The sequence below is a fragment of the Haliotis rubra genome, unplaced genomic scaffold (genome assembly GCF_003918875.1).
Source record: "Haliotis rubra isolate DU_JTF1 unplaced genomic scaffold, ASM391887v1 Scf722, whole genome shotgun sequence".
NCBI classification, from domain to species: domain Eukaryota; kingdom Metazoa; phylum Mollusca; class Gastropoda; order Lepetellida; family Haliotidae; genus Haliotis; species Haliotis rubra.
Genome location: NW_025767438.1, coordinates 224,780 through 296,868, shown reverse-complemented (window position 1 = coordinate 296,868; position 72,089 = coordinate 224,780). Strand labels below are relative to the sequence as shown.

Sequence of the window (72,089 nt, the reverse complement as noted above, 5' to 3'; positions counted from 1 at the left end):
ATCATTCGTGAAGATAAATGATGAAATGTATGTCCTAATTTAACGTTACTATTTTTCAATTCAGCCAATAGTTGGGGTCAGGACCCAGACGGGACATCGTGTATTGGATGCGGGAAACAGGAACAGTTCTACGCCTGTTCTGACATCAGCATCAACCCCAGTAACGGAGAACCTGATTGGCCAGAGGAACCTTTCTACCCGGATACCCCGGAACCTCCTGTCGAGACGCCAGAGCCTCCGTACGAACCTCCTTTCGAACCTCCCGTTCAACCTCCTCAACCCCCCTTTCGAACCCCCACAATATCCTTTCGAACCTCAAACGCCCCCCTCATATCCCCAAGAACCACCTCAGGTGCCAGGACACCCTCTCTTGCCTCCCCAGTACCCTCCCCAGTTTCCCCCTCAACCTCCATTCTTCCCCCAACAACCCCCAGTCTATCCCCCACAACCCCCAATGCTCCCTCCTCAACCACCATTCTACCCACAGGAGCCTCAACCCCCACTGTTCCCTCCTTTCCCACCACAACCTCAACCGCCAATCCAGCCAGCCCCACGATTCCCAATCAATCCCCGAACAACCCCCCAAACCATTTGGTTTCCCCGACGGCGAAGTCCCAGAACGTGCAACATGGCCTACGCCATTGTCCACTCCCCGCCCAACAGAAGCTACCATTCCAACCAGACCAATCACAACACCCAGACCAAAGACCAAGAAGCCAGTGAACTTCTGGAAATGGTTGTCGAAGCACCGTACCGACATCACTCGCGTCACGGTCACCCCTATCCCCGCAGTGAAGAAGCTACCCCCCAAGATGTTACCATGGTGGGTACGAGCCCCTGCTGATAGTCTTTCAGCTGGCTTATGGAAGGTCTTCAGCAAGATCAACGACAGCTCTATAGACGATAAAGATACAAGTAATAGAGTTGTATCCAAGGCCCGAGGAGGACCTGTTCCTACAACCACTACAACTACAACAACAACAACAACAACAACAACACCGTTACCAACAACAACGACAACAACAACTACGACTACAACAACGTTCCCGTCAACAACAATAACGCCAGCACAGACATCAGAAACATTTCCCTGGTGGATTTACTTCGGAAGAAGGGACCGTCCCTTCTCTCATCTTCCCTACTGGATGGGAGGTGACCCAGACCCCCAGCCCTACCACCCAGATGACATCTTGCCACCTGAATCCCCCTTTGAGTCTAAAGATGGCGACTACGGGTCATTTGGTGCAGAAAAGCCAATCAACGCTGCCGCAGGAGCAAATGGACCCAACGCCATCCCAAACTTTAACCACAATCGGGGGGAGTTCCCCATCGAACGGGTATGTACCCCCGTGGGTGTGTGGATTGAACGACCAGACATGTGGGACTGGTGCAGTCTCAACTGTGCTGTGGGCAACTGTCCACAAACCCATTGCATGTGCTCTGACGCTCCACAGAAGTAGGTGCTGATAACAGAATGAAAGAGAATAATAGACTGTGCATGTGGGCATGAATGAAATGTACCATATCGAGTTAATCATATTCCTTAGAGGTTCTTAGAAGATGCGTATTGTAGTCATGTGTCGGTTCGGATGAAGAACAGTACATCACATTGGATGCTAGTGATGGTGTATCCTTAGATGAACGTTTCCAAGGAAACAGGTAAGATGGTGACCGCTGCTGTATTGCATCTCACATCCACAAGCAGAGCCTATGCATTTTAGGAGGATCAGAAATCATCTTCAGAGGAAGAAGCCTTGTGTGTAACGAATTTTGCTTCTGGATTGATGAATATAGTCTGATCTGAATAAGGTTCGTTCAGACATAACAAAGGGTTACTTAAGTTGGTATGGGTTGCAGTTATTTGGATATGACACATTTTTTGAATGATTGGTTGAAGGTGATCGTTTCCATTTGTGATAGTAGACGTGAGTAGATCTGGAAGATGATCAGCGAATTTCAAAGAAAAACGTTCAACGAGGATCACGTTTTATACACACCCATGTCCACGTTAATGCTAACGATACTCATATGTCTGTAACTGTGGGGCCAGTTCATCACAACACCACCGTTAAACAGAACATCATCGACCATATGGGAATAATAACATCTGCTGCAAGTATATGAGCTGATAACATGCCAACTATGAAACCGTGTACCACTGGTGTGTGGTTCTAAAGTACTGAAAGAAATAGAAAAAAAACCTGTTTTCAGGCTGTTGCTCTGTATCACTAAAGGTTACACAACTGCAAATAGCATATGTTGAAATAACCCACATCGGCCTAACTGGGCGTTCAGTGGGATGCGTAATAGGATATCCAGAAAAGCATGTTTACTCGTAACATCGGGCAAAACTTACGAATAGCTGCTGAAAACAATAGATCAGACTATAGATGGCAATTACGTCGCTCAGCCAGGTATGACGACGGACCGTCGACTCACATGGCATGAAATGCACGTGCTGCCCACAGGCGCAAGGGGTCATCTCATAGATATTCTATGTTTTTTCATGTGTATTGAATATGACTATTGATTATTTCATCTTAGCTAATATCTCAGTTCCCCAGCCCGACCCCAACCACCGTCTGCGACACCCGTCCTGGTTTTGCTTTTGAGACGACCCCTCCTACCTGTTTCTTTTTATAGTGATATCTAGTGAGACGCCATGGTAGCTACATCCTTAATAATTTCAGTATGAAAGTTATGATTTTTCACGTCTGCTATCGTTTATAATGAAGCTAAGTCTAATTTCAAAATGATCATTGAAAAAGTGTCCTTTCTAATGCAATATCATCGCACACAATTTTGCATAAAGCCATGGTCTGTTCTGAATAAGTCGCATTGCTCATTTCTGCACTAATCTCGCCACAGTAAGTCCTTCTTTTACGTTTCCTATCTCCCTCCCACTATGACTGTAGTTAGGCCGAACTTAGTTCAACAGATATTTCACACTCTCACATATTAACTACCTAAATTGTAGATATAAATGTGAAAAAACATTTTTTTTTCTATTTCCGACAGTACTTTAGTTGGTCATTAAACAAGGTACTTAGGACAGTCGGTCCTTCCTACGCCGTTTATCACGTTGTGCTATACCCTGCTTCCGTTGCCAGAAAGATGCGGGTGTTCTGGAATCCAGATCACAGAAGGCCTACATAGGTTTATCATCATCGTTATTTGATGGCCTGAATACCAATCTGTAAATTATGAGCAGCTATTATTATTATTATTATTATTATTCCATTTACTGATGCCTTGTAACACTTTTGTTGTATATGTGTTTCGTAGAGGTAGCATACATGTAGAATATGTAGTTTTATATGGTGTGAATGTCATTTGGGCATGAGTGGTACACGTGAAGCGCCACATTGGAGAGCCTCCATGACAATCTGTATCCATTCTCATCATAGGCAGTATTGGGTCATTGCCGTTTGTGCGCAATATCATTTTAATAAAAGCTCATCGTAATAGTACCACATTCTAAAAGTTGTTTGATGGAGTTTCGTCAATGGTTCTAGTTTATAATGTCTTTGACAAAATATGTATGTAGAAACAATGTCTGACACAACACTGGCTGCCGTTTACTAGGGCTGGGACGGCTAACCCGGATACCCAGGACGGGTGGGTAATGAGTTGGACCCGGGCACTCGTCTCAATACCCAGACCCGTTATGATCATGTGACTAATAGATTAAACAATGTAATATGATATTTTTCATGATTAAAAGGTTGTATTGTTTTGAAGATTTAGACATCATTGACAGTCACCTGTTTTGAATAAAATACATGGTTAAAATATTGGGTATTAGAGGGTGGGGTACCCGGGTAGAAAATTTGGACCCGTCCCAGCCCTTCTTTTTACGCAAATATTCGGCCTACTGCTCTTTGTTCAACGTACTACAGTATATACAAATATGTAAAAAATGTTACTAAAATATATGTATTATTTCGAGCAAACGTTTCTATTTCAATATTTCATTAGAATATTGACACAAGGAACTTACATGATTTGTGAGGATTAAATGAAGGCTTCCCATCACAGTGGGTGTCAATATGTGATTGTATTTAAGACCATGTGTTACGTAATTTTACCGAATCGTGCTTCAAATGCTAAACGGACACTGCATCAAAGAATCGTGTCATTTTTTCATTTTAACTTCAAACAGTCAAATCCAATGTCTCGATAAAATATCATGTTTTAGCATCATTAATAAGCATACTCATCTTGCTTAGACAGCGAGGCGCTTAACAGCTTAAACTTCTTGCACACTTTAGTGTCCTTATCCTAATCGTGCAATGCTACATTCCATCATAAACAGTCATCTGTTTGTTGACAGAAGTTGATTTCAAACATAACGTCACACACATCCAGCATGCTAAGTAGGAAAGGTTTGACAATTATTGGAAACATGTACACGAAATTGTTTAACTGAATATTTTGTTTAACAAACATACACTTGACATTAAAGTCTGTAAATAATGTTAAACAATGATTACAGTAACTCCATTTTCTTGTAGAATATTTCGTTACATTGGAATTTTAGGATTATTGTTCATGTGTGAGAGTAGAGATGTTCGTTTTCAGGTTTGAAGCTGGCTGCATTTATTGTTTTGTCCTCGGCAGTATGCTTGTTGCTTGTGCATATATACATATTTTTGTACATTGTAAATACATGTATTTGTTTTTTTTCAAATGTATTTATACCAAAGAAACTCAAATAACCTTTGTATATATCGGGTTTGTAAGAATATACTATTTATACTTTTTACATTAGTTTGTTCAAGACACAAGAAATTCTTTAATTCACTTGTAATTATTAGGCTTAATTTAAGAAAAGTAGATTTCGAAAATAGATCGAATAGACGCGATGATGTAAAGAGTATTATTGTAATATTGTAAAATGTTTGTAAATAGTTCTACACTATAGTGAATGCTTGGTATACATGTGTTTATTTTATACTTTTCTACATTTTTATATCGAACTGAATAAATCATTGAACATTGAATTGTGCTACATTGCTTTGATGGTAAAAATACGCGAAGTACACATGAACATCATATAAAGTACAGATGTACAGATACACAACACGTGATCTGCATGGGAACTACATCTACTACTACTACATTTAAACAACACCCTAAATAATTCGATTTGTAATTCTTTAGCCATATGATAATACATGTCGATAAGAAATGTAAAGATCCGGGTTAGAATTGATCTTCAGCAACCCATGCTTGTCGTAAGAAGCGACTAACGGGATCGAGTGGTCAGGCTCGATGGCTTGGTTGACACATGTCATCGGTTCCCAATTGCACAGATCGATGCTCATGCTGTTGATCACTGGATTGTCTGGTCCAGACTACTACTGGTCCCGTTTATTTACAGACCGCCGCCATATAGCTGGAATATTGCTGCGTGTGGCGTAAAACTAAACTCACACACTCACTCACTCATAAACAACACGGATCAACGCATGAACTACATCTGAACAAGTTAACTACACGTGAACAACACGAGTACTACTTCTAAACAGCACGTGACCCACACCTTATCAATGCGTTAACGATGTCGGAACTGCATCTGAACAACACGTGAACTAATCCTAAACAACAAGTGAACCACACATATCAACGCGTGGACTATGTCGGAACAATGCGTGAACGACACCTAAACAACATGGAACTAAACCTGAACAACATGTGAAATGCACGTGGGCAGCACGTGAACAACACGTAACTTACGCCTGAACAACATCTGAACATCACGTGAACTAAACCTGAACAGAACCTGAACAAAACCTGAACAACAGGTGAACAACATCTGCATAGAGAGTGTATAATACATGAACAACACCGCGACATCTCTGTCAATATCTCCATCTATCCTATTCTTCCTGTATCTCGACATTTCGCATCTGACCTGGGAAGATCCGGGCTGGAATTGATCTTCAGTAACATATGCTTGTCATAAGAGGCGACTAACGGGATCGGGTGGTCAGGCTCGCTGACTGGGTTGACACCTGTCATCGTATCCCAATTGCGTAGATTGATGTTCATGCTGTTGATCCCTGGATTGTCTGGTCCAGATCCGATTCTTAACAGACCGCCGAAGGGAGAATATTGCTGAGTGTGGCGTAAAACTGAACTCACTCACTCACTCATTTTTCATCTCTCTCGACCCTCCCATTAACCACTTTCTCTAATTAGGAGTATCTCTCTCGCTGTGTCTCAACCTCACTTTCACACCCTCTGTCTCGCCCTCCATTTTTCACCCCTGAGACTGATCTGTCTCTCTTACCTTCCCCTCAACTCACAATACTTTCAAAAGGTATCTCCCTCTTCTCTCCGTAGTTCGACATATCATCTTCGATATAAACGTTGTTAACTGTACGTTGTTGGAGAACAAAGGCTATACATCGTATCCCATTTGCGCAGATCGATGCTCATGCTGTTGATCACTGGACTGTCTGGTCAAGGCTAAATTACTTACAGCCCGCCTCCATATGGCCGGAATATTGCTGAGTGCGGCGTAAACTAAACTCACTCACTCAACAAGGGCTATAAAACTGTGTTTGACAGAATAACATTTGCACTCTGATTGTGCTTGTTCGCGAGTGATAGATTCGCGTCAGTATTTAGTAGAACTTTATCGACCAATAGTACAAGCAAACTATATAAGAGAAGAAAGTGCATATACAGTGATGGAGATGTAGCTACCATTCCTGCGGGACGCCATTGGTTCCGAGATACCTACCTATGATTACTATCCATTCCTAAAGCGACCCCTGGTGTCACAGAAGATGTTATCTGGCGTTTAGTTGGCATTAATGGTTACTTTGGACCGTGAAGCACAATGGATACTGTTGCCCTACGTCTTGTCGTCTTCACACCCATTCTCTCTCTTTGTCCACCATACCATGATTTCTCACCCCCAAGGTTCTTATTTCATGAGTTAACAATAGTACCCTTCAAATCTGTAATCTTCCTTGCACCAGTGTGGCAAGAACAGAGTTAGCCAGTCAGCAATATTCCGTCACATCAATATCCAATACAGATCAATAATCAATGGAATGGTGGATATTAGCTTCGCTCCACTCCGCCCGTGTATGGTCACACGCAATCGATCACTACCTCCATCGTCATATTCCAGCAATATTCCAGCAATATCACGGCGGGGGGACACCAGAAATGGGCTTCACACATTGTACCCATGTAGGGAATCGAACCTGGGTCTTCGGCGTGACAAGCGAACGCTTTAACCAGTTGGCTACCCCACGTATCTCAAATTTAGTGGTTTCCTTAGGACATGCATTTGACATTCGGGAGCTTGTCCAGACAAATGACCGAACATTTCGGATATGCACGAATTATGTTTGTTTGGACCAGTCTATTATTTTCACAAAAAAGATACCAGACTCCCACCCGAATACAACATGATATTCGAAAAGATGTGGACTGATGTGAGCCAATCCTTACCAGGAATACAGTGAGTGAGTGAGTTGGGTTTTACGCCGCTTTTAGCAATATTCCAGCAATATCATAGCGAGGGACACCAGAAATGGGCTTCACACATTGTACCCATGTGGGAATCGAACCCGGGTCTTCGGCGGGACGAGTGAACACTTTAACCACTTGGCTGCCCCACCGCCCATTAACCAGGAATATATGCGTGGTTATTCGCCACTACTCGTTCATTCTGTTATTCGGTGATCTCCGAGTAACTGCGGGCTGCGGGCTGAGTGGTAGTGATGCAGACTTCGGATAAATCTCTCCACATTTGTACCAAGAACCGTGAGCCTTCCCGCCCTGTCGTAAGAATGCTGTAACTTTGCCGAATTTGGCATCGTAAGATTAACGTGGTAAGCGCACATAAAATACTTGAAATCATTGTTACTAAGTTACTAGTCTGTTTGCAGTGAAAACGTACCGGTGAATTTCACTTTAAACAAAAATGTAAATAGAATAAAGTGAAATTAAGATTGCGAATCCCCATAATTCTACCTTGCCAATTGAAAATTTAAATCTTAGATTTTTATTCAACTTAGGAAACAAGTTGTTTAAGAAACGATCATAGTTTCAAATCGCTTATATTGGTTTGTATTACAAGGGGGTAAGCGCAGTAGTTTGAACAGTGAAACAAATGCACGTGCGGTCCGTGATGAGCGTTAATTTAGACCAACCCTCCTTGTTCTCGGTGTTTCATTTAATGTGCATACCCCCTTGTCATACAAACCAATAATACCGATTTGAAACTATGATCGTTTGTTAAACAACTTTTATCCTAAGTTGAATAAAATTCTGAGTTATACATTTTCAAATGGCAAGGTAAAATTATGAGGATTTGCAATCTTAATTTCCCTTTATTTGATTTACTTTTTTTGTTTTAAGTGAAATTCATTGGTACGCTGTTCAGCTTGGTCTGGACTAGGACGAACAACCACAGAATAGGCTAGCAGCCTTAATTCGGTTTGTCCGGTGTTGCCACTAAACAATATCTCAACCATGTGACGACGGCCTATACATAATCCGGTAACCCTCCTCGCCAGCAGCGCCCCGAGGACTTGCGTGGTCGAGTCAGTGAGTGAGTGAATGAGTGGGTTTGGTGAGTGCATGAGTGGGTGGGTTTAGTTGAATTAGTGAGCTTGGGTGAAGGAGTGAGTGGGTATGAATGAGTGAGTTAGTGAGTGGGTTTGAGTGAGTGAGTGAGTGAGTTTGAGTGAACGAGTGAGTGAGTCGGTTTTGGTGCATGAGTGGGTTTTGGAAGTTGAGTGAGTGAGTGGGTGATTAAGGTAATGACTGGGTTTGGGAGAGTAATAGGGCCTTGGTGGGTGAATGAGTGAGTCCCTCAGCCATTGGATTGGAGATAGCGAGGATAGGAGAATGGATGGCATAATTATGCACAATAGTGTATTGTTAAATATACTTCCCAACAAAACTTTAGACTCACTAGTGTAAATATAGCCACTTAATTCAGGCAACTGTTCTAAACTAAATTTGCAAAATATTCCATACTGTTAAAAAGGTACTGTTTACACATGAACTGATGTATTGTAAAACAAATTCGTAATGTTGAAAAGATTATTGTCATGAGTTCAATAAATGATAAAAATCAGTGAACATTGAAGAATTCTTAGCAAAACTTTACACCAAAACGATGCTGTTCACATGCACGATATTTGTACGTTGTTCAGCAATTTGATGCATGGTCCTCGTGCAATTTATCTGCATACAGTTTGAAGTTGGTACCCCCAAGTTAGTGGAGAAACCAATCTTTGATGTAACCATATATATAATACATAACATATAGTGAGAGTTTTAAATGAGTTTAAACTTTTGATGGGAAATATATATGACGAGTCTCGTTCCCTTGTTCATTATGAGAACACAGTATAAATTAACAGAAACATTTTAAGAATTAAAAAAAGCTTGAAAGTGTAGATGGAATGTTTGCAAACTTAAGAATAACACTCATATGCAAGAGAAAAGAAAGTAAGATCTTGTATCGTTCACACTGGAACACAAATACAGTTCTGCAGTGAAGAGCTCCTACAACCCCCTGCGCGTGTCCATGGTTGCAACCAACGCTGGTAGTGTGAAGGGGTAATATTTTACGCCGCTTTTAAGAAATACCTGAGTAACACCAAGACCTGGCTTCACACATTTTAATTCTTTTGGGGAATCGAACTAGGACCTACAGCGAGACAAGCGAAGGATAACCACTTGGCAAAGCCATCGCCCCCAACACCCGTCCCTCTCATGTGATAGTCTGTCGTACAGACCCTGAAGCAAGTATATCCAAGAAAGCCCACGCAAGTCTAGAAAATGTGGCAAGTCTAGATTTCCTCTGAAAATGAAGAAAGTCTCAGGGCTCCTTTTCATTATTATTTATTTTTTTTTACTATGAACTTTTTTCAGTAAAATATGAAAGGGCCGTATTAGAACAGGGTACAGGGGCGGATATAGCTTTTTGAGTAAGGGCGTTGCACACTCTTGAGAAGGTGTTGGTTTGTGTGTGTGTGTGTATGTGTGTGTGTGTGTGTGTGTGCTGTTACACACTTCTTTGTCACCCCGTTTTCGCGGATCATTCAATATACATTCAGGACAAAACAAGGGTGGGTGGGTGCGCACCTCTCTCTGTGTCTCTCATCCCCCCTCTCTCTCTCACACACATGTTCGTACTATTAAATTCTTCTCGGAGAGCAAAATGTTGAGGGTGTCGAGGGTGTGATTGGTAATAAAAAGGGGCGGTGAGGTAGCTTTGTGGTTAAAGCGTCTGCTCGTCACGCCGAAGATCCGGGTACAATGTGTGAAGCCAATTTCGATGTAGCTGGAATATTGCTCAAAACAGCATGAAAATAAGCTCACTCACTCACTCACTCACTCACTCACTCACGTAACAAAATAAACTGAAAGATGGTACTTGTAGTTACCTTGACTTGGCTTCGATACACTTGGGATACCATATTGGCAGATGGGCCTTGAGTCAGTATATTGTATTACACACTGTCATACACACGCTCACACATACGCAAGCTCGCACGCACACACACACACGCACGCACAAACTCACACAGATACACACGTTGCTGTTGACACCAGTTAGCTTGAGAAATCAAAGTTCATGGTGCAAAATGAGAGATTGTCTGAGCGCTTCAGTGCAAAACTGCATTTGTATTTCAACGTTAAAGACGTATGGTTTATGCCGAATTGAGTGTATTCCGGCTGACAAAGCCGCCTTCTGATTTGAATTAATGATGAGTCAATCCTTGACAAGCCAACCAGCGACTTGTGTCGTCCATTTCATGGCAAGCTGAAAAGCCTACTCTTCTCGTGGCCACGTTTTTGTCACCGTGAGAGGACGGCGAGATAGCTTAGTGGTTGAAGCGTTTGCTAAAAGCAGCGTCTAACCAAACTCACAGGCGGTGAAAGAATAACATGGAAAGAAAATACGTCCGCTTGTTATTTAACATACACCTCTCACACTCTCACACACTCACTCACTCACTGCCATTCACTCTCTCAATTTGACGTTTTCTCTTAAATTCAGGTAAAATACTTTAATTTCATTTGTCAGTGACGCTTGGACAAGTTTCTGTGTCACCCTTCCAATGGATATGACAACTATCTGTGCGGCACTTCCCTCTGTGGCCTATGAGATTTTTTATGGATCTAGATGAAATTTCCCTCTGTGGCCTCTGGTCGTTTTGTGTGCCCCTGAGTGGCACGTGTGTGGGTAAACCATGACTGATAACGTGGTAGGTCATTAACACGGTATTTGATTGACCTTGATTGGCAGATATGAGAGGTTGTTGTGAAAATACATAAGAAATACATAGGAGAGAAACAAAAGAAAAAGTTTAATATATTTATTTTCTGATTTCTCAGGTGAGGTTTCATGTCTTATATACATGACTTGTACAACCCATATGGGTTACAACCCTGTCATAGGATGTCCTCCCTGTGTGCTGTCTACAATCGTCCCTCTAACCTAGGCCGCCTCCGGGTTAGAGTGGTTAGAGCTTCCGCTCGGAGAGCGGAAGGTCGCGGGTTCGATCCCCGAACGCTTCATACCAAAAGACGTTAAAATATGGTACTTGTTGGTCCCTAACTGGCGCTCGGCATTAATGGGCACAACAAGGACTGGAGTCAGTATAATGTGTCTGAGTGGAGTATTCATACTTCACTGCGGCATGGTTTCTCAGTGGGCTAGCACTATAAAACCAGCTTCAGTCTGGGCTAGTACAAGCAGCCGCACATACACATACACACGCATGCACGTCGTCATATGAGCGAAATATTCTCAAGCACGACGTTAAACCCCATTTCACCTCACCTCATCCTCTAACCTAATGGTGAAAGTTTGATAAGTGACATGATAGCTGATAACTGATAGCTGATAGCTGGTAACTGATAACTGATAGCCAATAACTGATCACTGATAACTGATAGCTGATAACTGACATTATATACCAACCCATTTCCTTCTCAATTTCTGAAAAAGGTAAAAAGTGTAAAAGGCAGGCGAGCAGAAGAGATTATCACAATACCATCAGTAGCGATTTAGCAATTAATTAATTATACCCCGTTAACACCTAGTTAATTACGCACTAATAAACCTGAGCCATTCACACCTCGTTAATTGAATTTGTCAAGTGGAGGAGTGCAGAGAAAGGGGCAGCCAGGTGTTCGAGAACGGATGGATACGGCACAGCACAGGTTAATGAATAAATTACTTTGTCTGTGCACGCGCTTCTCGAACACCTGGCTGTCCCTTTCTCAGCACCCTTCCCTCGTAACAAACAGTGAACTGTGTCAATATTTTAATGATAGTTTGTTAAACAACTTTTTTATTTTAGGACAAAAATTCTGCAAATAACCTCACAGAGTTGGTATGATGTTTTGATTATGATAAGCGTTTCATTGAGTATTTTATGTTTATTAGTTTTCGAGTTAGATTGCAATTCATCGGTCCGCTTTTGAGCCAAACGGACTATACGTATCTGACATTATCTATACAATGACGATGCGCCCGCTATGCACAGCATGTTATAACCTGGGGCATAACCCTAACAGAGGCAACTTGACTGCGTTGCATGTTTCAGAGTTACTGATGTGATGGTGATGGACCGCTACGTGGACAGCAAGACGTTTACTTTATCTTAAGAAATATATATGTTTCGCTAATTGTTTAATAAAGGGAAGGTTGGGTAGCCTAGTGAATAAATCGTTCGATTTGACCCCGGTTTGATTCATGGGTACAATGTATGAAGCTCATATCTGGTGTCCCCCGCCGTGATATTGCTGGAATATTCCTAAAAGCGGCGTAAACCCTAACTCACTCACTCACCTTATTATTGAAACAAGATCACCATCATTTTGAATTACAAATGTAATTGCAGTGATTTTAAGACTGTGACATATGCAAGCGTATAAAAAGTACAAAGGTATGTAAACGTTATAAGCAAACAGGGGCGGTGGGGTAGCCTAATGGTTAAAGCGTTGGCTCGTCACGTCGAAGACCCGTGTTCGAATCCCCACATGGGTACAATACGTGAAGCCCATTTCTGGTGTCCCCCGCAGTGATGTTGCTGGAATATAGCTAAAAGCGGCGTAAAACCAAACTCAGTCAGTCAGTCAGTTATAAGCAAGATTTTACATTTTTGTGTGTACGCATGTAAGATCAAATTTATTGAGTATTTACAAAAATTCTAGGGTACCTGTACGCAATAGACTCAATAGGAAGTGAGTTTTCACATAAATATTTGCGTAATTTACGCAGATACGCAGCTTATCTGTACCTCTGACTACTGTATAAAGTGTTTTTAAAACATGGGCTACATCCAAGTGGAGAAGAGCTGTAGGGTAGCCTAGTGGTTAATGCGTTCGCTTGTCACGCCGAAGATACGGGGTTGATTCCCAACATGAGGAAATGGGGGTGGGGGTGGGAGGAGGGAGTCCCATTAGCTGACTGGGTGGTTTCGTGTTGAGACTGCGAGATACCTGAGCAGATGATGCACCTACACAGCCTCACTGCCAGGAGGGCCGGTGGGGTAGCCTATGAAGCCCATTTCTGGTGTCCCCCCGTCGTGATATTGCTGGAATATTGCTAGAATCGGCGTAAAACTAAACTCACTCACTCACTCACTGCCAGGGTCACCCAACCCTCTTTTCTGCATTTTTACTAACTGGTAGAGATGAGTTTTGATAACACAACGACCCGGGCACGACGACCACGATGGTGACAACGGTTTGGCCTGACCTTTGAGGTGAGACCGTATACATGTATATTTTAGTATGTTTCGCTATCACTGGATTGTCGGGTCAAGGCTCGATTTGCTTACAAACACCATCGTACAGCTGTAATACTGCTGAAACAAATATACACTCATGATATAAGTACAATTGTACAATCGACTCCGCTTTTAGCAGATACTTCTATTGGATGTGGAAATGGTTTTGTCGCTTCTATTTCATTATAATGAACTGCTTGAATTAAGTCTATCTGGGTACAAATAAAACAGAATATAGTCTTTATCCGTGAAGATCGATAATTTTACCAATTAGCTACAGACTATTTGTATTCAGCACGACCCATGAAGGTCTGGGTTAGAATTGATCTTCAGCAACCCATGCTTGTCGTAAGAGGCGACTAACGGGATCGGGTGGTCAGGCTCGCTGGCTGTATTTCCATGTCATCGTATCATAACTTCGTAGATCGATGCTAATGATGTTGATCACTGGATTGTCTGGTCCAGACTCGAACATTTACAGACCGCCGCCATATAGCTGGAATATTGCTGAGTGCGGCGTAAAACTAAACTCACTCACTTACTCACTGTATTCAGCACATATGGAGGAGACCGGTGAAGATCCGGGTTAGAATTGATCTTCAGCAACCAATGCTTGTCGTAATAGGCGACTAACGGGATCGGGTGGTCAGGCCCACTGACTTGTTTGACACATGTCATCGTATCCGTAGATGCGTAGATCGATGCTCATGCTGTTGATCATTGGATTGTCTGGTCCAGCCGTCACATAGCTGAAATATCGCGAGTGCGGCGTAAAACTCAACTCACCCAATTTACTCACTCACATATGGAGGATTAAGTCATTAGGACTGTTCCATTATTAAAACAGGTAAACCGGAATATCCTACAACTTTGTTAAGTCCGTCATGCAGGCGTCTTACATAATCCAGATTAAGATCCGTCTTCAAAGCAAAGAGTTAATAATGCAACGTTCATGAATATTAAAGTGTTATAACATAGCCTGCATGCGTGTCTACATTGATGCTAATATTTTCAATAGTTTGTTTTGAAAGTATCCGTACTAGGATACACCCTCAAACTGGCAAGTGTGTACATGTATTTAGTTTGTCCGTCGTGGGTATGTCAATATACGCGTCGGTCGAAGCGTGCAAGCAATCCAATTTCTTATTCTCATGTGAATAGTAGGCATACAATCAAATTCAGTGGTTATTCATAAAGGACGAACCATTTGAGTTGCTATTGACAAGATATTACTTTCAGAAGCTGAAACGCTACCCGTGCACCAGTTTGTTGAACCGTTGTCACCTTTATGCGAATGAACCCTGGTGATATTCCGAGCTGATCTGAATTTCAATCAACCGTGTCCCACGTCACACGTCGAGGCTGTCATTATGTATGTTCACAGAGGACAGTATGGAAATGTTCTTGGACATGTGTGCTCAATGAAATGGAACATGTTTGTACAACCTTACAGATGCAAATACCGTTCAAAAGACCCATACCGCAGCGAATGGACGTGAATAACCATGAATATGTTTCAGACTGTTAAATCTAACATTAAAGGCAAGGTATTTTTCTGAGATGATAACTGCTATATTTTATTATGATGCGACGTTTCGATACAGACCCTTATACGGCTGTTGGGGCGGTGTGGTAGCCTAACGGTTAAATCGTTCGCTTGTCACGTCGAAAAACCGGTTCGATTCCCAACATGGGTACAATGTGTGAAGCCCATTTCTGGTGTTCCCCGCCGTGGTGTTGCTGGAATATTGCTAAAAGCGGCGTAAAACCATACTCACGCAGTCACTCACTCACTTACATGGTTGTAAAGCAGGAATATAAGGATCGAATTATAGCGTTCATGGTCATAACAAATGCCCCCACCGCCCCTAAACTACTACTACTACTACTACTACTACTACTACTACTACTACTACTACTACTACTACTACTACTACTATTGACGAAGAGCAGTAGTAGATTGAGTAGTAGTAGTAGTAGTAGTAGTAGTAGTAGTAGTAGTAGTAGGTACTAGTAGTATCATTTGATTAAACACTGACACCCGTAAGTGCTTTTGAAAGGAAACAATGAGTCTTTGATTTCAAGGGTGTAAATGTAAATACGACATCGTATAAGCTAAACGTGCATACTATTTGAACTAGTATACCATCTCATTAATTTCTGTCTTAGACATTTAAAGGTAATGTTTCAGATCTAATGTTCAAAATGAGGAGGACTTCATACATTGTACCCATGTGGGGATTCGAACCCAGATCTTCAGCGTGACGAAAGAACCATTTGACCACTAGACTTCCCCACCGCCCACTGGGAAATCGGTTGATTGGAATGGGTTATTTGAACATCACTAAGGGCAACGCTTGCTATGTTTAAGATTACACTTTCTCAGTAAAATCCAGGGAAGGGTGCAAAGAGAGGAGGGGCGGTGGGGTAGCCTAGTGGTTAAAGCGTTGGCTCGTCACGCCGAAGACCCGGGTTCAATTCCCCACATGGTCACAATGTGTGAAGCCCATTTCTGGTGTCACCCGCCGCGATATTGCTGTAATATTGCTAAAAGCGGCGTTAAACTAGACTCAGTCAGTCAGTCAGTGCAAAGAGTGGAACAGACAGGTGTGCGAGAAAGGATGGAGACAGCACAGCACAGGTAAATGATTCAATAACTTTGTCGGCACTTGTGCACGTGCTCCCTGTCCACATGGCTATTCGTCTCTTTGCAGTCCTCCCTCGTAACAAATAGTGAACTGTGTAAAAAAAAATATTTTTAGGACATAAATTCTGCAAAAAAATCACAGACTTGGTCTAATGTCTTGATTATGATCAGTGTTTCATTGAGTATTATATGTTGTTTTTTATTAGTTTTCGAATTAGATTGAAATTCATCGGTCCGCTTTTGAGTGAGTGAGTGCCGCACCAGGCAAAATTCCAGCTATATGGCGGCGGTCTGTAAATAATCGAGTCTGGACCAGACAATCCAGTGATCAACTGCTTGAGCATCGATCGACGCAACTGGGAACCGATGACATGTGTCAACCAAATCAGCAAGCCTGACCACGATCCCGTTAGTCGCCTCTTACGACAAGCATGGGTTGCTGAAGACCCAAAAAAATATTCTGGCCCGGATCTTGACGGGTACATGGATAGTGGGTGGGCATGGGTACTCTTGTAAGAGTATGGTTGGAACAATGTTCCAGGAATATCACGGCGGGGAACACAAGAGAAGGACCTCATACATTGTACCCATGTGGGGATTCGAACCCAGGTCTTCAGCGTGACGAAGGAACCATTTAACCACTAGACCACCCCACCGCCCACTGGGAAAATCGGTTGATTGGAATGGGTTATTTAAACATCACTGAAGGCAACGCTTGCTATGTTTAGAATTACACTTTCTCAGTAAATATGGTTTTAGCCCATACTCTTAGAGGGGGCACCTAATCGTAAGCACACGAAGTCAGCGATTTATCCCACCCCGCCAACGAGACTGAGGGGGACAGGTGGTAATGTTAACCAATCACTTGTACCCCTCTGCCATGTATTTTCAATGAACGGTATCATTCTTTTATTCAGGTACTGAAAAGGCCTCAGACCTATACTACACTATAGGCATTGCTTTATACACGTTCAAGGAACAATACGGGGCGGTGGGGTAGCCTAGTGGTTAAAGCGTTGGCTCGTCACGCCGAAGACCCCGGTTCGATTCCCCACATGGGCACAATATGTTAAGCCCATTTCTGGTGTCCCCCGCCGTGATATTGCTGGAATATTGCTAAAAGCGGCGTAAAACTAAACTCAGTCAGTCAAGGAACAATACGTTTTCTATGTACATATAAGTAGAAAATATACATGGACAGGTTTTCATTTTCTAGGATTTGAACCATTCAGCAGTAGTGAAAACTTAAGCCTATTTGGATGGACATAATATTTTTCTCTTATATATTTGCTTCGAAGAGTACTGTAGTTAGGGCATACAAGAAGAAAATGATACTCGTCTTCAATTGCATTTGTATTACATAATTTACAAGTTAGATGTTCTTTATCCATATTTACATATCTACCTGTCTCGATTAGAAGTTCATGAGATGAGCATTGGAATCGTGTTAAACTTACTCTATACTTTTTTACATTAAAACATGATAGATAGAATTCGGTATGGATATTGTTTTAGGGAAGTGTCACATTTGCTTGAAATAGATAATTTTTCTTGCCAGTTTTGAAAACACATATCTTTGAGTCTCTGAGTAAATGATTTGATGAATTCCGGATATATTCCATTTTCTTGGTTATGCCAAATATCTCCAAATCCAGTAGAAAATAAAAAATATTGTATCTCAGTCACCTAGTTTTTGTGTCCATTTCTATCATATAAAACGGTATCAGGTCGTCAAACATACCAAACTGAATTGGAGCACAATTGTAGGGTTTACTCCCAAAAGGTAGACGTCCCAAAAGTCATACATCCCAGTTGTCAGACAAATCAATCATGCGTGACTGTGATTACAACCTAGTCTTACCTACTGATATAATGAACCTGTCCCATACACTAACGAGAGGGTTTTCACATTTTTACTGAAATACTTTGATCAGAATACTAATGTTGACTAATTGTTGTTTTTAGAAGAGGTGGACCCTTAGCGAGAAATAAGAATTGGTTTTATAAAGGTGAACGTGTTTTAACAGTTGTTTCATATAGATATCTAGGTATTCCTTTTTCATCTTCTTGCAAATTCAATAAATGTGCATTAGATTTATCATCTCGGGGCAAAAGGGCACATCTAGAAGTACTACATCACTTATATAAATTAGATAATGTTGCTATTCTGTATATTTCAAATTATTTGATACCAAATTCAACCAATCCTTTTGTATGGTGCCGAAGTATGGGGCATTAATAAATTATATAAGATTGAAAATGTACATTTAACTGCATGTAAGAAGTTCTTAAATGTTGGTCCCCAAGCACCAAATGTAATTGTTTATGGTGAATGTGGACGTTACCCAATGTATATAAAGGCACAACGGCGTTTAATAAAATACTGGCTTACGCTTGTAAATATGCATCAACAAAGAATTCCAATAAAGCTTATTATATGCTAATGTACGATAATAGTGGTTATGATAACTATGTTTCATCTGTGCGTAATTTATTGTTTTCATATGGATTTGGTTATGTTTGGTTATTTCAATGTGTTGGCAATGAAACGTTTAAACAAGTTGCAGTTGACATGTATATACAGTCATGGAATAGTACAATTGAAGAAAGTTCAAGGTATAAACTGTACAGACAATTTAAAAGCCTTTTGGAGCCAGAAAAATATTTAACTATGTCAACAAATAAGAAACACAGAAATATTCTTACTAGGATCAGAGATTTTGCATGCTTGTTTTACGATGTTCACTTTGATCAAAACAGGATTATAGATTTTGCATGCTTGTTTTACGATGTTCACTTTGATCAAAACAGGATTATAGATTTTGCATGCTTGTTTTACGATGTTCACTTTGATCAAAACAGGATTATAGATTTTGCATGATTGTTTTTACGATGTTCACTTTGATCAAAACAGGATTATAGATTTTGCATGCTTGTGTTTACGATGTTCACTTTGATCAAAACAGGATTATAGATTTTGCATGCTTGTGTTTACGATGTTCACTTTGATCAAAACAGGATGATAGATTTTGCATGCTTGTTTTTACGATGTTCACTTTGATCAAAACAGGAATTATAGATTTTGTATGCTTGTGTTTACGATGTTCACTTTTATCAAAACAGGATGATAGATTTTGCATGCTTGTGTTTACGATGTTCACTTTGATCAAAACAGGATGATAGATTTTGCATGCTTGTGTTTACGATGTTCACTTTTATCAAAACAGGATTATAGATTTTGCATGATTGTGTTTACGATGTTCACTTTGATCAAAACAGGATTATAGATTTTGCATGCTTGTGTTTACGATGTTCACTTTGATCAAAACAGGATTATAGATTTTGCATGCTTGTGTTTACGATGTTCACTTTGATCAAAACAGGATTATAGATTTTGCATGCTTGTGTTTACGATGTTCACTTTGATCAAAACAGGATGATAGATTTTGCATGCTTGTTTTTACGATGTTCACTTTGATCAAAACAGGATTATAGATTTTGCATGCTTGTGGTTACGATGTTCACTTTGATCAAAACAGGATTATAGATTTTGCATGTTTGTGTTTACGATGTTCACTTTGATCAAAACAGGATGATAGATTTTGCATGCTTGTGTTTACGATGTTCACTTTGATCAAAACAGGATTATAGATTTTGCATGCTTGGGTTTACGATGTTCACTTTGATCAAAACAGGATTATAGATTTTGTATGCTTGTGTTTACGATGTTCACTTTGATCAAAACAGGATTATAGATTTTGCATGCTTGTGTTTACGATGTTCACTTTGATCAAAACAGGATGATAGATTTTGCATGCTTGTGTTTACGATGTTCACTTTTATCAAAACAGGATTATAGATTTTGCATGCTTGTGTTTACGATGTTCACTTTTATCAAAACAGGATTATAGATTTTGTATGCTTGTGTTTACGATGTTCACTTTGATCAAAACAGGATTATAGAGTTTGCATGCTTGTGTTTACGATGTTCACTTTGATCAAAACAGGATGATAGATTTTGCATGCTTGTTTTTACCATGTTCACTTTTATCAAAACAGGATTATAGATTTTGCATGCTTGTGTTTACGATGTTCACTTTGATCAAAACAGGATTATAGATTTTGCATGCTTGTGTTTACGATGTTCACTTTGATCAAAACAGGATTATAGATTTTGCATGCTTGTGTTTACGATGTTCACTTTGATCAAAACAGGATGATAGATTTTGCATGCTTGTGTTTACGATGTTCGCTTTGATCAAAACAGGATTATAGATTTTGCATGCTTGTGGTTACGATGTTCACTTTGATCAAAACAGGATTATAGATTTTGCATGTTTGTGTTTACGATGTTCACTTTGACCAAAACAGGATGATAGATTTTGCATGCTTGTGTTTACGATGTTCACTTTGATCAAAACAGGATTATAGATTTTGTATGCTTGTGTTTACGATGTTCACTTTGATCAAAACAGGATTATAGATTTTGCATGCTTGTGTTTACGATGTTCACTTTGATCAAAACAGGATGATAGATTTTGCATGCTTGTGTTTACGATGTTCACTTTGATCAAAACAGGATTATAGATTTTGTTATGCTTTTCATTTAACCTAATGTAGCTACTTCCTTCCTAACATTGTTTTTCCAACATAAACAATATAAAATAAAGTCATTTTCATTATCCATAATCTCTTCTCTTTGTGTTTGGATTCGTACATTTGGACTAGTCCTTTAATTAACGAAGGTAACAGTGTAGTGAACCTCAGTGCAACGAACCATAACCTTTGGTGTTTTAACGCGTCTAACTTTTGGGACGTCTAACTTTTGGGACGACACCAATTGGAGCACCTGAGGATGCGTTCTTCATGCCAATAGGTTCACTCAAAATTTCACATGCATGTTTTCAGTCCAGCATTTCCAACTATTAATGATATTTTCTTCCCGTTTGGAAATATTGCGCTGACAGTTTTGAGATAGAAATCTAACGGGTTTATAGTCATATGTCTATTTATGTTTTCGACTTCGAGCAACAGGTGGTACCGAATGGAAATAAAGTTTTATTCCATGTTTGTCATGAATGGAAGAAATGAAAAATAAATGTAACGTTTGAACATTATTTAACATGGCTCGTAAATACTATATATGAAAATACAGAAAATCGTTATTCGGTTGTATTAAGGATTAGTTATAAAACTTAGAGATAGGGTATTGGAAGTAGATTTATAGCATACAACAATATATCTCCGTGGATATTTGAGGAACTTTGGAACAGAGGACCCTGATCTCATATTTTCTTGCTCTTCAATAACTGGGAGAGGCATTGTCGTTAAAACGTCCCCCCAAAGACCTGGATTCGATTCCCCACATGGGTACAGTGTATAAAGCCCATTTCTGGTGTCCCCCGCCGCGATATTGCTGGAATATTGCTAAAAACGTCATAAAACAATACTCACTTATTTCATCCCTACTTTGCAACATTCATGCTTTACTTGTGTTTCCACGTCATCGTATCATAACTTCGTAGACAAATGCTCATGATGTTGGTCACTGGATTATCTGATCCATACTCGACCATGTGCAGACCGCCGTCGTATAGCTGGAATATCGCTGAGTGCGGCGTTGAGCAACAAATACACAAATCTAGTTTTGTCGATCACTGTCAACATCCAACACTTTTCAGTGCTACACTTCAACTCGCCTGGCCGCTCTGAGCGGGTTGGGACACAATAACAAAGTACGCTTGATAAATGAAAGAAAAAGCTTTTTGACAAACATAGATAAACTCGCCCTAAGCATGTCATGACATTCTAAGGAAAACCCGAGATCCCCTGAACAGTAAATGGTATGCCCCTCGGATGTATACAGTCCACATTTTAATGGTTAAGACTGAACGCTTAACGCTTCATACGTGGAGACCAGACACAACGACAAGTGACCACTACTGGATTTAACACCATGAAGGGTGAAGAAGAAACGCATAAAAGGTAAGATATTCATATTTAGTAATACCAGAAGAACATGTCTGTTGTTTTACAAAGTAAAGAACTACATATCAGAAACAACTGCCTCAATGTTCCTACCAAAGAAATTGAACAAAAACATCTGATTTTGCATCTGTCAGTAAAAGTGAGCACCTTTCCCTGATTTCCTAAATCGTTTTCACAAAAATATCTTCTTTGTTGTGCTGCATGTTGGTTACAATTCTTGAAAAAGTCATTCGTCGAAAAGTACTCAAAGTTATCAAAATTAGTATTGTAGTTAATACACATGCTTATTAGGATCTGAAAATGCGAAATCTTAACGCAAACAAATCTGGATATAACACATTTGAAACTAAACAAAATATAGACCCAAAACCAAAATAATAGAAGATGTATGCAAACTGCCCGATAAAGCAAACAGTTATTTGTTTTTTAATCTCTGTTTCATGTACATGTACTTGTCAAATATAACATTGGCCCCAGGCGACTGTCGCTCAATGCATCAAGTATCTGCACCTGTATTTTAACGCTGTGTATATCCTTAAAATAATTTATCAGGTTGATGTTTCACAGCATCTGACGGTACCCGGTAGACACCCTGTCGTTATATGCCAAGCCAGTCAAACCTGTTTACCCGTCTGGTCATACCTAAAACCAGACGCATTGAACGTAGCCGTCAATCCAGAATGCATTCAATGAACTGTGATAGATATGATCCAGGCTCCCGGCTCGATGTCTGGCGCAGTGAATTTCGAGGTGCTTCAGTATAACAAAAAAGTGTCTCTTTATAAACGCTTCAGGACGATCTGGCTTTTTGTTCATTGGTAACAGACTATAGAAAGCATGTCAATGTTCCCGAGCTTCCGTCACTTCTGTGTAATATGTCAAAGTTCCTGATCGACTATTCCTTCTGTGTAACATGTTAATGTTTATGATCTTCTGTCCTCATCTCTGTAATACATCACTATTCCTTATCTTCTATCCTTTCTGTCCATTAAAATATGGTTCTTGTTGGTCCCTGCCTGGCACTCGGCATAATGGGTACAACAAGGACTGGTCGGCTCGGAGTCAGTATAATGTGTCTGAGTGGGGTATTCATGCATCACTGCGGCATGGTATCTCAGTGGGCTAGCACTATAAAACCAGCTTAAGTCTGGGCTAGTACAAACAGCCGCACATACACACGCATGCACGTCGTGATATGAGCGAAATATTCTCACGTTAAACCCAATTTCACCTCACCTCAACTTCCTGCGTAACATACCAATGTTCCTGATTTTATAGCCTTTCTGCGTAACATGTTAATGCGTATGACCTTCCAACCACATCTCTGTAATACGCCTATGTTCTTGATTTTCCAACCTTGCTCTGTAATATATCTTTATATTCTATTCTGTGTCAATGTTCTTGATCTCCTTCCCTTTCTGTCTGACACATGTAGGTGATTTATATTCTATCCTTTCTCTTAAACATGCTCATGTTTGTGACCTAACTATGTCCGTGTAACATGTCTCTGTTCTTTATATTCTATCCTTTCTGCCCACCACGTCAATGATCCTGATCTTCTATCCTTTCTGTGTAACATGTCTCTGTTCTTTATATTCTATCCTTTCTGCCCACCACGTCAATGATCCTGATCTTCTATCCGTTCTGTGTAACATGTCTTCGTTCTTTATATTCTATCCTTTCTGTCCACCACGTCAATGATCCTGATCTTCTATCCGTTCCATGTAACATGTCTATGTTCTTTATATTCTATCTTTTCTGTATAGCATGTCAATGTTCTTGATCTAACATCCCTTGTGTGTCACACGCACTAGAACTGATGCCATGCTATTTGTTACAGTTCGGCAAGAAGGCCTCTGATATATGCAATCCTCGGTGGGTCGATGCTTATTGCTCTTGGGCTAGCATTTGGTATTGGGTTTGGTCTGAGGAGACATAAACCAATGATGGCACCAGAAAAGGCCCAGCCAGAAGAAAGGAAATCTAAAACAGGAAGTTTCAGATTTGCCTCTGTTGTCTCTGATACCAAGCAATGCTCCGAAGTTGGAACGTAAGTCCCAGAAATTATTGTCACCTTGCGTACTTGCCCCAGAGCGTATGATCAACATATTTCGGGGTCCTAATACGTACCCGCCCCAGAGTGTATCATCAACATACGTACCCGCCCCAGAGTGTATCATCAACATACGCACCCGCCCCAGAGTGTATCATCAACATACGTACTTGTCACAGAGCGTATCATCAACATACGTACTAGTCACAGAGTGTATCATCAACAAACGTACTTGTCACAGAGTGTATCATCAACATACGTACCCGCCCCAGAGTGTATCATCAACATACGTACCCGCCCCAGAGCGCATCATCAACATACGTACTTGTCACAGAGTGTATCATCAACATACGTACTAGTCACAGAGCGTATCATCAACATACGTACTAGTCACAGAGTGTATCATCAACATACGTACTTGTCACAAAGTGTATCATCAACATACGTACCCGCCCCAGAGCGCATCATCAACATACGTACCCGCCCCAGAGCGTATCATCAACATACGTACTTATCCTAGAGTGTATCATCAACATACGTACTCGTCTCAGAGTGTATCATCAACATACGTACTAGTCACAGAGTGTATCATCAACATACGTACTAGTCACAGAGCGTATCATCAACATACGTACTAGTCACAGAGTGTATCATCAACATACGTACTTGTCACAAAGTGTATCATCAACATACGTACCCGCCCCAGAGCGCATCATCAACATACGTACCCGCCCCAGAGCGTATCATCAACATACGTACTTATCCTAGAGTGTATCATCAACATACGTACTCGTCTCAGAGTGTATCATCAACATACGTACCCGCCCCAGAGTGTATCATCAACATACGTACCCGCCCCAGAGTGTATCATCAACATACGTACCCGCCCCAGAGTGTATCATCAACATACGTACTTGTCACAGAGCGTATCATCAACATACGTACTAGTCACAGAGCGTATCATCAACATACGTACTAGTCCCAGAGTGTATCATCAACATACGTACCCGCCCCAGAGCGCATCATCAACATACGTACCCGCCCCAGAGTGTTTCATCAACATACGTACTAGTCACAGAGCGTATTATCAACATACGTACTTGTCACAGAGTGTATCATCAACATACGTACCCGCCCCAGAGTGTATCATCAACATACGTACTTGTCACATAGTGTATCATCAACATACGTACCCGCCCCAGAGTGTATCATCAACATACATACTAGTCACAGAGTGTATCATCAACATACGTACTTGTCACATAGTGTATCATCAACATACGTACCCGCCCCAGAGCGTATCATCAACATACGTACTTATCCTAGAGTGTATCATCAACATACGTACTCGTCCCAGAGTGTATCATCAACATACGTACCCGCCCCAGAGTGTATCATCAACATACGTACTTGTCACAGAGTGTATCATCAACATACGTACTAGTCACAGAGCGTATCATCAACATACGTACTTGTCACAGACTGTATCATCAACATACGTACCCGCCCCAGAGTGTATCATCAACATACGTACCCGCCCCAGAGCGCATCATCAACATACGTACCCGCCACCGAGAGTGTATCATCAACATACATACTAGTCACAGAGTGTATCATCAACATACGTACTAGTCACATAGTGTATCATCAACATACGTACCCGCCCCAGAGTGTATCATCAACATACGTACTTATCCTAGAGTGTATCATCAACATACGTACTCGTCCCAGAGTGCATCATCAACATACGTACTTATCAGAGTATGTATCATACGTACTCGTCCCAGAGAGTACCATCAACATACGTGGCCCTTTCCAGAGTAAATCATCAACATACCTATCCGTTCCAGAGAGTATCATCAACATGAATACACGTCCCCGAGAGTATCATCAACGTAGCCGTCCCAGACTGTTCCATCAATTAGCGTGCAACATCAACATACGTACCCATCAGAGAATGTATCATCGATATCCGTACTCGTCCAATAATGTATGATCTGTATACGTACTCGTTCTAGAGGGTATCGTCAACACACGTAGACGTTGCACAATTCATCATCACCATACGTACATGTTAAAGATTTATCATCACCAGAGGTACATGTTACAGATTTATCATCGCCATACGTACATAGTAGATTTATCATCGCAATACGTACATGTTAAAGATTTATCATCACCATACGTACATGTTAAAGATTTATCATCACCAGACGTATACATCTCAGTCTGTTTTCTTATCAAACTTTATTCCTACTTGAAGTTGTCGCTTCCCATCTCTTGTTTTCTAGGGCTGATTATTTTGGATGTTAAAAAATGCAACGTAAGCTAGCAAATAGAAATCTGTTACGCATCAGAGGATGGTTTCTTTGCAAAGTATATGGGTTTATTTCTCAGGATCGTCTTGGCGAAAGGTGGATCAGCGGTTGATGCAGCTATAGCGACAGCTCTCTGTTCCTGTGTATTAAATGCACAAAGCTGTGGTCTGGGAGGAGGGTTCTTTATGACGGTTTACAACAGGTAAATACATACACAATAACAACTTATGAATAATATGATATTGGTATATATTAAAATATGTTCGAGAAGGATATTTTACTTTGGTAAGCGGGGATGTTAATGTTACGATACAGTGGAGGTACAGACCAATTCGTCACTCTTCTATGTATACTAATCCATTGGTAAACTCGGGAATGAGAGATCATTTCCATTCTGGTGTAACTTCCAGCTTGTGTTGACTTACAGAGGAGGTTCATTTGCACAATATTTTCAGTCTTTATCAACCCGTGAAGATCCGGGGTAAAACAAGTCTTCAGCAACCCATGCTTGCCACACAAGGCGACTATGCTTGTCGTAAGAGGCGACTCTCGGGATCGGGTGGTCAGGCTCGCTGACTTGGTTGACACCTGTCATCAGTTCCCAATTGCGCAGATCGATGCTCATGCTGTTGATCACTGGGTTGTCTGGTCCAGACTCGATTATTTACAGACCGCCGCCATATAGCTGGAATATTGCTGAGTGCGGCGTAAAACTAAACTCACTCACTTTAGTCTTTATCGATTCACAAACAATTCTAATCCGTGAATATCCGGGTTAGAATTAACCCGTGCTTGTCGTAAGAGGCGACTAACGGATCGGGTGATCAGGCTCGCTGACATGGCTGACACATGACATCGTATCCCAGTTGCTTAGATAGGTGCTCATGCTGTTGATCACTGGATAGGTGCTCATGCCGTTGAACACTGGATTGTCTGGTCCAGATCCGTTTATCTACAGACCACCACAGTGTAGCTTGAACATTGCTGAGTACGGCTTAAAACAACAAACCAAATCAAATACAAACGAAGCTCACATCTAGAACCTTTTTGTTTGCATAATATGTCCAGTCTTTATTGATTGACGGACAATGTTCATGTCTGGAACCATTTGTTTTGTATAATATTTCCAAAGACGTGTGCAAACATTTCTGAAGAATATCACACTGATTTATTTACAATATAAGGGTAATGCTATTTTTGAGGGCATTATCATTTGCAGAAGCCCGAGGTCTTCTGCAAATGATAATGCCCTCAAAAATAGTATTACCGTTATTATTGCTAAAATACATGGAATTTGTGTTGAAAGGAAAAAGGAAATAATGAAGGAATTTGACTGTAAGTTTACCCAAATCAACTTCTGACGCGGTTGACTGCCCGAATGCAATTACGTCATCGAACAATTCAAGTGACGTCACAACAGAAAGTGACGATATTCGACCTTGGCCTTTGACAAGACCATAGCCTGCAACATGTCAAACTATGTCGGTGTTCGGTTTGGTCCTTCAACAGCCTTAGTGCAATTGTTAAGGTTAGCACCAACAAGAAAGCCAATATTACCGCTATTTAAAGCGGGAATTCGGGTTGCTTTGACTTGTTTGACCCAGAATATCTGCCAGTCGAAAGCCGATTAATGTCGAATGAACCGTAAGCCCACGCACCCACTATGACGTCACTTGACAACAGAACTGATAGTGGCCCGTCGTTAAGGTTGAGCGGTCCAATATCATTTGCAGCGGCCCGCACATTTCTGATAATGGGAGGGCCGTTTCATGATAATTCCATGTATTTTAGCTATAAACGTTAATAACATTCACAATGACCATTTTTATGAAATGCGATGCTAAATGTCTTGCTGGTCCGGTATGGTTATACACTGTAGCCTTTACAGAAAGCCCAAAATCATATACCCATTTTATATAAGCAAACTGTTTCTCTGGCAACATATATTATGATTTCGCCATGAACAAATGAAGACGTGTTTGTCCAGATTGAAGTTTCGTTCTCACATTGTTAAATCCAAGACATCCATATTGTTTAAGCTTTTCTAATCTCACACCTTAACCAGTAAGAAAGCGGGTGAGCAGGCAAAAAACAATAGGTATAAAATAGGAACAAGTAAGAAGTGTGTTTTTCTAATTGGGTACCCTATTCATGAAGCAAAATTGATCACTCACAAAAAGTCATTTATTTAATGTCATCTGTCAAACCAACAATCCCATCTGCATGTGTTAAATTTTTTAGAACTGCAAATGTGATCCTTGGATTCCTGTGTACATTTTCCGTTTGTATCCTGGGCCAACAGGAATGTCCCACGTACATTCAGTTAGAGAGTGGTCTGGTTTCATGGAACTACGTGGGTTGTTATAGAATTTTCGTTTTGAATTGAATTACTTACTGGAATTAGTGTTGTCCAACGAAAACAAATACAAAATTTTGAATATTAGTATTAACAATTACACAAATCCTGCTTTGCCATTGGCGCAACAACCCAATTGTTTATGGGCACCGGACTAGTTTTTCTCTAGCTCTCAGACGAAAATAATGTCCTTCCTCAAATGGTTTACTTTGCAGCTGTTATGACTACTTTGAAAATGTTGCAATTTTACATTTGATATTCTGTTCTTTTTTTGTGTGAATAGAGCCTCAGGTACGTCCTACGTTCTGGATGCTCGAGAAAGAGCGCCCTTGGCCGCCAACAGCACAATGTATGTTGGACGAGAGAAGGGCGCATCCCTAAACGGTGAGTTGCAATAAATGGGTCCCTTTTCAACTCATCTAGCATCGCAAGGCCATGAGAGCCTGCCCGTTAAGTTGTCTGTGTTTCCAGTCTCCCACCCGCCATTATTTTACATTGCAAATGGCAAGTTTTCGTATTTCAATTTCCCCCATCGCTCTTGAAATGTATGGCCTGAAGAGAAAGAAACATTCTATTTTAACTCTTACAACACCATGCATGTCATCTTCCATCATCTACATTTACTTTTGAAAATCCGAAGTGACTCCATGTTTTCTACTAATTAATTTTTAAACTATTAACAAGTGATCTCAAAATTTAAAATCGATAAATTTGTTTCGGTCATTAAAAACGCTTTGGGGTTTGCCCATCCGCCCTTTTGGTGAATATGGCTGGAGATGAGAAACGCAAACATGTACGGGTGGCCTAACATCAAGAGGAGAAATTACTTGTACCATTATGATTGCTTGTAAAGGGGAAAGTGTTTCTTCTCTGTTAAATATTACTGCGATATTCATGTAGTTGTACAAACGAGCTAATGAAATCAAGTTGAAACAAAGTGATTTTGTATCAGCAATTTGAAAAAAATACAATGGTTGATGTTTTAAGCATTTTTGCGTTGAATAGTTGAAATAACTTAAATTTCATTTTATTTATTTTTCATATTTTCAAATCTGTGCATTAAAATAACATGTCCCTTTTAAACAACTCATTTATAATGTAGATATCTTTATCTCCACAAGGCCGTGATTTAGAATATTGCTAAAAGCGGCGTAAAACTACATTGAGTCAAGTCAGGCTTTATCTCCACAATTAAGAATAGCAACTACATTGAGAAACAATTAAGGAACTCATTAAATTTCAAGCGTTCCTTTAATATTTTCCAATTTTCATCACCAGCTCTGAATAGCGTTGTGTGAGGAAGTTTGAGAATAAATGAAGTGGTGTTCCCTTATTTGTTTCCCTCAGTATATATTGTCATCTGTAAGTGCGAGGAGGGTTAGATTTCAACAAGGAACGTCCTGTGTAGCTGTAATTCTTTTCTTCGTGAGTGATTTAGTGAAGTTTACGCCGGGTTTAGCAATATTCCAGCAATATCACAGCGGCACACAGACAAATTCGCTTCACATATTTAAACCATGCTGTAAATCAAAGCCTGGTCTCGTGACAAGCGAACGTTTTAAGTTGTCCCACCATCCTCTTTCTTATGAAGCGAAAATAAATTCAAAGCTGGTGATGAAAACTGGAAAATATTAAAGGAACGCTTGAAATGTCATGAATTCCTTAATTGTTTCTCAGTATAGTATGCTAGTCTAAATCACGGTTGTGGTTGTGGAGATAAAGATATCTACATTATAAATGCGTCGTTTAAAAGGGACATGTTATTTTAATGTAATTAATGTTTGAAAAAATTCCACGTAACTTTTAAGGGTACGTTGTGCTGGGAACATCATATACGAAACAGTCGTGCTGTAGATAATGTTTGTTAACCCTAAAGGAAATAAGCCTTGGTGAAGCCGAAATGCTTGAAAATAAACGCCGAGGTTGAATTAACATTTGTCGTGAATAGTAGTTTGTTCCTTTGAAAATTCAGCTGTTCATCCACACAAATGCCATAGAGGACTCTGCCATACGCATAATAAGAATGTGGCCGAATATTCTCCGAACACACAGCATGTTTTATTGAGAGGGAATGTAAACACAGGTGGACGGAGAAGGCGACCTTGTACGACACGGATCACTGGTTGCTTAAAGTGGTGTCAATGTCTCCTAGATGGTCAGCCAAGTATCAGATGTCCTGTGGCTTTTCTGAGCTTTTAAGCCATACATTGGCTACCGGCCTGTGAAATGATATATTCTACATTTTTTCTGCCATCTTGCAAGCAGACTGGAAATTATTGTACATGGGCGGTGTTGGTCATCAAGCTGTAAACAGTATATATTGAGACCACTTAAAAAAAAAATTACAGGAATATACATATGAGTAATAAGTGAGAATTTTGGTTCTGATCACTAATTGTAATTAGATTTTATATAACCTAGATATTGATAAACAACCTTACCTTTACGTATTTTTTCAAATCGGACTTATTTCATAAAGTAACTATGAACAGATTTTGAAATATTTTATGAAATATCAGCCAGTTTGATTTTTCTCCATTGTTTGATTACCACAGAAAAGCTGAAATGTCGATTAATAGAAATACAAGTGGAGAAATAGTGGATCAATTTCGATTGGATAACGTTAACCACATGAATATGACGGACTGCTGGTATTGAATTTATGAGCATCTAGATCACTACAGCACATCCTGGGCGACTATGTAACTTGGGACAGATTCCCGGTCCGAAGTTAAAGTCGAAATATATACCGTTTGTGGTGGAACAATATATTGCCAGGCTGAAGATTTGAAAATATGTTTTTATTATCTCCAAAATAGTTATATTCATATTTAATTATACATTTTTCAAATATTTTCGCGACACAGACATTTGATGTCAACTGTGTGTAGGAGGAAAATCAGTAACGTTACCTTCGTAATTGATAGGAACTACAGAACCTTCTTTCCTGAGATTGCACGTTTCGTTTGTATACCTCTCAATATATACACATGTATTATCATCGGTCAGAATTATAGTAAATATTGTGATACGTTGCCTCTCGTACCCAGTTCTGACTCAGTTATCAGATGTTACCACAGATAGGCTGACATGTCATTAGAAGGCAAGTGGCCTCAGTTATCAGATGTTACCACAGATAGGCTGACATGTCATTAGAAGCAAGTGGCCTCAGTTATCAGATGTTACCACAGATAGGCTGACATGTCATTAGAAGCAAGTGGCCTCAGTTATCAGATGTTACCACAGATAGGCTGACATGTCATTAGTAGCAAGTGGCCTCAGTTATCAGATGTTACCACAGATAGGCTGACATGTCATTAGAAGCAAGTGGCCTCAGTTATCAGATGTTACCACAGATAGGCTGACATGTCATTAGAAGCAAGTGGCCTCAGTTATCAGATGTTACCACAGATAGGCTGACATGTCATTAGAAGCAATTGGCCTCAGTTATCAGATGTTACCACAGATAGGCTGACATGTCATTAGAAGCAAGTGGCCTCAGTTATCAGATGTTACCACAGATAGGCTGACATGTCATTAGAAGCAAGTGGCCTCAGTTATCAGATGTTACCACAGATAGGCTTGTGGCCTCAGTTATCAGATGTTACCACATAGGCTGACATGTCATTAGAAGCAAGTGGCCTCAGTTATCAGATGTTACCACAGATAGGCTGAAATGTCATTAGAAGCAAGTGGCCTCAGTTATCAGATGTTACCACAGATAGGCTGACATGTCATTAGAAGCAAGTGGCCTCAGTTATCAGATGTTACCACAGATAGGCTGACATGTCATTAGAAGCAAGTGGCCTCAGTTATCTGATGTTACCACAAATCGGCTGAAATGTCATTAGAATCAAGTGGCCTCAGTTATCAGATGTTACCACAGATAGGCTGACATGTCATTAGAAGCAAGTGGCCTCAGTTTGTCAGATGTTCTTACAAATAAGGTAATAATGTTGTCACTATAATTCCCACTGCATGTTTGGAGACGCCATGGATTCATACATGAATGTGCTCCCATTCCTTTACAAACTGGTCTAAATAACTTCTGTTGAAAGTACAAGTCTATTGTTGGGAAGGGAAGACAGGTATTTTGCAACGAGAAACAGCCATGCCCCAGATAGAACTTGTTTTATGTAATACTATTATAAACTGTTGGCAAAATGAGCTGTAGGCAGCAATACAATTATCTGACCCATTTCCACAAATTGAAAGGATGGTTTGCGAGATATTCAGCATTGAAAACTGACTCAAGTGCAACAGAAAGAACCTTAACTTCTTGTTGATAGATTATTGTTGTCCTCACGTTCACGTTTCGCGTCAACTTGACTTTTGATTGATAATGGAAATAGAGGGAGCGAACTTGAGATAGCGAGACCACGGGAATGTACTCTCGGGTTACTGCATGTGTACCGAAATACGAGTCCTTCAGATATAAATGATGGGAAACAAAAACTCATTCTGTGCCGTTAGGGCGGTGGAGTAGCCTAGTGGTTGAAGCGTCCGCTCGTCACGTCGAAGACCCGGGTTCGATTCCCCGCATGGGTACAATGTGTGAAGCCCATTTCTGGTCTCCCCCGCCTTGATATTGCTGGAATATTGTAAGAGTGGCGTAAAACTATACTCACTCACTCATTCTGGGCCGTTAGCGTTTTCTTGTTCCATTCATCTTCTTCAGACCGGAATACGCCTGGATGGATCTCTTTTTTTCGAATATCCAACTGATATTTATAACTGAACAAGTGGTAGAAAGTGGGTTAGTGTATTAGTGGGTGGATGAGTGGGTATGGGTGGATAAAGGCGCGAGTCATCTGAGTGAGTGAGTGAGTGAGTGAGTGAGTGAGTGAGTGAGTAAAGTCAGAGGTGGTGTTGGGGAACCTGAAATCATCATCATCGGGTTTTCCCAAAATTAAGAACCTCGTCAGGGAGAACACTAAATGTATCAATAAAGCCTCCACAATGCAAAGTCATAATGTCACAATTTTTCGAGTTATCAATAATCTGTGTTTAAGATAATCAATACATTACCTCTGACCCTAAATAATTCGATTTGTAATTCTTTAGCCAATGGATAATACATGTCGATGAGAAATGTGAAGATCCGGGTTAGTATTGATCTTCAGTAACCCATGCTTGTCGTAAGCGGCGACTGACGGGACCGGGTGGTCAGGCTCGCTGACTTGGTTGACATATGTCATCGGTTCCCAATTACGTAGATCGATGCTCATGCTATGATTACAGAATGCAATTTAGAAAGTTGTCAAATGTAACATATGTTATATTTGGGATTACACTTTCTTAGTAAAATACAAATTCTAGTACTTTTTTTTGAGTTCACACCCATCTGGGATTCGAACCCGCACCCTCAGAGTCAGGCACCTAATCGCCAGCACACAAAGTCAGCCGCCTAACCTGCTTAGTGGAAGTCGCGGTAACTGAGCGGGTTAGGCGGCTGACTTTGTGTGCTGGCGATTTGGTGCCTGACTCTGAGGGTGTGAGTTCGAATCCCGGATGGGTCTCAACTAAAAAAAGTACTAGAATTTGTACTTTACAAAGAAAGTGTAATCTCAAATATAACATACGTTACGATGCTCATGCTGTTTATCACTGGATTGTCTGGTCCACACTCGATCATTCACAGACCGCCGTCACACAGCTGGAATATTGCTGAGTGCGGCGTATCGATAAAATCTATAACACGATACATGATACTGTATACATGATACTGTATATGATTCCAGGCGGCCTTGCTATTGCTGTCCCCGGCGAATTAATGGGGTACTGGGAGGCACACCAGAGATTTGGAAAATTACCCTGGAAAAATCTGTTCGAGCCTACAATCAAGATATGCCGGGAAGGAATAAAAGTAACTGAGGCAACGGCGTTTGGAATAAACAGATCCGTCGATCTACTTCGAAGCGGGTCATTTACGTATGTAAAACGTGTTTCTTGTCTTTGAGATATATATTCGAAGGCATTTTTCTTTACCTATTGAGAGCAGGGGAAATATATGGGGCAGTGATAATCCTGGTTACGACTACTTGTCCCAATAAACATGTGCAACGAGATGACAGATGTAATGGTTGATAAGGTCCCAATAAACCCGTGTTTGTCATACGGGATGACATATGTATATGTTCATAAAGTCCCAATAAACCCGTGTTTGTCATACGGGATGACAGATGCATTGGTTGATAACGTCCCAATAAACCCTTGTTTGTCATACGATATGACATATGTATTTGTTCATAAAGTCCCAATAAACCCGTGTTTGTCATACGGGATGACAGATGCATTGGTTGATAAGGTCCCAATAAACCCTTGTTTGTCATACGATATGACATATGTATTTGTTCATAAAGTCCCAATAAACCCGTGTTTGTCATACGATATGACAGATGTATTGGTTGATAAGGTCCCAATAAACCTGTGTTTGTCATACGGGATGACAGATGCATTGGTTGATAAGGTCCCAATAAACCTGTGTTTGTCATACGAGATGACAGATGTATTGGTTGATAAGGTCCCAATAAACCTGTGCTTGTCATACGGGATGACATATGTATTGGTTGATAAGGTCCCAATATTGGTTGATAAGGTAAACCCGTGTTTGTCATACGAGATGACAGATGTATTGGTTGACAACGTCCCAATAAACCCTTGTTTGTCATACGGGATGACAGATGTATTGGTTGATAACGTCCCAATAAACCTGTGTTTGTCATACGGGATGACAGGAGCATTGGTTGATAAGTACCCAATAAACCCGTGTTTGTCATACGAGATGACATATGTATTGGTTGATAGGGTCCCAATAAACCCGTGTTTGTCATACGGCATGACATATGTATTGGTTGATAAAGTCCCAATAAACATGTGTTTGTCATACGAGATGACATATGTATTGGTTGATAAGGTGTTGATAGTGAACAGAAGTACTGGTAGGATGATCACGATAGACCATCAGACAAATCAATGTGCTTGATGGACGGGACCTTTTTTATCATATATGCGTAAATTTTGAAATTATGAAGAATGATTTATTTAATTATTGACACACTGATAAAATATCAATACACTAGTAATCTATTAATTCTAACATTAAAGGGGTGGTGGGGTAGCCTAGTGGTTAAAGCATTCGCTCGTCATGCTGAAGACTCTGGTTCGATTCCCTACATGGTACAATGTGTGAAGCCCATTTCTGGTGTAAACCGCCGTCATGTTGCTGGAATATTGCTAAAAGCAGCGTAAAACCCAACTCATTCAATCACTCACTCGGAGCGAGACTGTTGATGATCTTAGTTGATACGTGTCCGTGTAGACACCGGTAAAACCTGTTTCATTGAATCTGATGAATGTTCATAATTATATTATAATTTTAACTTCATAATGGGAGACAACTTCTTTATCATATTATCATGCACCATTTCGGTCTTAATCCCTTTAGGACCGTCTCCGTGGTGTAGTGGTTAGAGCGTCCGCCCGGAGAGCGGAAGGTCGCGGGTTCGATCCCCGACCGCGTCATACCAAAAGACGTTAAAATTTGGTACTTGTTGGTCTCTGCCTGGCGCTCGGCATTAATGGGTACAACAAGGACTGGTCGGCTCGGAGTCAGTATAAGTGTGTCTGAGTGGGGTATTCATGCTTCACTGCGGCATGGTATCTCAGTTGGCTAGCACTATAAAACCAGCTTCAGTCTGGGCTAGTACAAGCAGCCGCACATACACATACACACGCATGCACGTCGTCATATGAGCGAAATATTCTCAAGCACGACGTTAAACCCAATTTCACCTCACCTCACCTCACCTCACCTTAATCCCTTTACTCCTGGGCCTAGATTGTGGAAGCCCTTTTAGCGCTAAGATAGCCGTAAGTGCCATACAATAACATTAACTTACGACTTTGTTAGCGCTAAGAGAGCTTCGAAAATCTAGGCCCGGGTATAAGGATCTGTAACGAATCCATCCATAGAGTATATTACTTCTTACGTGAATGAATGACTGAGAGTGACTTCAGATTTACGTCGCTTTTAGCAATATTCCCGAAATATCACAGCGGGGGATACCAGAAATGTGCTTCACACATTGTACCCATGTGGGGAATCGAACCCGAGTCTTCGGTGTGACGAGCGAACGCTTTAACCACTAGGCTACCCCACCACCCCTTTAATGTTAGAATTAATAGATTACTACAGCCCGTTCAGCTTGACCTGAGCTACTCTACATATGCATGACCCGGAAGGTCAAATGGCACAAACGGTAGGTCGTCTTAACTTGATAAAATAGGGGAGCAAAGAATGTTGCGTTCGTGCACAACATGCATGCATGGATTTGTTACAAAACAACACTTCTGAAAAAAACAATCATTTCATGTTTTAATTGAATTGTTTACACAGTCATATGCTATCTAGTTTGGTTTACTAACTTTACAACGTACAGACGTCCGTTACTTTCACAATCCGATTCACTCTCGCTGTCACTCTCTACACCCAGTTCAATTATCACTTTTTCTATGTAATGTTCAACTCCAATACGTTTGTAGCTTCATTTTAAAAGAAAGTTAGGATATTGCTGACGATTTCTCGACACTGAGGTGTGAAACGGCGACCTTGTCTCGGCTGTTCGGACATGTTGACAATCAACTGACAAAGGTGCACCTCTTCCAAATAATAGACCCAACCAGCTGTGACACGGTCATGCAATTCATTAGTATTCACTTGATCAGGTCAAGCTGAACAAGCTGTAGTGTATTGAAATAGTCTTTGTATTTCCCTTCCATCTGCTGGTATTAAGAGTCCTGTGAATGATATTTACATCTGTACAGTTATAAACATCTTGCATTTCAATCAGAACAAAATGCACAGGAAAACTTTAATGCTGTCCTTTGTTAGCAATATAATATTGCAGGGCGTTGCACACGGTTGATTGAAATTCAGATCAACTTTGAATATCACCAGGGTTCACTCGCATAAGGGGGACAGCGGTGCAACAACCTGGTGCACTGGTAGCATTTTTACCCACATAAGACACTAGTATCTTGTCAATTACAGTTCAAATGCTACTACTACAAAACAAGTTACCCGTGCAAACCGAAACATGAGTCTCATTAACCTATTCAGACAATGACCTACTTTTCAGCCGATCCGAATTTTCTGGTGCGAAAGTGAAAAGAGACACCACAAACAACTATGGTTACACTGAATTCCAATTCCTTGTTTCATTAGAAAATGGTTAATTTTAAAAGTTAATTTTAATTTTAAACTTTAATAACATCGTATTTCTATGATTTATGGCGAGGTGTAGGCAGCATGTCGTTAACTAAGACGTCACAGACTGCCCCTGTTTGATGATTCACAATTCATCTGGCTCACTGGTTACCCCTGTTATGTGTTTTTTTGAGCTTATGCAGTGTAGTGTTGTACCGCACAATGTGATTGATATAATATCAAGTCCGTACCAGACCGCCAAACGTTTCTAGCGGCAGAGCCTCGTTTTGAGATTTCTACGATTTCCAGATTTCCGTTTGTCAGAGCCAGTGTACGACAGAGCACGCTGCACGACGTGTTTGCAAGGATTAGAAGCAGCGTAGTGTTGCAATTTATCTCACGTGCTTAGATGTATCAAATAATACTGATTAATATTTATATATCCAGTTGAATGAATTGGTCTTAAACTTCTGGACTGGTTATTATACGAAGTTACGCAATGGGACGGAACCCAGTCAGTAGGAACCGAGACCGTTTTGTAATCAATGTTTTGTCTTGAGACCCGGGTTAGAATTGATCTTCAGTAACCCATGTTTGTCGTAAGAGGCGACTAACGGGATCGGGTGGTCAGGCTCGCTGACTTGGTTGACACATGTTATCGTATCCAAACTGCATATAGCGATGTCCATGCTGGATGATCACTGGATTATCTGGTCCAGACGCGATTATATACAGTGGATATAGTTTAGTGCGACGACAACAACAACAAACAAAACACGGAATGATCAGCAACTACTGTTACAACTACTTCAACTACTATTTTAAGTAAGATCACGACAACGCTATACAGAGTCAGATGTCTTCAACCTAATAACATGCATAGCTCTATATATGTGGAAGCCTGAATTAGCTTCAGTGAGTCAGTTGATGTGTGAACATGTTATTTTAAGCAATATCCCACAATATTATATTCATTACATTACATTACATACTAACATTTGTATAGCGCCGATATCCATCTCAGCTCAGCTGCTTAAAGGCGCTTAGTTTTCCCTCGTTCACTGGATGTCAATCTCAACGGCACATCGTATTATCAATCTCAACTCCCTGGGGAACATACAACTCTTGCAGCCACTAGGCGCACCGAGTTATTGTGGCTTTCCCATCCTTACGAGGTACCCATTCACAGCTGGGTGGACTGGGACACATAGTCACAGTACTTTGTCCAAGTTTTACTGCACGTTGCTGTACCCGCAACTAGGTGTTTGCACGTATTCATGTGGCCACCATCTGGTCATATACCAACGGATTCGTGGGTTCTTTTAAGTGCACAGGGTTGTGTACTGTACACTAGGGGTTGTGACAACACTGAAAGAGTCTGCACACAAAGTTGACTCCATGGTTTTTACACCCGGTCACAGGTGGGCTCGACCCCGTCACCTCAACCTCGCTGGATCACTAGCCTGGCGCTTTAGCCAGTTCGCCCACCGCGCCACCAGACGGTTCTGACGGTTTTGGATCATATTCAAACAGCTTGTTCAGCATGACCCGAGCTACTACATATGCATGACCCGGGGTGTCAAATGGCACAAACGGCAGGTCGAGTTAACTTTATTAAATAGGGGAGCAGAAAATGTTAAACCGCGACCAGGGCCTCCTTTCACAAAGCACTAAGGTGACCGTAAGTCACTAAGGTAACCTTAGTGCAATGTTAAAGAATGGGAGTTAAGGTGAACCTTAGTAAAGGTTGCTTCGTGAAAGGAGCCCCTAGACTCGGCTGTTCGGACATGTTGACAATCAACTGACAAAGGTGCACCGTGCACAATAATAGACCCACCCAGTTGTGACACGGTCACGCATTGCATTAGTATTCACTTGATCAGGTCAAGCTGAACAAGCTGTAGATATGAAGGAACATTGTGATGACTTCGACTAAAATGGTGGTAATTTAGAAGCAAGTGAGTAACGATAACAGTAAAAAACGGAAGGCAAATTCTGTTTCACAATATGATGGGACCTTTCTGTCCAGATTCCTATACCTGTTCTCGCGCTTGGCACACAACGGCATAAGCATCACATCTAAATGTCACAAAGATGTCGTCATCCAAGAATCTTGTCTGTCATACAGATCCTGAAACAAATATACCCAAGTCTGAGAAATAAAGTTTCTGGTTTGCTTTTCATGAACATCAAGTATCTTGCTTTGTCGTAGCTCACCAATTTCTACTGACTGACTTTCTGACTGAGTTTGGTTTTACGCCGCTTTTAGCAATATTCCAGCAATATCACGGCGGGGGACACCAGAAATGGGCTTCACTCATTGTACCCATGTGGGGATTCGAACCCGGGTCTTCGGCGTGACGAGCCAACGCTTTAACCACTAGACTACCCCACCGCCCCCACCAATTTCTAAAATTGCAATCGAACAGATCACAAGTGTATATCTTCAAAACTAAATTAACATGATTTCTGGTGCTATGATTGCTCAGGGCGCCATGTTTCCATCATCATCCAATCAATAATTACTTCTTAATATGTCAGGGGCAGTGGGGTAGTCTAATGGGTAAAGTGTTCGCTCGTCACGCCTAAGACCCGGGTTCGATTCCCTACATGGGTACAATGTGTGAAGCCCATTTCGGGTGTCCCCTGCCGTGATATTGATTGACTATTGCTAAAATCTGCGTTAAACTACACTCACTCACTCTTCACTGGTCATTGACAAAACGTTGGCGTGCATACGTCACTTCCGTGAATGTCTAGCTGGAAATTGACCGGATCGGGACAGTGTCCGTATGAATGACCACAATGTCCAAATCCAGCCAAAGAGAACAATACCTCCGACTTTCCTAGCAAGCGTTATGGCAGTCTTGTTGATCATGCGGGAAAGAACATTCCCAGAGACCGACCGGTGGGAATAAAATAAAAGTGGCATAAAATCACACTCACTCACTCTGAATATATCAACGTTTTATCATATTACTATGTATCTGTTTACTGTTACAGAATGTACTTCAACGCTGCCTCTGGAGCCGCAAAAGGGGTAGGAGACACGGTGATGTATCCCAAACTCGCAGACACCCTGGAGACTATCTCTACTGAGGGGGCCTCGGCTTTCTATAACGGAAGCCTGACTGATGCCATAGTGTCTGAGATACAGGAGAATGGTGAGTGTTAGGGGACTGGACAATTGCACGTCACACAGAAACAGCTGGGTGTAGAGATCAAGCAGATTATGAAAGAGAATGAAAATGGTGAGCGCTGTTGGATGATGAGAAGAGGACAATACCACAAGTCAGCACCAGCAGGGAACAGCTGGGTGCAGAGATCAGTATATAGACAGACGCACACATATACGCACATTTTTTTTCTCATACACAGACACTCACACACGCACAAACACACGTATATTTGAATTAGTACGGCTTTGAAGCCACAACCTCACCCCACCCCCAACACACACACACCACACCCACACCACTCAGACGCACCCCTGAGCCCATTATTCAACTCCACACTCAGCAATATTCCAGCTATATGGCGGCGGTCTGTAAGTAACTGACCATTTTGCCGCCCGCCACTCCGCCTTGGAATCGTCCAATATTTGCCAATAAGACAGCCTGTCCTTCTTTGATGGTAAATTCTGGTTTGGTTTTGTTTTACGCATTACTACGCAATATTCCAGCTATATGGCGGCGGTCTGTAATTAATCGAGTTCGGACCAGACAATCCAGTGATCAACAACTAAACGTCGATCTAAGCAAATGAGTTACGATGACATGTGTCAATCAAGTCAGCGAACCTGACCACCCGATCCCGTTAATCGCCTTATACGTCCGCCCCTCTGAAGATTGCAAGGGCCAAGGGATTTTATCTCAACTTCTGTTCACAGATATTGCAGTCTCTCATTATTAATGACAGTAACCGTGTCTATTTCCAGGTGGCATAATAACAAAAGAAGATCTGAACGAGTACACCGTCTCCTGGCGCACTCCGCTGACCTTCACCTTGAGAGACGGCACCACAATTCACTCAATGCCCGCTCCCGGAAGTGGAGCTGTGTATGCCTACATCCTCAATGTCCTGGACGGTACATTCTTGCGTTAATCGTTTCTATATCAGCATGTAATTCGGAGATATTACGTAGATTTTAGCCATTACTTACAAACTCACTTCCGGAAACAGTTCTGGGTATTTGAATATCGTCATGTTTTGTATACCTTACTTACGTTTACTCTTGAGAAGCACTGGAATAATATCTGGCTCATATGTGCATGTCTTAGATAGCATTGCGTCGGACATATGGTTTTCTCGATGAAGAAATCTTTGGTCCTATGTATTTCTTATGTAGTCGTCTTTCCGTGGTTATTTCGAAACTGGGATGACTCGAAATATCCTGTCACCTTTGACACTGTATTTTCACGTCAATGTCTCCCGTCCGGGGAAGCTGGGATCCCGTGTATATCTCTCGGTCTCTCTCTCTCTCTCTCTCTCTGTCTCTCTCTCTCTCTCTGTCTCTCTCTCTCTCTCCTCTCTCTCTCTTCTCCCCTCTCTCTCTCTCTCTCTTTTTCTCTCCTCTCTCTTTTTGTCTCTCTCCTCCCTCCGTCTCTGAATCTCTCTCCCTGTCGTTCAATCCCTCTCTCTCCCCTCTCTCTCTCTTCCCCACTCTCCTCCCCTCTCTCTCTCTTTCTCACTCATGTCAGCTCTCTCTATATACATTCAGGGTACGACTTGACGACAGAAAGTGTCTCGAGTGACGACAACAGTATACTGACATACCACAGAATAGTGGAAGCTTTCAAGTTCGCATATGCCAAGAGAACAGAACTTGGTGACGAAGATTTTGAAGACGTTGCAGAGGTAAGACTATCTGACAGTTTTAGCAATATTCCACAATATCACGGCGGGGACACACCAGAAATGTTCTTGTGGTTAATATCCGCCTACGCCTTATACCGGTATCAAATAAGGCACAATCGAATACCAATTTCCTAATTTTATTTTAGTCACCATCAACCACCTTGTCACACTTTTGTTTCATCTGGCATTTGTCAGGCAGAACTTCAGATCTTCTTTTGTTATTATGCCAGGAAATAGACACGGTTACTGTCGGTTGAGTGAGTGAGTGAGTTACTTTTAGTCACATCGGTCACATCAATCTCATGTGACCTAACTAAGATTTTGACTATATAAAAAGGACAAGATCATTCTTGTTGGCTTCTCTTCTTCTTATATGGGCCTATTCCAGAGAAGTTTCACGTCCCCAATTACACATACATCATACGAGCTCGTTGCCCAAAATACACAGATTATGTTCCAATATCCGCATGTAATGTTCCGCTAACCCACTGTAAAATGTCATCTGGTTTGTGATCGTGTTGAAGCTGATGAGGAACATGACGTCGCGGGAATTCGGGGACGCGACCCGGGCCCGGATTGATGACGCAGCTACTCACAACGCCACCTACTACGGCGCCACCTTCTCCAACCAGCCAGACCAAGGGACGTCGCATATCTCTGTGGTGGATGCGACAGGGAACGCTGTGGCGATCACATCAACCATTAACTACTAGTGAGTACAGCTTCATGCCTAGTTGTAAGATGGAAGCATGTAGACATAAGTAATTGTAAAATATCAAAGGCGCCGACAGTACTTTATCAGGTGATGAACTACACCTATTGTGTTACGTCACACTGTATGGACGTCACGCCATTCTAGTCTGTCCCCTCATCAAACGTAAACATGGTAACCGACGTCACTATGTGTACCTGCCGAGCGGCCTGTTCTAGTCATTGTTTATTTTTAGAACACTTTTATGGTGTCACGTGATAGGTAATGTGACCGGAAGCAGGAGGCCATGTGCTTCTCAGTTTTGCTACAGAACGAGGCGAGGTCTCACAGTTTTTTCAACCTTTAATCAGCGATTGGTATTGTATGTTCATACAGCCAGCAGAGAGTACAGACGTGTAAACATGTTCAGAAGTAAGAAATAAAGTCATAGTTCATTGATACCGATCGTTGTGTTGGAAATGAAAATGAGCCTACAGGATTGCGCAGTGCAGTGGATCAGTACACTACGTATGTCAGTTGTTATTGACTAGTACATTCTCCTACAGTACAACTCACCCCATAACATACCAGAATCTGCACTTTACTGAGGAAGTAAATATTAATATAATTGTTCAGGGCAAAACTGTACTTTATAACACTATACTTGGTGCATTGGGGCAGAGCGAAGTCTAAATTCTGATGTTCGCAAAAAAATAATAGGAGTTGGCTGGTTGGCTTTGTTGTTTAGAGTGAGTGAGTGAGTTTAGTTTTACGCCGCACTCAGCAATATTCAAATTATATGGCGGCGATCTGAAAATAATCGAGTCTGGACCAGACAATCATGTAATCAACAGCATGAACATAAATCTACGCAATTGGAATACGATGACATGTGTCAACCAAGTTAGCGAGCCTGACTACCCGATCCCGTTTGTCGCCTTATACGTCCGCCCATCTGTAGATTGCAAGGGCCAAGGGATTTTATCTCAACTTCTGTTCACAATATTGCAGTCTCATATTATGTAATGATATGGCACCAGGCAATGACTATTTCCTGGTGGCATAATAACAAAGAAGATCTGAAAATACACCGTCTCTTTTTAAATACTTATTGTGATATTTTTGCGCAAAAAAAATAAATTTGTATGTACAGAGAGAATGCATATCATGATTTATTTTCTGTTCGGCGATCTATAGCCCTTATTGTATATGGTATTGTCCCAAAGGTGAATGATAGTTTTAATATCTGAAATGTGATTAAAACATTTAACTCACTCACTCACTTCTTCCTGTTTCAGTTTTGGATCTAAAGTACTGGGTAGAACAACGGGAATAATGTACAACAATGAAATGGACGATTTCTCGACACCCGGTACTGTCAACGTGTACGGCGTGCCAGCATCTCCCGCCAATTTTATCAAGCCTGGAAAGCGCCCTCTGTCGTCAATGTGTCCTACTGTTGTGGTAGATAACTCCAGCGACGTCATCTTGGTTTTAGGTGGATCCGGAGGCACAAGGATTACAACCGCTGCATCCCTAGTATGTTGACACCCAACATTTTTAACATGTGAAGGTCTGGGTTAGAATAATGATCTTCAGTAACCCATGCTTGCCGTAAGAGGCGCCTAACGGGATCGGGTGGTCAGGCTCGCTGACTTGGTTGACACATGTCATCGGTTCCCTAATGCGCAGATCGATGCTCATGCTGTTGATCACTGGATTGTCTGGTCCAGACTCGATTATTTACAGAGTGAGTGCGGCGTAAAACTAAACCCACTTTTAAAACACGAATTACCAAATTTAAAAAATTGTTACGACTGATTATAATCGTGTGATTAGACTTACCACATGATATGTGTCCATGGAATGCCTTGTCGCCTCAGGGGCGGTGGGGTAGTGGTTCGAGTTTCACGCCGAAGACCCTAGTTCGATTCCCCACATGGGTACAATGTGTGAAGCCCATATCTGGTGACATTGCTTGAATATTGCTAAAAGTGGCGTAAAACCATACTCACCCGTACTCATCCATTCACTTTGCGTGAGAATTGAGTCCATTTGATCTGTTTGAAACTTTGATCGTCGGTCTGAATCCCGGCTGGCCTTGGCTACGTTTTTTGGCTTGCAAGCAAGGAGCTCATATCAACCACTCATTTGTCCGGGCAGATTATGTTTTTTTGTCCTTTTTATTCGTGAAAATGTTAACAAAACAGTGGCAAATGTGAAATTAGTGACAGATCAGGTCGCACATTTTTATAAACAATTTGAAGTCACTACCACAATAGCTCACATACACACACAATTATAAACACTGTGAAATCACTGACACAAATAGCTCACACACACTTTAATGAATAATGTTAGTTAACTATGACATTTGCTCATTTACACGTTAATAAACAATGTTAGTTCACTATCACAATAGCTCTTACACACACGTTAATAAACAATGTTAGTTCACCATCACAATAGCTCTTACACACACGTTAATAAACAATGTTAGTTCTCTATCACAATAGCTCTTACACACACGTTAATAAACAATGTCAGTTCACCATCACAATAGCTCTTACACACACGTTAATAAACAATGTCAGTTCACCATCACAATAGCTCTTACACACACGTTAATAAACAATGTTCAGTTCACTATCACAATAGCTCTTACACACACGTTAATAAACAATGTCAGTTCACCATCACAATAGCTCTTACACACGTTAATAAACAATGTTAATAAACAATGTCAGTTACACCATCACAATAGCTCTTACACATCATAATAAACAATGTTAGTTCACAATCACAATAGCTCTTACACACGTTAATAAACAATGTTAGTTCACCATCACAATAGCTCTTACACACACGTTAATAAACAATGTCAGTTCACTATCACAATAGCTCTTACACACACGTTAATAAACAATGTTAGTTCACTATCACAATAGCTCTTACACACACGTTAATAAACAATGTTAGTTCACTATCACAATAGCTCTTACACACACGTTAATAAACAATGTCAGTTCACCATCACAATAGCTCTTACACAATGTTAGTTCACCATCACAATAGCTCTTACACACACGTTAATAAACAATGTCAGTTCACTATCACAATAGCTCTTACACACGTTAATAAACGTTAATAAACAATGTTAGTTCACCATCACAATAGCTCTTACACGCACGTTAATAAACAATGTTAGTTCACTATCACAATAGCTCTTACACACACGTTAATAAACAATGTCAGTTCACCATCACAATAGCTCTTACACACGTTAATAAACAATGTCAGTTCACTATCACAATAGCTCTTACACACACGTTAATAAACAATGTTAGTTCACCATCACAATAGCTCTTACACACGTTAATAAACAATGTCAGTTCACTATCACAATAGCTCTTACACACACGTTAATAAACAATGTTAGTTCACCATCACAATAGTTCGCACACACTTTAATAAAGAATGTTAGTTCACTATCACAATATCTCTTACACACATTCTAATAAAGAATGTTAGTTCACTATCACAATATCTCTTACACACACGTTAATAAACAATGTCAGTTCACTATCACAATAGCTCTTACACTCACGTTAATAAACAATGTTAGTTCACAATCACAATAGCTCTTACACACACGTTAATAAACAATGTTAGTTCACTATCACAATAGCTCTTACACACACGTTAATAAACAATGTTAGCTCACTATCACAGCGGTTTGCACACAAGGTATTATAGATAAATGTTAGTTCACTATCACAATAGCTCGCACGCACTTTAATAAACAATGTCAGTTCAGCATGACAATAGCTCTTACACACACGTTAATAAACAATGTCAAATCACTATAGCAATAGCTCTCAACAGGTTTATTAACAATGTGAAACTACAGACAGAATAGGATTCACATTCACCTAATATTTACATGTTCTTAAACTTGGTTTTCATGATGCACACTGAAAAACAATCAAGACATGTCACAGACTGAGTGTATTTGAGAGGCATTTGTATATTTGTCCAGATAACCCTGAACACCCTCAAGTTTGGATTGAGCCCAGGTGAGGCTCTGGACCGTAAACGTCTTCACCACCAGCTTCTGCCACCTACTCTAGGAGTGGAGGACGACTTTCCACTTGTGAGTTTTATCCTACATGAGATGCATGTATGTAATAACTGTTTATTGAGGAGAGCGTTCAACAGGTTAGGTCTATTAGATGCATATATGTGTCCACTGTTTATCGAGGAGAAGGTTCAACAGGTGAGGTGTTTTAGATGCATATAACATTAAATACTTATAAATATTTGGGAGTTATATTTTCATCAACATTTAAGATGAGAAATTGTATCAATGATTTAGCCCTGAGGGGTAAGCGGGATTTAATTGAAGTAATAAGTAGTTTAAATTGAATTGGAATAGTAGACCCCGGTGTGTATCTTAAGATATTTGATGCACAGATACAACCGATATTACTGTATGGGGCAGAAATCTGGGGAATACATAAATTTTATGAAATTGAAAAGGTTCATCTAACAGCTTGCAAACGTTTCTTGAATGACAGCCCTCAAACACCTACTGCTATTGTATATGGCGAGTGTGGAAGATATCCTCTCCTTATTAACGCATTGTGTAAAACTTTAAAGTATTGGTTAAAGGTTATTCATATGCATCAAGATAGAACTCCCTTGAAAGTGTACAAAATGCAAATGTATTACGATAACTGTGGATATAAGACATATGCTACATATATTAGAGAAATACTTTTCTCACATGGATTTGGTTACGTCTGGATGTCTCAGACAGTTGGTGATGCAGCTTCATTTGTAAATAGATTCAAGACTGTTGCAATCAATATGTGTTTTCAATCATATGGAATTGTACATTGAATAACAGTTCACGATACCGTATTTACCGAGAGTTTAAAAGTCTGTTAACTCCAGAAATATATTTATCACGTATCTTGGACAAAATGTTTCGAAATATTTTGATCAAATTTAGATGTGGGTTATTAAGGTTAAAGTATAATGAGGGAAGATGGTTAAATGTTGAGGTTGCAGAACGTAATTGTACATTGTGTAAGCTAGGTGTGGAAGATGAGTATCATTTTATTTTTATATGTACTGAATATAACTCCCTTAGATTAAAATACTTGCCATATGTATATCAGAAATAACCAAACTACTATAAATTTAAGTCCCTGTTATCAACAAATAATGAAACACTTTTAAGAAATTTATGTAAATATATCTTTCATGCTTATAAAATCAGAGCAATCAAACTCCAATAAATTTTCTTTAAACCACACAGTTTTCCATTTTAAATGTTTATAAAGGTGTGTATATATGTTTATATTAAATATTATATTTATGCTGACAAGAAATCTATTTGAACAAATAACACGTGTATTATTGATATGTATGCCCTTTAAAGTGTATCTATATTTGTAAACAAATGTATGTTTGTTGTATATGGGCCTGTGGCCTACATACGGAATAAAAATACTTGACTTGACTAGATGCATAAATGTGTCCACTGTTTATCGAGGAGAAGGTTCAACAGGTGAGTGTATCAGATGCACATATGTGTGACTATTATAGGGAAGACAGTGGTCATTCGCCTCAACATTGAAAGTGTCGTCTTTCCTTATCAGCAACAGTGTTCCAGGTGATGCTAACTTCAACAATGTGTTATTCAATTGCAGGCAGTGGTAAATGGTCTCATTGCGAAAGGTCACAGCATCACTGGGTACGGATTTACGTCTGTCGTCAATATAGTCAGGGTCAAGGACAACGTGAGGCACGGCGCTTGTGACGTTCGAAAGGGAGGTGAACCAGACGGGTATTAATTCATCAAACCAAATTAATTGCGAATCATTTGTGCAGTGAAACCTTTGTACTGAATACATTGTATAGTATAGAGTTTGCATGTATATTCATGGCCATTAAATGTACGTTTCTGTTTGTTTGTGTGACGTTAATGATGATAACAGTGCGCATGTCTATTATACACAAAACCACGTACGAGAACATGCTCATGGCGCTACATTTATGTTTGGTTGGTTGTTGTTTTAAGCCGCACTCTGCAACATTCCAACTATTTGGCGGCGGTCTGTAAATAATCGAGTCTCAACGAGACAATTCAGTGATCAACATCATGAGCATCCATCTACGCAATTGCGATATGGTGACATGTGTCAACCAAGTCAGCGAGCCTGACCACCCGATTCCGTTAGTCGCCTAATACGACAACCATGGATTGCCGCAGATAGCTTCACCAGTAGCTACATATAAGCAGTTTTGTGCAGTAAACAGTAGTGAGTGAGTGAGTTGATATTTAACGTCACATCCTCAATATTGCAGCCATATCGTGACGAAAACAAGCCATACAATAACAAGTAGAAACATTTTGAAGATTAAAACCTGTCGACGATGGACAGTAAAAAGACTAGAGAATCACAGTTATAAATATAAAACTAGCTGAAAGTTAAAATATTCCAATTAAAGAAGACAATATAATATAAAATACGGGCTATAGATCGCCAACAACTGAAGGTAGATCACCATACTAAGGCCCATGGGGACTTACATTACTTTTGCTACCTGCATGGACCCTAGCTGGATTTACACCATCCCTTCAGCCATTGGCGTTGATGCTGAGATTTAGCCATACATTACAAACACAAAAATACTACGATTAAAAACCTGGTACACTTAAACTGACTTGAAATGTTTTGGGACTTACGTACCCTCGCAGGAGGACAATAATTTTGCAGTAAACAGTAAGACTGATGAAGTTCCATAACGCAGAACAGCGGTACGTTTTGACCTTGAGTGCTAAGGTAACCAGATTTTCTAAAACTTTAGGACCAGGACAGTACAGGAAAATGACCTGCATCGAAAAGCTTTTAGCTTATATTGTGGTTCTGTCAAAGGATTCTGGAGCTGGGAGCGAAGTTCATCGGCTGGAAAAAAATGATTAGCTCTGATATGCATGGAAGAAACGGACCGTCGTTCGTCCGTGCATGCTTGTATCCGTGCGTGCGTGCGTGCGTGCGTGAGTGTGTGTGTGTGTGTGTGTGGGTGGGTGTGAGTGAGTGGTTGGGTGGGTGAGTGAGTGAGTGAGTGAGTGAGTGAGTGAGTGAGTGAGTGAGTGAGTGAGTGTGTGAGTGAGTGAGTGAGTGCAACTAAACCAAGCCATACATTGATAGAATATAAACTTAAATTGTAAATTCTGTCGACGAAGGCCAATAAATACAACCGGTACATCACAGAGAGAGAACAAGCATGTCACTTTAGCATTAACATTAACAGATCAATACAGTATAAAAATCGGCTGTTGATCACCAGCAACTGAAAGCGATCACCAAAAATCATGGGGACTTAAAGTACCTTTGCTACCTGCATTTTCAGAATTCTTCAGGCGTTGGCGATGGTTGCGTAAATTAGAAATACAGTAAAGGAACATATGTTCTTGGACTAAATTCATGGAAAATTTGGGAACAATTATTTTACGCTACTTTTGAAAGTAGGGTCACTAACAAGTTGTTTATTCATTCTAACAAATTAACATTCATTGACTAATTGACAATAACGTGAGTGAGTGAGTTAAAGGTTAACGTCACCTCGGCAATATTTCAGCCATGTAGTAACGAGAAATGTTGTACATACACAATAAATACAAGTAATTAAATAACCAGTCATCAACAGACTGTCAAATAATTAGAGTATCACAAAAAGAGTTAAAACTAGCTAGCAAAGCAAAAAAACAATACAATGTAAAAATGGGCTATTGATCGCTAACAACTGAAGGTAGATCACCATACTAGGGTGAGGTGAGGTGAAATTGGGTTTAACGTCGTGCTTGAGAATATTTCGCTCATATGACGACGTGCATGCATGTGTATGTGTATGTGCGGCTGCTTGTACTAGCCCAGACTTAAGCTGGTTTTACAGTGCTAGCCCACTGAGATACCATGCCGCAGTGAAGCATGAATATCCCACTCAGACACATTATACCGACTCCGAGCCGACCAGTCCTTGTTGTACCCATTAATGCCGAGCGCCAGGCAGGGACCAACAAGTACCATATTTTAACGTCTTTTGGTATGACCCGGTCGGGGATCGAACCCGCGACCTTCCGCTCTCCGGGCGGACGCTCTAACCACTACACCACGGAGGCGGTCAGAATAGAATAGAATAGAATAGAATAGAATAGAATAGAATAATACTTTATGTGTATGTATAGTGATGTTGCACGACAATTATTTAACAATACTTTAAAGGATACAGCCACTAATAACCGCAGTTATTAATTTAAACTACCAACAACTGTTTCCCACTTATATGGCAATGTCCCCCGCCGCTAAAGAAAAATGAAACATAACATATTTACTAGTTTTTATCTTTTGGTCACAAAGAAGATTACCTTTTGTGTTATGTAGAGTTTAGTCATGGTCACTTCTCAGAATCTTCTTCTAACTGTGAAGATATTTCAGGAATATAGTAGATTTGAATGTATAGATGCAGATACACATATCAAGTGTCAGTATCAGCGTGTACTAGGGCTGGGACGGGTCAAAATTTTCTATCCGGGTACCCCACCCCATATTACCCTACCCCGATACCCGTTATGTTAATTCCTGACATCAAATTTGTAAGAAATTTCAATATTTTATTCAGCTCGGAGGCTAAAATTGGGTGCAAAATTTTATGAGATATAAGTTTTGAAAAGTAGTCAAAATGTCGTGGTGATCTTGAAAATAAGGTCAAGCCACCCAAATCGACTGGTTTTCTGCGTAATCCCCAAATGTAGGCTGTCACCCAATTTGATGACATTGGGTACAACAGTTCATGAGATATCGCGTTAACAAGATGATGCTGAATACATAGTCCCCTGTTCGGCGTTGCGTTCCCAAATTATGAAGCATTTATCTATTTTCAAAGCATGTTGCAAACAAGTGTTTGCTAAAAGTCTATGTCCTTTATGTCCTTTAACATCAACAAAGGACACTTCATCTAATTCTCCCAATATATAAAATTGGAGATAACAATAATCGTGATAAATATAGAAACTCCACACTGATGAATGTCATGGCTATACTTCAGATAAATACGAGGGTCGGTCAAAAAGTAGTCGGCCTAACTATATTCTCAATGTCCAATGTTTGAAAAGCTTCCATTTTAGTTTGCAGGAATCATTAGCAAAGCCGTATAAAAATGTTCACACGTGTGGGAAATGTGATTAACGAGATATTAGTCATCACAACACATTGGGGTATAATATTTCTACAAAAAATGCAGAAAATGAAAAACGATCCGTCATTTAGTACCTCTTGGATAATGGTATGCCCTCAGATAATGTCATATAAAATATGTTAGTATAGTATTGGATGACTTCCCGTCATAATGAAGAGTCAAAGCTTTGGATTGCTTGATTCATATTCTGTAAGCCATTAAAAACGCAATTTGACATTCATACTTTCTTTTCTCAAACTAATTTCAACATATATAAACCTAACTGGCAGATATGTTTTAAGTGCACATCTGTGAATAATTTCATCTGAAAATGTCCGGTCAACAACAACATCAGTGACGCAACAACGACATCAAACAAAGGAGGGGTCACTTGCAGTCAAGATCGTGTGTGTCCACTGTGCGCTGCAAGACATGCTCGCAGTCTTTTGAGCATTGAAAGACACACATTTCTCAGGAACAGCTGTTGGATGGTCTGCAGCCTCTGATGGTCTGTGGTCTGATCATGACACCACCCCCTCCAAAACGATCATGTTCAAGGACACAGTTTGGCGCAAGTCTTTCTCCTTTACGTCGATAAATTCTGTTGACGTCCATCTGCAAAGGATAAGTTAAACCTGGATTCATCTGAAAAAATTACATCTGGCCATGTCCTGTTGCCAAGATTGGCCCCATTTGCTGCCCATCGCTGTCTGGCAAGTCTGTGGCGATGCAATAAGGTTGGACCACGGTACGGGTGACGACACCGGATGTTGAAGGCAGCAAGGCGTCCTTGCACCTTTTGGGCGCTGAAATGACGTTGACTTGTCCCAATTGTCCTCCTTGCCTAATCATCAGCTGTTTGGAACCGATTTCGCAAGTGTTAAACTCGGATATTGCGGTTATGTCGAGCTGTTATCACAGGTGGTGCACCAGGTCGCGGACGATCAGCAACACTTCCGGTAGCCCGAAAACGTTGTCTGAGTCGACTTACAGTGGATGGATGCACATTAAAGTGCCTGGCAATCATCACATCTGAAGGACCTTGGCTGACCATACCGATAACCTGATTCCTTTCGTCTTGTGTCAAGTGTGGCATTTTCTCAAAGTAATTGAGTTCCACAATTCCTTGTGCTTTCACAGGGCCTGGGTGCAGGTAATGCATGTGCACAACGTGTTTCATGAATGTGGTTGTGTTTACGAGAAATGTCAAAGGTTCAGTTTAAAGTATCAAAGTTCATGTGAGAGGAATGCTCCGGGACTCGAACTCGAAATGGGCAAGAATAACAGCCTTTTATCCCTACATCCTCTGTATCGCAGGAAAAAATCTTCAATAGAACTTTTGTAAGTTTCAGGACAACAAATACCAATTGCGTTTTTAATGGCTTACAGTATATTTAGTCGGGGGCTGATTCTTTTAAGGACGCCCCCATTTTAGTCTTTCAAAAACATTGTGTCCAGATATTCAAGCTGGCCCTGTTTACAATATACTGAGAGTTGACACTTGTGTGACCATTCAGTATTTACTTACCTTTATATAGCATCATGTGTGAAAAAGTGAAAACATTAGAATAAGTTATGTCCTTGTGTCCTTATGTCCGTCGTCTGAAAGGGGGCGGGTAGTGTCTCCAAAACAAGCTGTTTCAGTAAACATGAAGGGGGAATCACTTTAACAAGCGATTGTACTTTCAAATTGCTTTTTTATGCACTTTAATATCTAAGTTTGATTCTAGCGGACGTCTACCTATCTCAAACACACAAAATGTTTCTTGCATATTTTGTTACCTGAAGTTTGTGGTGCATTTATTGCAGATTTTGCGCTTTTGGGGGGTACCAAGAAAAAATGTCAAACAAAATGCGGATCGTAAGGCTGGAACGTAGCAAAACCAATTTGCTTGAGGCTGACAGATAATATTTAGAAAAATAAAACATAAAAACAGCTGCATTTGTATCATTTGCTAGGTCAGGCCGACTACTTTTTGACTGTCCCTCGTAGACCATCCACGTGGGATGGAGAAGATGAAGATAGGGTCTGAGGGGCTGGCTGGTTTCTAGATTAGATTACTCCACAACAAACAATATATTCGTGTTTAATCCTACGATCTCTCCCAAACTATCACAACTTGATTGAAGTTTATATGTAACCTCAATGATTTAAATACATCTTTCCAGTCAGTGCACAGTAAACGCATCATTGTTTCAATGGAGAAACTTGCTTTTTCTCACTGAATTCCGGGAATGTTCGACAGTGACAAATGCAGAGTTAAAATCAATCATTTATTTTCCAGAAGATAATCAATGTATAACTGGTCTAAGGCCGGGTTTTATCTACATTCCATTGTCGTTTTCCATTTATATTAATGAGTGAAATATTTTAACATTGAAGGTGATAGAGGAATGCAGCTATACCAAGATCTCAAACAATCCTTGAAATTAATTTCTGATGAAATATAACTTTGAACTTTTGTCAGATACTCTATCTGTTCTGAATAATCCTATGAATACTGTGAAATCATTTTTGAAACTGAAAATCATCGGTCAATATTGATAAAATGAAAATAGTTTTTACAAGATATCAACTTCTCCAAATATGTGAATCTTCGACTTAGTGATGGAAAAAATAGCAAACTTACATACACATATCTTAGAGTTATCTTATTATTCAATAGAAACCAGTTCTGTCAAAGGAAAAACTGTTTATACGATGTCTTTATAAACAATGAACAGTTTTGATTATTCACAATGTTAAAGGTCCATCAAAATATTCTATAGATGAAACCAATAATGATGCTTGACTGATGCTGTTTTAAATATTGAGCAGAATATTGTTAGAAAGAACAATATACTGCTTGCAAAAGATTTTGTAGCCTTTGACAAAATAAACAACTTGATATGAAGAATTATCCCCTAGCCTAATTATCTACATTAAAGGCGCCTGTGACAAGCTATATTGGAGCTCCGCTTGAGCAGCCCTAGACACTTACTTTGCCTCGCCTGGCTAACTCTAAAACCAAAGGGGGGCCGAAACGAACATGATTCTTGGAACTTGTACCAACGAAAAATCCTTCTGTTCCATAATAAAATTATATCATTGATAATACTTCACGAGTATATTTCATTCACAAATTATACTAGCCAAAATATAATAACAATATATTATGACAATACAAAGTTTAATCTGTATATGCTATACAAATATGCTAGCACAACAAGGAAGAAACATACTAGTATTATCTTGCGAACAAAAGTGAGTGAGTGAGTTTAGTTTTACGCCACATCCAGCAATATTCCAGTTATATGGCGGCGGTCTGTAAATAAACGAGTCTGGACCAGACAATCCAGTGATCAACAGCATGAGTATCGATCTGCGCAATTGGGATTCGAGGACATGTGTCAACCAAGTCAGCGAGCCTGACCCCCTATCCCATCAATCGCCTTTTACAACTAGCATGAGGTACTGAAGATCAACTCTAACCCGGATCCTCACGGGTGCGAACAAAAGTATTGATCACCAGTGTTATGCGTGTTCACCCACATGGTCGCTGTAGAGGTTTTGCTGCCAACGGCGTGGGATGTCTTGTCTTAAGCTCCCCAGTTGTGTGTTCATCACCTCTGGAATATTTTGTGTTAGTTGGCTTCATATAGGACATGGTAAGTGCACAAAAATATCTTATTATTTATGTTACAATATACACTTATCACATTAGCATTTTTATTATTCAAAGCCAATGTCAGTACTGTCTTTTAAGGTGATTGTAACTAGGTGAAAATACCAAGTCTACGCAGGTGGGATACGATGACATGTGTCAACCAAGTGAGCCCGCCTGACCACAGAATACTCTTAATACTAGTCGCCTTTAATCACAAGCATGGGTACCAATTCTAGGTATATAAATAATGATGCAATGTGGTTTAGAAGACAACCTCATTACAAGGACCGTCTCCGTGGTGAGTGGTTAGGGCGTCCGCCCGGAGAGCGGAAGGTCGCGGTACGATCCCCGACCGCGTCATACCAAAAGACGTTAAAATATGGTACTTGTTGGTACCTGCCTGGCGCTCGGCATTAATGGGTACAACAAGAACTGGTCGGCTCGGAGTCGGTATAATGTGTCTGAGTGGGGTATTCATGCTTCACTGCGGCATGGTATCTCAGTGGGCTAGCACTATAAAACCAGCTTAAATCTGGGCTAGTACAAGCAGCCGCACATACACATACACACGCATGCACGTCGTCATATGAGCGAAATATTCTCAAGCACGACGTTAAACCCAATTTCACCTCACCTCACCTCATTACATTCCTCTGATACACCCACATTAGCCACAAATGAAAGATTAAAAGCTCAATACGTTCCATAATCAATAAAGACTCGATATTCGTGGCTGTAGTTATGTTTACATACCGTTAGCGGGCTTGAAAAGAACAGTTAGATTTGGAAAAAGGTGCATGGAGCTTCACGTTTTTCATGGGAGAAGAGGCCCGTAAAGATCCCGGTTAGAACTGATCTTCAGTAACCCATGCTTGACAGTTTCTTCATTTTTTCAGTACATGATTTTGGTTTGACTGGCCGTTTACCTCTTTTTATATCATAGTTTTTAATAGACAGGCAATTTCAAGTCCGAGCGGGTTCAACCCTGTCTGATCATTACAATCAGCATCAGGGTGTCTGACAAGGCAGTATTTTGTCTGTCACAATGTTTAGTATTAATATCAACACTTTATCAGAGGTTTTAAATGATTCAATCGATGGATAATTATTTGTGGATAATTTTAATATTTCTTGTCGCGGTATAAATATACACACTATTGAACGGCAACTGCAATTGTGTTTAAACAAAATAAGTAAATGGTGTCCTGAAATGGCTTTAAATTTTGTAAATCGACAACTAATTAAAAAAAATTCTGCCGTAAATACAAACTGCATTTAAGACCTTGAGCTATATCTAAATGACACCCCCATCAAAGTTGTCAAGTTCTTTATTTCAGTACAGATGGGGGACAACCGCCCCTGGTAAAAATTGATTGGTCTATTACACCTAAGTATATAGATATATGTTTCACAGTGTGTAAGACATTGCGGATTACAACCTTTATGGTACCACTTTTCTTGTTTAGAGAGTAATTCACAATAACTCTGTTTTTGTGCATATTAACAGATATATTGTAATTTTCACAATAATTTTCAAGATAATTAATGCGTTTCTGAAGTCCAAATATTGGGTGTGAGATAAATGCGACATCTTCCGCAAATAAAAGAAAACAACCCGGAATTATATCTGGGTCGAGCTGGATACCTCACCGTTCACAAGAGCTTAATATACATCCCTGTTTTAAACCCAAACCGCATTTAAATGTATCTGAAAGATTATTATTAACTTTAACACAGGCACATACCTTATCAAAAATAGATTGTACTAATGAACATTTTGGGTGAGGTACCATTATGATTCAAAACCATCCACAGCTTGGAGCTATTGATAGAATCGATAGCCTTTAAGAAATCTACAAATAATGTGTAAATCTCCCCTTCTCTTCTTCGACAAATAAAGCTGTATAATCGATTGTAAAATGAAAATATTGTCTGTTGTTGAGTAACCACGGCGAAAACCGGCCTGTGACTCTTTCATATGCATCTGTCTAAAATTGGAGTCTTACCTTCAGCATTGAAATACACAACTTACTGAAGACGCTTATGGTAATACCTCTACAGTTACCTGTGGAGTTCCCCCTTCTTATGAATTGGTACAATATGTCCTACTGGCCATGAGGTAGGAAAATAACATGCATCAAACATAGCATCAAACAAAACTGTAAGGAAAGGAACTAACACATCACCTGCACATTTAAACATTTCTGCTTTGATCTTATTATTACCTGCTGCATTATTTGTTTTTAAAGTATTAATTATTGCTTCTACAACCTCTTCTTGGGAGATAGGGGAATCCAAACTATATTGTGTTGTTTCATCAAAATCAACATAGTCATCTTTATCATTTACACCAGAAAACATATACTTAAAATACTGGAACCACTCATCCATTTCTATATTAGGCCTGCATTTACACTTTTGGCCTGTTAATGTTTTAACGTTCAACCAGAACAATTTACTATTTTTTAAGTTGTTAGAAATGCAATACATTATTTTATCCAGGTAATACTTTCTTTTTGTCTTTCAACGAGTTGACACAATTTGTTTCTAGCTGCAATGTACATATCTAATGACTACTTTCATTCATTAAATCGAAACACCTTCAGGAGTCTTTGTCTTTCAGAACGTAGGGAATTACATTCCTTATCAAACCACGGCTGCTTAGCGTCTTGATGTATATTAATTGAAACACCTTCAAACCACGACTGTTTAGTGTCTGGGTGTATGGGGCGGTGGGGTAGCCTAGTGGTTAAAGCGTTGGCCCGTCACGCCGAAGATCCGGGTTCGAATCCCCACATGGGTACAATGTGTGAAGCCCATTTCTGGTGTCCCCCGCCGTGATATTGCTGGAATATTGCTAAAAGCGGCGTAAAACCAAACTCAGTCAGTCATCCATATCCAAACGAAACTCTTCATGGTCACCTGTAATCGTGTCAATGTCACGTTGCATACTTGTTACACTCGTGTTCAACTTGCGTGTGTCGGTTTATCACGAACCTCCCGAGACAATTCTGCACGCAAGGAGCGAAGCTCCTGTAAAATATCGATCAAGACATCTCCCTTCTATGACTATCATAATGTGGCGTCCTATTCAGACGGGCCCGGGTTAAGTTCAATTTCCCCCAAAAGTTGTAGAATATTCTGAGCACATCATAGCTGATAAATATGGAGAAGCAAAGTTTTCGATAGAAGCCGATAGCCCACATGGTTAAAGCGTGACCATTTCGTCCATGGTGTATAGCAGGTTACAACATGGCCGACTTGTCGGATTCCGCGTGGTTGGGTGAAAGTGTCAGTTGTCATACCCCATGCCACTATGGACACTCCCTCTGTGGACATTTCCACGGTCAACGTTAATTAGCAGGGTCCTGTACACTACATTGCAGTACCTTTTGCTTCAGGGCTTGAGTTCATGTTGAAAAGGTGCAATTGTAAGTTCCTTTTCGGTTGACCAAATCTCTGCACGTCCGACCCAGTCGAGGGACGTTTCTCTCTCATGTTACGATGCTAGTCGTAAGAGGCTACTAACGGGATCCATAAATGCGGGTTAAGGATCGCCAACAACTGAAGGTAGATCACCACACAAGGGTCCATGGGGACTTACAGTACTTTTGCTACCAAGCTGGATTTACATCCTACCTTCAGGTGTTGGCGATTGTTCAGCAATGTAGCCATACACTAAAGGAACAGATATGCTACTATTAAAATTCGGAGAATTAAACATACTTTGAATGCAATGGGACATACGTACCCTCTTATTTCACACTACTTCAACCCCCCATGAAGGTGAATCCACTTACAATCTAAGTTACTAATCTAAACTACCAATCATGAAAATACATCTGTCTACAAAACATATCAATCAGAATTTATAAATTAAATAAATTTCTTTAAAAACACAATAGTTAGATGAAAATTAACAGCAATAAAAAATCCTTAACAGTTTTTACATTGAAATACTTATCCCTTGTGATAGAAAAAATCAGCACAGTCAAGCAGGACATGCTTGACCGTTATTCTCTCATCACAGGGGATACAAAACGAAGGATCCTCACCTTTTAATAGGTATTTGTCAGTATATCTTGTATGGCCAAAGCGACATTATAAGTTGATCACTGAGCACGAGGGGGGCATGGGTTGATGAACCCTCGATGTTTGTTTATGTTCCCTGAACCCGAAGGGAGATAGATAGATTAATACGTTTTATAAGTGTTTTTAATTATCCCCTGCAACGCGTTTTGCGGGGGGTATTAAAATGGACTCCGTCCGTGCGTGCGTGCGTCCGTCCGTCCGTCCATCCGTCCGTCCGTGCACATTTGTCTTTTCCGGAGCAGAACTCTAAAACCGTTCAATATTTCTTCACCAAACTTGGCACATAGATAGATCTGGTGGTGTACTGGTGCCTTTTGGTAGTTTTGGAATTCTGAATAAAATATTTTTGGCGTTTCCATGGCAACAAGTTTGACTTAGCCTGAAATTGTGGTAGTGCTCTTTTCCGGAGCAGAACTCTAAAACTGTTCACTATTTGTTCACCAATCTTGGCACATAGATAGATCTGGTGGTGTACTGGTGCCTTTTGGAATTTCTGGAATTCTGAATAAAATATTTTTGGCATTTCCATGGCAACAAATTTGACTTAACCTGATTATTGTGGTAGTGCTCTTTTCCGGAGCAGAACTCTAAAACTGTTAACTATTTCTGCACCAAACTTGGCACATAGATAGATCTGGTGGTGTACTTGTGCCTTTTGGTAGTTTTGGAATTCTGAATAAAATATTTTTGGCGTTTTCATGGCAACAAGTTTGACTTAGACTGAAATTGGTAGTTGTGCTCTTTTCCGGAGCAGAACTCTAAAACCGTTCAATGTTTCTTCACCAAACTTGGCACATACATGGATCTGGTAATGTACTGGTGCCTTTTGGTAGTTTTGGAATTCTGAATTAAATATTTTTGGCGTTTTCATGGCAACAAGTTCGACTTAGACTGAAATTGATGGTAGTGCTCTTTGTTCAATGTTTCTTCACCAAACTTGGCACATACATGGATCTGGTAATGTACTGGTGCCTTTTGGTAGTTTTGGAATTCTGAATTAAATATTTTTGGCGTTTTCATGGCAACAAGTTCGACTTAGACTGAAATTGGTGGTTGTGCTCTTTTCCGGAGCAGAACTCTAAAACCGTTCAATGTTTCTGCACCAAACTTGGCACATAGATAGATCTGGTGGTGTACTGGTGCCTTTTGGTAGTTTTGGAGTTCTGAATAAAATATTTTTGGCATTCCATGGCAACAAGTTTGACTTAGCCTGAAATTGGTGATAGTGCTGCTTTCTGGAGCAGAACTTTAAAAACCTTTCAATACTCTCCTTCCACTTTTCTATATACACACCTCAATATTTGACATAATCATAACTCGTAGACATAATCATGAAGAGTATTTTGCCATCGCGGGGGATATTGATGACTTTGTCTTTTTGTTCAGCATAGTGTTGAGGGCATATACGTTGGTTAGTTTTAAATTTCTGAAGTTTTGTTAATGTGGGATGTATCCGTGGCCTCACCAATTGCCAAGGAAGAGAGTAAATTGAATAGATTATGCTTCAACAGCTATCGGACGATCAGTATCTGAGCTGTGATTGCACAACGGATAACTCTACCTCCGATAATATTCAGAGTATGCCTCTGATCTCTTTAATAACATATGCGTGGATGTATACAATAACAATAACACGTGTTGGGCTATTTATAGTTCTTTCTCACTGCGCGACTCATTCATAAAGCCGGATGCTTGGCTTGAGGACTGTAGACGAGTGTTGTGTGCGTTGACGCGTGAGTAACCATTAGCTCAGTGTTATAAACAAGAGTTCCTTTACATGTATTCTAATTGCTATGTGGTTATAACTCATCATGGATCACCTCAGCCCTAGCAATCGGTATGAATAGTACACAAGGCGTACTCATAACAAATGGACCTACGATCTTTTCGTACATGCTATGAAAGTTCGTCCCATATACATGCATTGTTTTTTCTTTTCATATATTAGATATGTTTTTTTACTCTTGGCCTCTGATTAATTTTATCAATGAGTCGTTTGGGAAGGAGAGGGGATAACTTCATCTATTTCTTTGTTTCTACATTTGTGTGTGTGTGTTTCTTCTGTTCTTATTTTGTAATACAAAAATGTTCCCATATGTTACGCTTGTTAGACACTACATTTACCATATTGACTTCTCATGTTTTATATGCCACACTCCTAAAACCTATTGCATTCAATTCCAAAACTACCATGCCATTTATCAGTATATATTTCTATCTTATCTATCTTGTTTCCGTAACAAAATCGCCATTTGAAATGACCAAGACTAAGCTGACTGACTTAATTTGGTTTTAGGCCGCTTTTAGCAATATTCCAGCAACATCACGTCGGGGGACACCAGAAATGGGCTTCACACATTGTACCCATGTGGGGATTCGAACCCGGGTCTTCGGCGTGACGAGCCAACGCTTTAACCATTAGGCTACCCCACCGCCCCACCAAGACTAAGAAAATTCAAACGATTTTATCAAATTGCAGAGGTTTAGCTGGCAAAAATAAGAGAAAAGAAGTTATGAACAATGTGACAGACAAAATACTGCCTTGTCGGGCACCCTGATCTTGACTGTAATGATCAGACAGGGTAGAACCCTCGCGGACTTGAAATTGCCTGTGATATAAAAACCTGGATATTAATTGAGGCTGAAGTCATGTAAATCTCTTAAAAGGTCGTATTTCCATGTAGTTTCAAGATCGAAACAGAAGCATGTCGATTATTTATTACAGCGTTTTTGACATATTTCTAAACGCACTAAGTGATCAATTTCCATGGCTTTGCAAGGTCAGTTAGTAAGTGTCAGTGAAATAGGTGGATAATTTGACGGATCCGTCTGATCACGTCCAGGTTTAGGTATTGGGACTATTATACCGTCACAACGAAGGAAATTTCCCCGTCGTCCAAATGTCATAAAAAATATTTAAGAATATTTGTCTATACAGGCTTTAGATAAGTGCTTCAGGAGTTGATTATGTGGACGCTAGATTTAGTACCCTTGGACATGGGCATTCGATAATTTATTTTGGATATATGATTTTACCAAGATTGGCGTTTATGCTGTTTAAATGTACGCAATGCTTTAGCATTTAAGATTTTTAACTTGTTTAAATTATGGACCATAGGATGACGATGGAAATACAATTCTGCCTTTGTCCCTGCCTTCCTGGCTTGTTTTCACTCATCGTTGAACCTTTGTTTCGAATATGTGGATTTGCAGAGTACTTTGCAATACACTCGCCAGCTATGGTACTCAGTTCATCAGAAAAAAAACCCTGAACATTTGATAGCATCAGGGATATCAGTAAAAAGTTCAAGTTTAATTTTGGCCAGTCAGTCTTTTAAAAATTTCATCTTGATGATGGAGGAAATCAGATGGGTTTCAGGTTTTAGTATTGCAGGAAAATGGTCACTTGCACAGAGACCATTATGGACTGGTCACTCAAATTCATTTCCTAAGCAGGAGTCAGTAATTGACAAATCAAGAGCTGAATGTGTTCCTGTGCCAGGATGTAAACATGCATTTGTACTATCAATATATATACAGAAGTTATTATTTGAAGTAAAATCCTCCAGAATTTCCCCCCAGGGTAAGTGAAACGTTCAAAGTAAGTGGAACTGCAACTGCTTGGATATTTATTTGAGTGTCACGGCGCTGTGGATAATGTCATGCATATGTTTGCTGTATGTTCAGATTTTTGGACTAGTTTTTTTTCATTTACAAAACTACTGTTTTGGATGAATTCTTTTTTGTTAATTTCCATTTGCTGTTTGAGAAAGACGAGTCACTTCCTTCACAGTTGGTGCATTTCTTGAAATTCTTGTTACAATCATCCGTCGTGTGTGTCATCTCACCACAGTGAGCACACGTAACAGACGATGTCAGTACTTTTGTCATTTATAGCATCTTAAGGGGTTTGGAATATAGGTATCCACGCTGATGTTACAGTAGCCAGCTTTTGTCGGGAATGAAAATTAAAACAAATACGTATTTGTTTGAAGGGTTTCGTTGTTTCTAAACGAAACGTTAAACATAAGTGACGCCTTGATCCTTCATCTCTGACACAATATGAGTTCCGTCATGTCAAAAAAGAACTGCTCATGGGGTCGCACAATTCCTTCACTGGTGTTTAGTGTTCTGTGTGATGAAACCGACACAGGGATGCCAACAAATGATTCAGTTGCCATTCGGATGATATACTCATTTGAAAAGCTAAAAGATCAATTTTTTTCGACCAGATTGGCCCATGAGCCACCGCCTTCTGGTCATTTGATTCTAGGCAAATTACAAAATAGAAAGTATATATTTCGAAATTCAAGAGAAATGTTACTCGGTCAAGACCACTGACAAAAATATTTCAGTAGTTTAACAATTTGTGCAACAATAAAATGCACAGGGCTTGGCATGACAAGCCGATTGATAGAAACGGGCCCATTCTATCATCCGTCTTGGTGAAGTCAGGGTCGAAGTGGTGTGATGCACAAAAGGAACACACTATTGCACTACACTACGCTCCTATTGCCCTCGACCTCCAAAATCCCTTCCTCCACCGACACAGGGGCGCAACCCACGGTAAACAGGTTGCCCAATTTTGTCGCCTTTTACGACCAGCAGTGGGGTGCTGTGGACCTATTCTGCCCCGGATCAACACGGGGGAAGAGCTGTTTACCAGCACTCACCAGCACTTGAACTAAAACGCGTATGGCTTGAAGACCAAAATTGTAGAAATGATGGTACACTACAATTTATCTTCGAGTTGTAATTATTTAAATGATATGAAATTTCGACCTCTTATTATGTGAAATATTTGGATGTCTATTTGCTAGTCTTGATTTGAAAATATTGTATTTTGTGACAATTATGATGCGATTGAGCATTTCTTTTCTAAGGGTATCCAAATAATACCTTTTTCTTATCTAAGTGAAGAAGAGGGCCCAGTTTTAGGTTGAATCAACGCATTAACATTAACATAATCGCTTTTCTTTGTTTTCCAGGTTTTCCACTCGAACAATTTACTCCAGGTACTAACCACTTGACGATAAACTTATCAAGGTTTGGTGTTGGCCTCCAGTATTGCAACAGCTTGGTGTATCAGGTGAAAGGTTGTATGGATCACGGAATGACACTTCAAGACAAAAATGGAAAAGCCCTGGCTGAATGTAATATCGGAGGATGGGGAAATACTCACTCAATGTTCATGTTTAAGAATCCAGAGAGGAAGTTAAATAAAAAGTATACTCCGAACATCCTGCACTGTAGCCAATACAGGTAGGTATACAAAACATCGCTCACTTTGATTACATATTGAATGTAGTTGTGACGTCTAGTAAACATACTGATGGTAAAAAGTTAATCAACATTTAGATTCGGACCTCACATGACACCGTAGAGTGTGATAGAAGCAGTCGGTAGACGCTGGAGGCAATTTGCATGGGTTGTTAGCAAAGACGCATCATGAAAACATTAAGTTGTCTCAAGAGGCAACATATTTACTAACGATAACGGTAACGATAACGGTAACGGTAACGATAACGTTACAGTACAGAGCAGAACGAAATGTATAAGAAATAAAAAAATGTTTTGAATGATTGTGATCAAAAGTTGAAAAATACCAAGTGAAAAATGAAACAGAATCAAAGTTTGATTCGTCGGCTTTCCTAAAACAAAACCCGAAACAGTTAATATTGAGTGAGTGAGTGAGTATGGTTTTACGCCGCGTTTAGTAATATCCCAACAATATCACGGCGGGGGACACCAGAAATGGGCTTCACCCGTGGTACCAATGTGGGGATTCGAACCCGGGTCTTCGGCATGACGAGCGGACGCTTTAACAACTAGGCTACCCCACCGCCCCTAGTTAATATTGAGTGTAATCTTCATTACAACCTCACAGCTTTTTGACATTGACATAACCAACCTTTTCAGAAAACGTATTAGCAAATTGTTCCTGTCACACACATCGTCATATGAGCGAAATATTCTCAAGCACGACGTTAAACCCAATTTCACCAATTTTCCTGTCACACACTGCAGCGTCTCTTAAGCAGGATTGTCACGTCTGTAAACGTCAGTAGGGTTTAGGTCCTGACACTTGCTTGGCCATTCAAGAGATTCAGTGCCATATTGTCACCTGCACAATATGTGCACGGCGTGGTCCTGACTCTTGCTTGGCCATTCAAGAGATTCAGTGCCATATTGCCCCCTGCACAATATGTGCACGGCGTGGTCCTGATTCTTGCTTGGCCATTCAAGATACTCAGTGCCATATTGCCCCCCTTTACCATCCTGCTAAATGAAGTGTGTTTCTGGATGGGCAGGGATGAAGGGCGTGTTGTCGATGACGTCATGGAGGTACGTTTATGGATCCTGGAACAACATTGATGTCAGATGTGAACCCTGCCTGAACCTGTAAAGATCCGTGTTAGAATTGATCTTCAGTGACCTCCTTGTCGTAGGAGGCGTCTCACGGGATCGGGTGGTCAAGCTCGCTGACTTGGTTGCCACATGTCATCGTATCCCAATTGTGAAGATCGATGATCATGCTGTTGATCACTGGAATGTCTGGTCCAATCTCGAATATTTACATAGCTGGAATATTGCCGAGTGCAGCGTTAAACAACAGACAAACAAACCACCACCTGGTACAGTAGGAAGAACACACCTGAGGTTCATTCTGACACGCAAACGACCGTCAGCCAAAAACATCCGTCCATATGACGATACGTCATGTTCTTCAATTCCAACGTCGACGTTGATGGGCCCAGTCTTGGATATACTGGGTGAGTAAACGTGGACGCTTGTGAGGTAGTCTGACCTTCCACCCACGTAGGATCAGCCGTCTGTCCCAAATACCCGCTGCCACTGTTTGCGTATCTGATTGACGAGCCATTGCCAACAGGTAATGGTCTCTACGTGACGTACACCTTGGACAAACAGTTCTTGGTCCTTCAACCTCACAAGTAGGCCTGTGCTTAGAAATCAGCCTGCTGATACCGCTGTAAGGAAGGTTAACACCAACGGCAGTTTGACGCAGGGACATGCCAGCGTTACGCATACCAACACAGTGCAATCGTACAGTCATGGTCACACGAGTTCGACCCATTTTTGTATCCCAAACTACGACTCATACAATGCTAACATCAAAGTGGATTTGAATGTGACCGACGTTGGGGCCACACGTTGCATATGCACGTGTAAGAGTCTGAATTTCGTGCACGCCTCGTAGCACGGCATGGGTAGTGCTAGTATATTATCACAGGATCGCGGTTCTGCAATTCACCATTAGCTACATATTTCACTCAAAATACAGGTGTTGTTCAACTTTTAACAATCAGTATATATGTTTTGTTCGCAAAATAATAATATGGATAGACATCCTAACACAGGTATATTTTGCATACATTGATGTCAAGAATAACCAAGAATACGCACAAACTGAAAACTGAAAGGGTTAAACTTAATCTATGTTCCCTCTTTGTGACAGGTGGTTTTGGGTACGATGGGGCTATGGTCGTATCGCGGTTGGAAAAGGAAACATACTTGGCTGGGATATCATCTTTGACGAAGAAGATATGACAGGCAATGTCTCAATTCTAAACGTGGGACAAACAAGTTATAACAACAAGCCTTACAGAATCCGGCTCGGTAACGATGAAACGGCAAAATGCTTCACATACCTGTGAAATGTGTATCACTATATATTGTATAAAATGTGTACAGTTTTCGTCATTTCGGAACATCAGTTGAGCTCTTGGTAGAGGTGTTTCACAAAAAAGAAGACCCTTGAAGATCCGGGGTAGAATTGATCTTAAACAACCCATGCTTGCCACTAAAGGCGACTATGCTTGTTGTAAGAGGCGACTAACGGGATCGGGTGGTCAGGCTTGCTGACTTGGTTGACCCCCTTTAAAATCATCATCACCCTTCCTAGCCATAAATTATCAACAGTCCCTAATTATTATTATATTACATCAATAGGAAGCTAAAGTGAGTGCATATGCTCGATATGTACAATATAGGCCAACATGAAGTCGAAATGTGTGAAATTGGTCCTTTTTTATCACTATGATTATCAATAATCTTTTTCTATCTTAATTGAAGGTGCGCAGGAGAGGGGAAGGTTTAAGCCAGAAGTGGGCCTTGTCAAGTGGAAGGATGGTTTAATCATCCAAAAGAAGGTCCACCTCATTCAGTGCAGCGTCGCATGCTTTCAACACATTGACTGCGGGATGTTCAGCCACAATAAAGGTCAGGGTATCTGTGAACTCTTCAACAGGACGTCCTCGACGTTTACAGTGACGTCACAGAATGGGTGGAAGTCGTGGAAGCTGCTGTATTGTTAAACAGATGCATTGAACTATGGATGGAGTTTTAATGTGGTGAGTGAGTTTAGTTTTACGCCGCACTCAGCAATATTCTAGCTATATGGCGACGGGCTGTAAACAATCGAGTCGGGACCTGACAATCCAGTGATCAACAGCATAAGCATCTATCTCGCAATTGAGATACGATGACATGTGTCGATCAAGTCAGCGCGGGCTGATCACACGATCCCGTTAGTCGCTTCGAACGACAAGCAAGGGTTACTGAAGATCAACTGTAACCCGGATCTTCAGGGGTCTACACCAAACATCTTTTAAATGTTGTACTGTAGTGATTTGTAACAATTGGCATTTACCAGCAGCTTTATATTGTGCAAATTGTTTTGAAAACTTTCAAATGGAATATTTAGATTTTCTAAAAAATTCTTTATTTCAGTACTGAGTATGCACCAGTACCCAATGCATAAACCGACCTTTGATTGATTGAGTGAGTATGGTTTTACTCCGCTTTTAGCAATATTCCACTCGGCAGGGGACACGTAAAATGGCCTTCACACATTGTACCCATGTGGGGAATGAAACCCGAGTCTTCAGCGTGACGAGCGAACACTTTAACCACTCGACTACCCCAATAGCCCCAACCATGAAAGGAATCAAACCAGAGCCTTCAGTATAATAATTAGGTAATATTGAGTGAAATCACCTTGCAGCTTCATTGTTTCTAATCTAAATCAAAAAGTGAAAATAAAATTTCGAGTTGATACATATGTGTATCTTGTTGTTTTGTCACACAGGATGATTGCCGATTAAACAGCACACATGTTTTCACCCTACGTTTGACTTAGCACCGATGGTATTTTTCAAGTGAGTGAGTGAGTGAGTGAGTTATTATTTAACGTCACATCGGCAATATTTCAGCCATATCGTGACGAGAACACTTGACATTAAAATATAATATATACAGATAGTATAAAAACCTACCGACAAAGGACAGTAAAGCAACTAGGGTATCACAGATATGGTATTTTTTAAGAGTATTTAAAATTTGGAATAATAAAATAGCGCATTTTAATTATGCTATTATTATTACTCTTTTGAATGAGTACAATATGACAGAAGCTGAACAATATTCATAATCGTTGATGATTGTATAAGTGAGTGAGCGAGTTTAGTTTTACGCCGCTTTTACCAATATTCCAGCAATATCACGGCGGGGAACACCAGAAATGGGCTTCACACATTGTGCCCATGTGGGGAATCGAACCCGGGTCTTCAGCGTGACGGTCAAAGGCCTTAACAACTACAGCACTGTCGAAAATAGAAAAAAAACTGTATTTTCTCATTTATCTCTACAATTTATGTAGTTGATATGTGAAAGTGTGAAATATCTGTTAAACTAAGTTCGGCCTGACTACAGTCTCAGTGGTAGAGAGATAGGAAACGGAGAAAAAGGACTTTACTGAGGGGAAATCAGTGCAGAAATGAGCAATGCGTTTTTTTTTTTAAGTCCAAAAAGACTTATTTGGAAGAGACCATGGCTTTATGCAAATTAGTGTGCGACGATATTGTATTACAAAAGACACTTTTTAAATGCTTTCTCGGGATTTATATATTTCGTCAAGAAATATCTACAAAACTGCGTGTAGAGATGCGAAGCGTAAATTTGAAAACAGAAATATGAGTGAGCTTTCGGACTCAATTACAAATCCCCAATTATTTTGGCGAAAGCTAAAGTACATCTCTTGTTCGCAAAAAATTGAAAATAACATCACAGTAAATTCATGGCACGACTACTTTAAGAATCTCTTTGATTGGGACTCCAGTGTGACTCCCAGTGATTTGGTAGATGATGGTGACAGCATATTTATACCTGAAAGGCAGGCACATGACATAACTAACGATATATTCAGTGCACCCATTAGCCGGGAGGAAATCCAGTCAAGTATTAACAAACTTAAATATAATAAAACTGCTGGGGAAGACCTCGTAATTTGCGAGTTCTTTAAGTCGTCTTGTCATATCATCATACCTTACCTCGAAATCATATTTAACACATTGTTTGATAATGGATCATTCCCTATAAAATGGGCAAAAACCAATAATTGTGCCAATACATAAAAAAGGCGATATAAACAATCCGGAAAATTATCGCGCCATTTCCCTTTTAAGTATTTTTGGTAAAATTTATACAAACATTTTAAATAACCGCCTGGTATTCTGGTCAGACAGTTTGGATATGATAAATGAAGAACAAGCAGGTTTTAGAGCAGGGTATACTACCACAGATAATATATTTGTTCTCCAATCAGTAATTTGTAAATATGTTTCTAAGAAAGGTGGCAAACTGTATGCATGTTTTGTAGATTTTTCCAAGGCATTTGATTCAGTACAGAGACACAAATTATGGTATGTCTTTAATAAACACGGTCTCCATTCAAAAATGGATAAAACATTAAAAAGTATTTATGAAAATGTTAAAGCCTGTGTCCGCACAAATAACAATGTTCTTACAGACGTATTTGACTGTCCTGTTGGTGTTAGGCAAGGTTGTGTCCTAAGCCCTTTCCTATTTTCGTTTTTTATCAACGATCTAGTGTCTGAGATTAACCATTCATGTTCCACTGGCGTCCAATTATATCCAGATCTTATTGAAATATTTATTTTGATGTTTGCCGATGATGTGGTGTTTTTCTCAGAGTCAGTAATTGGTCTACAGAGGCAAATTAATGCTTTAGAAACCTACTGTAATAAATGGTCCTTAAATGTTAACCTTGATAAAACTAAAATTATGATTTTTAAAAAGGACCTAAACTATCAAAATCAGAAAAATGGACATATAAATCAGCTATGCTTGAAGTTGTTACATCGTACCAGTACCTTG

The 72,089-nt window shown here is 40.2% G+C and overlaps 1 protein-coding gene across 1 annotated transcript; it reads left to right on the top strand.

Annotated features, from left to right (window-relative positions):
• The first annotated feature begins 22,390 nt into the window (after nucleotides 1-22,390).
• On the top strand, nucleotides 22,391-69,229 carry LOC124259464 (glutathione hydrolase 1 proenzyme-like). Its single transcript, XM_046693599.1, has 15 exons — nucleotides 22,391-22,419; nucleotides 24,263-24,472; nucleotides 26,873-26,995; nucleotides 29,433-29,533; nucleotides 34,891-35,080; nucleotides 41,361-41,521; nucleotides 42,295-42,444; nucleotides 43,078-43,214; nucleotides 43,739-43,926; nucleotides 45,204-45,444; nucleotides 47,945-48,058; nucleotides 49,623-49,746; nucleotides 67,717-67,846; nucleotides 68,371-68,531; nucleotides 68,988-69,229. The coding sequence occupies exons 1-15, from the start codon at nucleotides 22,391-22,393 to the stop codon at nucleotides 69,227-69,229; spliced, it is 2,301 nt and encodes a 766-aa protein (XP_046549555.1).
• Nucleotides 69,230-72,089: the final 2,860 nt, after the last annotated feature.

Coding starts and splice junctions, on each gene's coding strand:
- LOC124259464 (XM_046693599.1), top strand. CDS start 22,391: ATGAAGGGTGAAGAAGAAACGCATAAAAG. Junction 29,534..34,890: donor GAAGGGCGCATCCCTAAACG/GTGAGTTGCAAT, acceptor ATATGATTCCAG/GCGGCCTTGCTATTGCTGTC. Junction 42,445..43,077: donor CATCCTCAATGTCCTGGACG/GTACATTCTTGC, acceptor ATATACATTCAG/GGTACGACTTGACGACAGAA.